Source organism: Tursiops truncatus, unplaced genomic scaffold (genome assembly GCF_011762595.2).
Source record: "Tursiops truncatus isolate mTurTru1 unplaced genomic scaffold, mTurTru1.mat.Y mat_scaffold_211_arrow_ctg1, whole genome shotgun sequence".
Taxonomy (NCBI): domain Eukaryota; kingdom Metazoa; phylum Chordata; class Mammalia; order Artiodactyla; family Delphinidae; genus Tursiops; species Tursiops truncatus.
The window spans coordinates 1-66406 of record NW_022983237.1 but is presented as its reverse complement, the minus strand read 5'-3'; the positions used below and the strand labels follow the sequence as shown (position 1 = coordinate 66406).

At 60.8% G+C, this 66406-nt stretch overlaps 8 protein-coding genes across 18 annotated transcripts in view; 5 read left to right on the top strand and 3 right to left on the bottom strand.

Annotated features, from left to right (window-relative positions):
• LOC141277730 (uncharacterized) overlaps positions 1-18782 on the bottom strand; it is a 21126-nt gene extending 2344 nt beyond the window's left edge. The window contains exons 1-2 of the mRNA XM_073799808.1: positions 17967-18782; positions 6491-7269 (exon numbers count right to left, since the gene is read on the bottom strand). Of these exons, the coding sequence (XP_073655909.1) occupies positions 6491-7269; positions 17967-18713 (1526 nt within the window). The 5' untranslated portion in view covers positions 18714-18782. The remainder of the gene's footprint in view (positions 1-6490; positions 7270-17966) is intronic.
• Positions 2453-8488, top strand: LOC117310780 (paraneoplastic antigen Ma6E-like). The gene is made up of 2 exons (XM_073799816.1): positions 2453-2608; positions 4943-8488. The coding sequence occupies exon 2, from the start codon at positions 5014-5016 to the stop codon at positions 7501-7503; it is 2490 nt and encodes an 829-aa protein (XP_073655917.1). The 5' UTR covers positions 2453-2608; positions 4943-5013; the 3' UTR covers positions 7504-8488.
• A 2976-nt stretch (positions 18783-21758) lies between the features above and the next one.
• LOC117310779 (paraneoplastic antigen Ma6E-like) lies at positions 21759-27891 on the top strand. Its single transcript, XM_073799817.1, has 2 exons — positions 21759-21913; positions 24241-27891. The coding sequence occupies exon 2, from the start codon at positions 24312-24314 to the stop codon at positions 26904-26906; it is 2595 nt and encodes an 864-aa protein (XP_073655918.1). The 5' UTR covers positions 21759-21913; positions 24241-24311; the 3' UTR covers positions 26907-27891.
• Positions 27892-37344: 9453 nt separating this feature from the next.
• Positions 37345-38118, bottom strand: LOC117310774 (melanoma-associated antigen 8-like). Its single transcript, XM_033850397.1, has one exon. The coding sequence runs from the start codon at positions 38116-38118 to the stop codon at positions 37345-37347; it is 774 nt and encodes a 257-aa protein (XP_033706288.1).
• A 4073-nt stretch (positions 38119-42191) lies between these two features.
• Positions 42192-43247, top strand: LOC109550583 (melanoma-associated antigen 4-like). The gene is given in 1 exon segment (XM_019939283.3): positions 42192-43247. A coding segment is annotated over 1 exon segment (801 nt). The 5' UTR covers positions 42192-42446.
• A 1396-nt stretch (positions 43248-44643) lies between these two features.
• On the bottom strand, positions 44644-55044 carry LOC117310777 (protein EOLA1-like). 2 transcript variants are annotated; one of them, XM_073799814.1, is made up of 3 exons: positions 54899-55044; positions 51359-51639; positions 44644-50608 (listed from the first exon to the last, which is right to left on the bottom strand). In XM_073799814.1, the coding sequence occupies exons 1-3, from the start codon at positions 54910-54912 to the stop codon at positions 50385-50387; spliced, it is 519 nt and encodes a 172-aa protein (XP_073655915.1). In that variant the 5' UTR covers positions 54913-55044; the 3' UTR covers positions 44644-50384. The 2 variants fall into 2 exon arrangements, with proteins under 2 accessions (XP_073655915.1, XP_033706290.1); XM_033850399.2 differs by lacking the exon at positions 54899-55044 and adding an exon at positions 52262-53549.
• On the top strand, positions 47630-49091 carry LOC101329030 (heat shock transcription factor, X-linked member 3-like). The gene is given in 3 exon segments (XM_019939245.2): positions 47630-48103; positions 48533-48882; positions 48884-49091. Coding segments are annotated over 3 exon segments (1032 nt in total).
• Positions 54272-66256, top strand: LOC101327277 (uncharacterized). Of its 10 annotated transcripts, none has more exons than XR_012329500.1 (6): positions 54272-54409; positions 56571-56628; positions 57951-58039; positions 58377-59061; positions 59181-60128; positions 60257-66256. XR_012329500.1 is itself a non-coding variant. In XM_073799813.1 (6 exons), the coding sequence occupies exons 1-5, from the start codon at positions 54340-54342 to the stop codon at positions 59010-59012; spliced, it is 426 nt and encodes a 141-aa protein (XP_073655914.1). In that variant the 5' UTR covers positions 54272-54339; the 3' UTR covers positions 59013-59061; positions 59192-66256. The 10 variants fall into 10 exon arrangements, 4 of the variants coding, with proteins under 4 accessions (XP_073655914.1, XP_073655913.1, XP_073655912.1 ...); XR_012329499.1 differs by having other exon boundaries at positions 59181-61872; positions 63080-66255; XM_073799813.1 differs by having other exon boundaries at positions 58377-58513; positions 58941-59061; positions 59192-66256.
• Positions 66257-66406: the final 150 nt, after the last annotated feature.

Genomic DNA, 66406 nt, shown 5'->3' with positions numbered 1-66406 from the left:
GTTTCTGTTGAGGCCCCTGTTCCAGGGCTGGGGGTCTGCTCAGTCCTCCCTCGGGGTCCTGGGAGTCCACCTTCTGTGGACCTGAAGGCTCACCCCTCACACCAAACACCTGACCTCCTGAGGACCCCGACCCAGAGGTCAGGAAACATCTCATCTGCTGACCGTGCTCTGGCGCCTCCAAGGCCCCCGTGGAAGGGCAAAGGATCCCTCCCTGTGTCGGGGTCTAACGTCCTCAGTCCTTCCTTCCTCGCGTGCAGGCTGGACTCTGGGCAGGACCTGGGATTGTCCCGTCTGCCAGTGTGAGTCCCTGCTCCTTATACCAGGTCTCCAGTCTCTCCGAGACCCTGACGTCAGGACGTCAGGACAGGCCTACCGTGCTCATCCCGTCCCGGGGCCTCCCACGGCCACCTGCAAGGGCGGTGACCTGGTGGGTCCCTTTTGTCCTCCCTCAGGGTCCCCTCAGTCCTGCCTAAGGGCCCTAACCTTAGTCCGCCAGGGACCTGACATTTTACCCTCTGCCCTCATGAGACCCCGCCCCTTATCCCAGGTCCCCAGCTTCTCTGACACCCGGATGTCAGGAAGTGCTGCACGTGACGGCCTTCCAGGGCCAACTGAGTTCTGGGCTGCAGGCTGCCCTCAGTGCTCCCTCAGGGCCCTCACCTTGACTCCACACAGAACCTGGGATTCTCCGCAGTGCCCACCAGACACCCCGCCCCTTATACCCCCTCTGCAGCCTCTCTGATACCCCGCCCCGTGCTCCCCTCTCCAGGGGGTCTCAGACTCGGATGTCAGGAAGTGCTGCACTTGTTCATCCCGCCCTATGGTCTCCAAGGGCCAACTCTGTTCTGGGATCCAGGCTCCCCTCAGTCCACCCTCACTGCGCTCACCTTAACTCAAAGCAGGACCTGGGATTCTCTCCCGTGCGCACAAGACACCCCGACCCTTATACTGCCTCCCCAGCTTCTCTGAGACCCCGCCCCATACTGCCCTCCCCAGCGTCTCTGAGACCCGGATGTCAGGAAGTGCTGCACGTGCTCATTCCGCCCTATGGCCTCCCAGGGCCAACTGTGTTCTGGGGTCCAGGCTCCCCTCAGTCCTCCCTCAGGGCCCTCACCTTGACTCCACGGAGAACCTGGGATTCTCTCCCGTGCCCACGAGACACCCCGACCCTTATACTGCCTCCCCAGCCTCTCTGAGACCCCGCCCCGTGCTCCCCCTCCTCAGCGTCTCTGAGACCCGGATGTCAGGAAGTGCTGGACGTGCTCATTCCGCCCTATGGCCTCCCAGGGCCAGCTCTGTTCTGGGGTCCAGGCTCCCCTCAGTCCTCCCTCAGGGCCCTCACCTTGACTCCACGGAGGACCTGGGATTCTCTCCCGTGCCCACCAGACACCCCGACCCTTATACCCCCTCCCTAGCCTCTCTGAGACCCCGCCCCGTACTCCCCTCCCCAGCGTCTCTGAGACCCGGATGTCAGGAAGTGCTGCACGTGCTCATCCCGCCGTTTGGCCTCCCAGGTCCCACTCTGTCCTGGGGTCCAGGCTCCCCTCAGTCCTCCCTCAGGCCCTGGGAAGTGATTAGCCCGTGAGGGGGGAGCCCTCATGAATGAGATTACCTCCCTTATAAAAGAGGCCCCAGACGGCTGCCTCATCCTCTTGTGCCATGTGAGAAGATGGCTAGTTGATACAGCTAGACAAGAAACCAGTCCATATAAAGAAGAGCTTTATTACTATTATTTATTACTCAGCCGTACAAAGGAACGAAATTGGGTCATTTGTAGAGATGTGGATGGATCTAGAGACTGTCATACAGAGTGAAGGAAGTCAGAAAGAGAGAAACAAATATCGTGTATTAATGCACATATGTGGAACCTAGATAAATGGTACAGATGAACCGGCTTGCAGGGCAGAAATAGAGACACAGACGTAGAGCACAAACATATGGGCACCAAGGTGAGAAAATGGTGGGGGCGGGCGGGGGGGGTGATGAATTGGGAGATTGGGATTGACATATGTATGCTAATAGGTATAAAATGGGTAACTCATAAGAACCTGCTGTATAAAAAAATACATAAAATAAAATTCAAAAGTTAAAACAAACCAAAGAAATAAGAATAGGTTTATGACATTATCAATCACAGTAGAAAACCACCTGTAAAGACAAATGGACGTACTTGCCACAACGGGCTCTGCATCGCCAAGTTCGCTCCCCCAACTCCGCAGCCTCGCAGGAGGCCTTCCTATTGGTGGAAGGCCAATGGGCGTGTCTTTCGCTTCCGGAGGCGCCAAGCCTTGGGACCTCAGGCCCTCAGTGCGCATGGCTACTGCTGCTTCCGTAGCAGAGCGCCTCCTCACGTGCTCTTCTGATCCAACCAGTTTCTCGGTAAAGAGACGTCTAGAACTTTCTCCCTCATCCTCCTGGGGCTTCCGGGAGCACCCGGAAGCCCACGTGGCGTTCGCACAGAGTGCCTGGGACAGTCGGCGGCACAGTTCCTGGCTGCTCTGCTGAGACGAGCTCTTCAGCCCCTCGTGAGCGGGACTCCGGAGCCATCCACAGAGTCAGAGCGAGTCAGGAGACAGGCGGGGGCTCTGCCGGGGGCTGGACTCCGCAGGTACCGGGGGCCCCGGGAAGGAGTGGAGGTCGGGGGAGGGCTACGGGCTGCTCGGTTGGGAGTGGGGGAGCGGCGGCGGAGGGTAGCGGGCTGAAGGGGGGCTGAGGGAAGGGTCCCCCAGTGAGCGGGTCAGAGGGGAGGACCGCTGGCTTCCGGGGTGGCTGGTGGGGGGCGTTCTGGAGTCGGGGTGCAGAGGGTGGGGCTAATGGCTAAGCGTGGGGAGGGGGCCTGAGTGGAGGGCTTCCTGCTGGTCGGGTGGGGCCGGCCTTGGGGGCCAGAGGAGAGGACGACTGGCTGCGGGGGTGGGGAGGACGGGACGGGACGGGACGGGACGGGCGGGCCCCACCCCCGGGGCCGAGACGGGAGGGGAGGGCTAGCGGCTGCTGCGTGTGGCGGGAGGAAGGGGGAGCTACTCCTGGCTGAGGCGGGGGTCGATGGGGAGGACTCCCGGGCGCGGGTGCGGTAGGCGTTAGGGGAGCTCCCGCCGGGGCGGGGCGTGGGGTGGGGGGGGAGGACGCTCGTGGCAGTTAGGGGGCTCCGGCTCCCGGGTGGGCGGGGGCAAGACGGGTGGGCTCTGCATCTGGGGTACGAGAAGCGAGAGACCCTGGCGCTGAGTGTGCTCCGGGGAGGACTCCCCGGTGTGGGGAGGTGAGAGAGGCAGTCTGACCTCTACGCATGGCGGGGCGCCCGGCTTCCAGGGCCCAGAGCGGAGCGCCACCAGCTGGTGGGTGGGGGAGGGTGTATGGAGGGGATGCAGTGCGAGGGGTCGGGGAGGAGCCGCCTGGCCACGGGGGCGGGGGGGGGGGCGTAAGTGAAGCTGAGAGGGGGAGGCGCTGGGGCTGCTGTGATCTGGTGGAGGCTGTTGGCCATGGCAGATGGATTTGTGGGGGTCCAGGGAGGGGCTCTGGCCCACTGCATGAGGCATCGAGAGCTTCAGGTCGCCTCTGTCCGGGTGGCACAGGAATTGCAGAGGTGGGTGGGCAGGGCAAGGCCCTGGCCTCCACACAGAGTACACAGATTCTTTACGAGGGTGCTTTGCACATTCACCCGGACACGCCATACCAGAGTTGTAAAACAGTCTCCATAAATTTAGCAGTATTGCAAGTTTCCATGATAAGTTTTCTCATCACGGGGGAATTTTATTTGATGGTACTAATGATAATATATCTTCAAATATTGGGAAACCCATGGATCAAAGAGAAAAATCACAGAGGGACTTAGAAAATGTTTCCAAGTGAATACTAAAAAAGCACAACTTACCAAAATTAGTGGGAGGCAGCAAAAAGCGACAGGAGGAAACTGTATTCCTCTAAATGCTTCTGTTAGAAAAGAGTCAGGACATAAAATCAGTGAGCTAACAGTCCATTGAGAGATGCTAGAAGAAGAAGAGCAAAGGAAACATAAAATGAAGTAATAAGAGAGCTAAGAGAGGAAATCAGTGATAGAAAGCAAATTATGGACACGGTGAACGAAGCCATGCGCTTCTTTCAAAAGAGCAAGGAAACCGAGCAAGTCCTAGAACGATGAATCACGGAAACATAGAAAGAACGCTGATCCCCAATATGAGGAATGAAAGAGGGCCAACGTTACGGATCAGATGTACATTAACAAAGAGGATATAGGGGAATATTATGGGACATTATGGAAATGTTTATGCTAACAAATTGGAAGACTTGAAAAATTCCTTGGGAAAAAGGCAGCTTCCTAAAACTGAGGGCAGAAATGTAGAAAAGGTGACGAGCCTTCTATCTGTCTTTTTTAAAAAAATTATTTTATTTTACTTTATTATTGTTTCTTGAGTCGTACGCAACAAGTGCTCTTTTGTTATTATTTTTAAATTTTATTTTTACTTTTGGCTGCGTTGGGTCTTTGTTGCTGCGCGCGGGCTTTCTCTAGGTGCAGCGAGCGGGGGCTACTCTTCGTTGCGGTGCGCAGGCCTCTCATTACGGTGGCTTCTCTTGTTGCAGAGCACGGGCTCCAGGCATGTGGGCTTCAGAGGTTGTGTCACGTGGACTCAGTAGTTGTGGCTCGTGGGCTCTAGAGCGCTGGGGTCAGTGGTTGTGGCGTGTGGGGTTAGTTGCTCCGCGGCTTGTGGGATCTTCCCGGACCGGGGATCGAACCTGTGTCCCCTGCACTGGCAGGTGGATTCTTAACCACTGCGCCACCAGGGAAGTCCCTAGCCTTCTATCTTGTAAATAAATGTAATTTATAAAAAAAGTTTCCTAAAGTCAAACAAACCAAACAGGGCAGGGAGGTGCTCCAGGCTGCTGCTGTGAGGGGCACTAGGGTGGGCTGTGTGGCACAAACATGATTCTCTCCTCTTTGCACCCACAGGCCGATTCCCACACTTCAACAGCCTGTGCACACCTGTTTGATCGCTTCCCCCCACCCTCAGGTCCTCGAAGATGGCGATGGCTCTGGCGGTATTGCGGGACTGGTGCAGGTCGATGGGCGTGAACGCTCAGCGATCTCTGCTCATCCTGGGAATCCCAGATGACTGCAAAGACCAGGAATTCCAGGAGGCTGTGCAGGCTGCCCTGCGTTCCCTGGGCAGGTACCGAGTGCTGGGCAAGGTCTACAGAAAGGAGCTGGGGTCGAGTGTTGCCCTGGTCGAGTTTGCTGAGTGTTTAAATCGAAGCTTGCTCCCCCGCCAAATACCAGGCAAGGGAGGGCCCTGGACTGTGGTCTGCCTGCCCCAGGCCCCTGATGCTGATTCACAGGATAGACCCAGTTGCCCTGCGCAGCCCCAGGGACAAGCAGTGGTTGGCAGGGCGGGTGAGGCAGGAACTGCAGGTCACTCAGGAACTGCAGGGGAGGAGGAAGCTGCAGGGGAGGCGGGAGTCGCAGGTATGGAGGGAGACACAGGTGAGGAGGAAGCCTTAGGTGAGGAGGGAGCTGAAGGTGAGGAGGGAGCTGCAGGTGAGGAGGGAGCTGAAGGTGAGGCGGGAGCTTCAGGTGAGGAGGGAGCTGAAGGTGAGGAGGGAGGTGCAGGTGAGAAGGGAGCTGCAGGTGAGGAGGGAGCTGAAGGTGAGGAGGGAGCTGAAGGTGAGGAGGGAGGTGCAGGTGAGAAGGGAGCTGCAGGTGAGGAGGGAGATGAAGGTGAGGAGGGAGGTGCAGGTGAGAAGGGAGCTGCAGGCGAGGAGGGAGCTGAAGGTGAGGAGGGAGCTGCAGGTGAGGAGGGAGCCTCAGGTGAGGCAGGAGCCGCAGGTGAGGAGGGAGCCTCAGATGAGGCGGGAGCTGCAGGCGAGGAAGGAGCTGCAGGTGAGGCAGGAGTTGCAGGTGAGGCAGGAGCTGAGTCAGATGAGGAAGGAGCTGCAGGTGAAGCAGGAGGTGAAGGTGAAGCAGGAGCTGAGTCAGATGAGGAAGGAGCTGCAGGTGAGGAGGGAGATGAAGGTGAGGAGGGAGCTGAAGGTGAGGAGGGAGCTGCAGGTGAGGAGGGAGCTGCAGGTGAGGAAGGAGCTGCAGGTGCGGAAGGAGCTGAGGGTCAAGCAGGAGCTGAGGGTCAAGCAGGAGCTGAAGGTGAAGCAGGAGCTGAGTCAGATGAGGAAGGAGCTGCAGGTTACAGAAATGTTGCAGGCGTGGCAGGACTTCTGAGTATGGCAGGACCCACGGGCGGGGCAACGGCTGCGCCTGAGGAAGCAGTTGTGACAGCGGCAGGCGCCATGGGTGAGGCAGGGCCCGGGACCCAGCAGTGGAGGCAGGCCTCGCAGCCCGTGCTGGACAGCATGGGCTACCAGGAGCTGGGAACCTTCTCTGGGATGGAAGAGCCGGGCCACGGGGAAGGGTCCTCTGAGAGCTGGCTGGAGCAGGCCAGCCACACGCTGCACCTGTGGCGCCACGTGTCTGAGAGGGAGAGGAGGAGGAGGCTGGTGGAGAGCTTGCGCGGCCCCGCGCTGGACCTCCTGCGCGGCCTCCTGGCGGAAGATCCCGAGCTGGCTGCCCAGGACTGCCTGGCCGCGCTGGTGCAGGTGTTTGGGAACAAGGACCCCCGGGGGAGTGCTCGGCTGAAGTTCGTGACCTGTGCCCAGCGGCCCCAGGAGACTCTCTCTGCGTACGTGATGCGCCTGGAAGGCCTGCTGCAGTCGGCCCTGGAGAAGGGGGCCATCCACCCGGCCATGGCGGACCAGGCGCGCGCCCGGCAGGTGCTGACGCGGGCCCGGCTGAACGACACGCTCCGGGACACGCTGAGGAGGCGGCGGCTGATGAGGAGGCCTCCCGGCTTTGCGGGGATGCTGCGGCTCATCCAGAAGACCGAGGCCTGGGACGCCGACCCGGCTAGCAGGGAGCACTTCCCAGGGCAGGAAGAGGCCCGTGTGGACGTTGCAGTCCTGGCAGCAGCCGCCCAGGCCGCCCCGGCCCATGAGGCCATCACCGCAGGCACCACTGCACATGGCACCAAGGCCTCCCCGGCCGGTGAAGATAGCACCGCCCAGGCCGCCCGTTCCAAGGAAGGGAGCGCCGAGGACCACCCGGCACGTGAGGAGGCCAGTGCGGCAGTTGCCGGCACTGCCAAGGCTGGCGAGGCGGCCCCTGAAGACCATGGTGCCGCCAGGGCAGCCCCTGAAGACCATGGTGCCGCCAGGGCAGCCCCTGGCCCTGGGGAGACCAGCAAGGCGTCCACGGCCGCTCAGGAAGATGGAAGTGCTGCCGCCCCTGCGGGCCTAGGTCAGGCAGGACCCTCAGATGCCCCCGGGGTCCCCATGCCTGGCCGGATGGGCAGTGCTTCCCCGGTGGCCCCAGGAGGTCCTGGCTGGGAGCCAGAGGGCCTCGCCCAGGCAGGAGGCCAGGAGGCCGAGGAGACCCCCGAGGAGGGGCTCAAGCCCATCCCAGAAGAGCCGGGAAATGAGGACGGGGCTGCAGAGATGAGCCCCCCGGGGTCCACCTCGGGCCAGTAGGCTCAGCAGGCCCCAGGGCCCCCACGCTTGGAGGCAGGGGGAGGCCAGGCCTGGCAGCCTACTGGCCCCATATTAGGGGCCACTCCAGGTGCCTGGGCCTCCCTCCTGAGAGGGGACCCCTATTCATCATCCCCTGGGGCAGGTTGCTCCCTGTACTGGCAAGCCCAAATGTGTCCCTGTAGGCCCCAGAGGGACCCAGGTGTCAAGGAACCCCCCAGCCCCCGCTCCCCTCCCCCCAACACACACACCCTAGCCATCGTCCCCCCGCAGAGCCCTGAGGTGCGCCACGTGCCAGCCAAGGCTCTGGTCTCTGTGGGCCAGTGTCGTGAGCTCAACGTGTGCTTTCTGGGCATAGATTCAGGCCCAGCGCTGCCTGTTGTTGTGGAAATGTGCATGTGTTCTCCTCTGAGCGGTTCCCCCAAGCCCTGCGCGGCGTGGAGACCCCGAGCCCAGTCCCAGGAGCCGGCGGGAAGGACGGGATGGACGAGGTCACAGCCAGCGCCCACCCCAGGACCTGGGAGCCCACCTGCGACCTTCGAAGGAAGACCTTGACCGGGGCTGCAGGAGGTCTGCGGGAGGCCCCCCAGGGCTTGTGTTCTGCTGGGCCACCCCGTTGTTCCTCGGGACTCCACGTCCCCGGCTCGGTGGCGTGCGCCCTGCTGTGGGACTGTCCTGTGCCCGCCATAGGGCAGGGCCAGGCCCCGGGCATGTGGGCCAGAAATGGAGGGTCTGCCCTGGGGGGAGCGGGCATGGCCGGCGCCCATCCTCCTGGCGAGAGGCCACCCGCGGGGCCTTCAGGAAGGGAGACTGTGGGGAGATGGAGGGCCGCCGGGTGGGGTGTAGCGGAGGCACCTTTTTGAGGACCCTGGGTGGGGCCGGGACCCGTGAGCTCCGGTGGCCGTTAGAAGTTCCTCTGTGTGTTGTTATGCCCTCTGTTCAGTGGTTTCAGTCAATGTTTCTCTTTAATAAATTTCCCTGAACGTTTCATCTGAGTCTGGCCTCTGCTGTGGGCAATGGAGGGAAAGGGCTGCTGCGGGTGAGGGCGGGGGTCCAGAGTCCGATTCCTGCTCAGCACCCATGGGACACCTCTCCGGGGAGAGGGTAAGGTAGGCACTTTGCAGACCCAGACATCGTGAGGGTTTTTCTTCCAGTTCATAGGTGAATTGTAAAGTTTTAGCGCCCTTGACCGTGGGCCGCGTCTCGGGCGATGCTCGTGCTTGAAATCATGGGTGCTGTGCACGGCCCGGAAGGCCAGGGGACACACAGGAGGACTTCTGACCTCGTGGGTCACACGTGGGTCCGTGCACGTGTGCCTCGCCCGGGGGCTCTGGGACCAGAAGGCCGTGGCCGGTTTGCACGAGCGCTCGGCCTGTGGCTCTGCACCCGTGCACGAGTGTCTTCGTGCCCCCTGCGATGACGGGCGTGAAGCAGGAGGCTGACATGCTGACGGGCCTGCCCTTTAGGATGTCACTTCCTGGCTGGGCTGTGCTGTCACCCCCGAGCAACCGGAGCACTTCTGTGAGGGGCTGAGCGGGAGTGTGAGCCCAGGGTGCTGCCGGCCGCGCTGCACTGTCCCGTTTACGTGGCGGAGGGGCACGCCGTGCTCCGCATGGCTGCGGACGAGAAGGGCCCCGCCGCGGGCAGGGCGCCCGGCTTCGGCGAGGCGCCTCTTCCTCCCGACACAGCGGCTCCGGCCCTCGGCTCAGGGACCTGCACCCCCCAGTCCCTCGCCCTGGACCAGCCCGTGCCCGCGGGGCACCCCGACCTCAGGCTGCTGCCTGGAGAAGCCGCTTTCCAGGATTTGACGGAAGAGCCTTTGTTGAAAAGGCCTCGCACCGCCTGCGAGGCCGTGTGGGAAGGCAGCCTGCTCTTCCACCCCTTTCCCAGGAAGCTGTGGACGAACGTCCACAGCAGTCGCTTTGCATCCATTGGGTGGAATGAAGACGGGACTTGCATAGGCGTCAACAGGCCGCTGTTTCAAAAGGAGGTTTTGGACAGGGGCGGCCTAGACAAGGTGTTCAAGACAGAACGTGTGGAGAGCTTCATCCGCCAGCTTAACCGCTATGGATTCAGCAAAGTGTACCAGGACATGCACACGTCCCTCTGCGTGACCAACCTGTCCACGAAGGAGCGGCCCGCCCACGTCCTGAGCGAGGTAAGGAGGGCGGGGGACGGCGGGGGAGGAGCCCTCTCCAGGGGCTGAGCCGCTGGGCCCGGGGGTGGGGGGCGGGTGCCATCCCCGGGGCCGCCTGGGACGGCGGCAGGCGTGTCGGGAGAGCTTCCTTTAAAGGTGGTACTTGGGCACCGGCGTGACGGCCGGAGCTGGAAGTGCCGCGCGCTGTGTTGGGACGTTGTTATGGGGGGACCCGAAACGTTCTCAGCACAAGGACGTCACTTCTCTCCCTCCTCCTTTTCCCTTTGCTGTGTCTGTGTGAGGTGATGCGTGTGAACTGGACCCCCTGTGGTGATCATTTCACAGCACACGCGGGCAAGGCGTCATCCTGTACTCCTGACACGTGGGCAGTGCCGCTCGTGCCTGACCCGCAGTCACAGCGGGGGACAAGAGGACACTGCTGCAACGCTGGCCCTTCCCGTCCTCCTGCTCGGGGACAGTGGCCCGCCGGGGGGAGGGGGGAGGTCTGTGTGCCCCCTTGACTCCCATAGCTCCAGAGCATCACTTGAGTGGGGGCGCAGGTCCTTTCCTGGGAAGCAGTCAGCGTCCCCGGTCTGGCCCCTGGAGGTGCTGGCCAGGGGGCGATTCGGACACTTCCTTAGAAAGCTACCGAACCTTGTTGCAGTCTCGTACCTGCAAACGCCAAGTCCCCTTTCGTGGGCCTTGTACTCGTCCTAAGGGGCCATTTTCAGTCATTTTCCAAGGGCGAAAGGTGATGGTGAGTGAGCGAGTCTCGGGGATGTCAAAGCTGGGGCACAGCATCCTGCTGGGACCGGGTCCCGCTTTCTCCAAAGAGGCCCTGGGTCGGCTGGGGGAGGGCGCCCAGGGGCCCAGCCAGGCGGCTGCTGCTTGCGAGCAACTCTTTTGTGACTCGGGGTTTCCTTTTCTCTCTCAACTGCGACCTCAGTTACACTTCTACCACAGTCCCCTGTTTCAGAGAGACTGCCCGCACCTCCTGGTGAGGATGAAGCCCAGAGTACACACTAAACCAGCATCCGGGCAGGTGGACGGCGAGCCGGCAGCCCCGGGGCACCTCCCGGCGCTCAGTGCCGCGGAGCCGCAGGACGGCCTCCCACCGTCTCCTGAGCATATCCAGGGGACCCCGAGCTACCCGCAACTCGACCATGCCTCCGCCCTGGCCGGGACTGACTCTGTCGCTCTGGCCCCTCCTCGGACAGCAGCCGAGCCCCCCGCGCCGCATCCCAACGTGCAGGTTCTGGTCCCTCTAGTCCCTGTCCTGGCAGGGGTGGCCCAGCCAGCCGAGGTCCCCTGGCTCTGCTGCGCCTGGCCTCCCGCCCAGATGAGTCCTCCCTGGCCCGTGCCGGGCCTGGCCGCCGCACCCCCCCAAGTCCTCAGCCTTCCCCCCCCGCGCAGCTCCCGGGGGCCGCGCTGCTGCCTCTTGCGCACCCTGGATGCCCGAGGTGGCCGCCAGGCCTGCCGCCTCCCTGACCTTGATCCGTCGGCCCCTGAGCCCCTTTGCTGCTGCTGCATGGGCTCCCGCTGTTTCCTGGAATACCCGACCCCTCCAGGCAGGCCCACAGAGGACCCTGACCAGGCAGACCCTGCAGACACACGGAGGTGGTAACGCGGCCAGAACCTTGCAGGGCAGTAAAGAGCACGGGGACATGAGAGCGATGTTCCACCCAACACGTGTTTGGCGCCTCCGTCCTGGGCGTGGCTGAGCAGTTGAGTCCCCTCAGCAGGAAACGATGACAGGTGACAGCCCACCCCCGGCCCAGTGCGGGCACCTAGCAGGTAGCCAGTGAAGCCCCTCAGACGACGTGCCTCCACTCACTAGAAAGACCCTTGAAGGGCTGGACAAGCACAAGGAAGGGCCTGGCATCCACGGGTTCATGGTTGCGGGGACACCGTTTCCAGCAGAGTCTCGATTTGACAGATGAGAAGAGCTCAGGCCTCCCCTGGTCAGAGGCCTGAAAAGAGCCCTTACTGTCCTGAGACGCACAGGTGTGGAGGTGACGGTCCCTGGCAGGGGCCTGCGGGTGTTCAGTTTGGGGGTGCTCTCTGGTGTCTGGACAGCAGGATTGAGGTTTGCTTTTCACTGTGGGTCCTGCGTCTGGAGACATTTTCCTGGTTCTCTTTTCCTTGGCTTTCGAGCTAAACACTTCAAGGGCGCCATGCTCCACCACCCTCTGGGCGCTGGGGTGTCGCGCTTATACCGCGAGTCCTTGTGGTCAGCGCCCAGTGGTGTGTACAGAGCACTGAAGGCCAGGGCGCACCCCCAGCTCACAGTTGCTGCCTCCACGTGTGGGGGATGGGCCGGGGGACCTGGCCAGGACTCTGTGGCTGTCACAGCGATAGGGCGACATCCCCTCCCAAACACTGCTAAGGAGGGGGCGGGGAGCGGGAATTGCCTGGAGTTCCAGGGGTTAGGACTCTATGCTTTCACTGCGGTGGCCCGGGTTCAATCCCTGCTCGGGGATCTAAGATCACCCAGGCCTTGTGGGGTGGCCAGAAACACAGAAAAGAAAAAAAACAGGTGGGTTGGGGGAGGAGGGGAAGTAGACCCAAGGTACCAGGAATGATCCAAGCACCAGCAGCCAGAGGAGCCCCGGGTCTGCCCGGGTGAGGGGTGGTCCCATCTGCCGCTCCCGTCTGTCACAATGCAACAGCTAGTGCACGTCAGGGGGGTCTCTTGAGCAGCCCAACAGCAGCGCCCCAAGTGAACGATGCAAAAATGGACAGAGGGGACGGAAGAAACCGGTCTACAGTAGAAGTGGGAGACTTCGGTCCCCCCTGTGATGGATTCAAATGGATCCCCCAGCTCCCACCCCAACCATTAAGTCCACCTGTTGCAGTGCTAATCCCAAGGCGCGTGTATTTGGAGATAGCGCCCTTGGGGAAGTCAGTAAGGTTAAATGAGGTCACAAGGGTGGGGCCCCAGTCCGACAAGAGCGGTGTCCTTTGGAAAAGAGGAAGAGACACCGAAGATCTCCCTCCCTCTCTCCCTCCCTCGCCCTCTCTTCCTCCCTCCCATCCTCCCTCTCTCACTCTCTCTCCCCCTACCTTTCTCCCCCTCTCTCTTTCCCTCCCTCGCCCCCCTCCCTTTCTCTCTCTCCCTCCCTCTCTCCCTTTCACTCTCTCCCTCCCTCCCTCTTTCTCTCTCTCTTTCCCCTCCTCCCCTTCTATGGCCCTGTCCATCCCTCTCTCTCTCCCTCCCTCCCTCCTTTCCTCCCTTTGTCTCTGCCCCTTTCTCTCCCTCCCTCCCTCTTTCTCTCTCTCTCCCTCCCTCCCTCTCTCTCCCTTTCACTCTCTCCCTCCCTCCACCTCTCTCCCTCCTCCCTCCCTCCTTCCCTCCCTTTGTCTCTCCCCCTTTCCCTCCCTCCCTCCCTCTTTCTCTCTTGCTCTCTCTCTCTCTCTCTCTCCCTCCCTCCCTCTTTCTCTCTCTCCCTCCCTCCCTCTCTCTCCCTTTCACTCTCTCCCTCCCTCCACCTCTCTCCTACCCTCCCTCCTTCCCTCCCTTTGTCTCTCCCCCTTTCCCTCCCTCCCTCCCTCTTTCTCTCTCGCTCTCCCTCCCTCCCTCCCTACCCCCCCCCCCAACCTGTTCAGAGAAGCAGCCAAGTGAGGGACCAAGAGAAAACCAGCTGTCTGCGAGCCAGGAAGAGACGCCTTCCCTCACCTGAGACTGCACTTTCCAGCCAGTTGACGTTGGACTTCTAGCCACCAGGACTGGCACCCAGTACATTTCTGTAGTTTTAGCCACCTCCTCTGTGGGACTTGGCTATGGCAGCTCTAAGCAGACTAACACAGCCTGCTTTCATTATGGGTACAGCGACCAGACAGCACCGCAGTACGGGAATCACAGATTTGAACAGCACTGTACAAAGACTAGGTCTCATGACATGTGTAGACTATTTGCCCCAAGAAGAGAATAGACACGTGCTCGTCAAGCGTACCTAGAACGTTCTCCAGGGTACTCCACGCGTCAGGCCACACAGCATCCCTCAGTAAACTTAAGGGGATACAAACAAAAGGGCTGAAATCATACAAAGTATGTCCTCTGGCCAAAATAGAGTGAAATTAGACCTCAATAACAGAAGGAAATGTGGGAAATCTGCAAAGAGAGGGAAATTGAGCCGTGCGTCCCCAAATAACCGCATTAGTCTGGGACGATGCCAAATCCCACAGCACAGGATGAGGGGCTGAAACAGCAGACACAGATTCTCACGGTGGTTCCGACCAGGAGGCCGAGAGGGAGGGTCCAGCAGGGGTGGCTTGTACTGCGGCCGGTCTCCTTGGTTGCAGGTGGCCGTGCTCTTACCGCCCCTCACGTGGTCACCCTCTGTGCACGCACCCCCAGCCCCTGCCTTCTCTCCTTGCGTGTGCTGATCCGCTCTTCCCTCAAGGGCACCAGCCATCTTGGATTAGACCTCATCCTAATGGCCTCATTTCAACCTAAGAACCACTAACTCCAGCCACAGTGACATTCTGAGGTTCTAGGGGATTGGGGCTTCAACATGCAAATTTTGGGGGGACGCAGTTCAGTCCATAACAATAGCCCAGGGAACGTACAAGACATCACAAGGGAAACTAGAAAATACTTTGAAATGAAGAAAACACATACCAAAGGCCCCAGGACTTATGGCACGCGGCCAAAGAGGCACTTGGGACCTAAAGCTGCAAACACCCGTGTTCCAATGGAGGCGACACCTCAGATCAACCGCCTCATCTTGAACGGGGACAAGCGAGAAGACGAGGAAGGCGAGCCCAAGCATTCTGACAACAAATGTTCACGAGGAAAGAAAAACTGCGCTAACCCACGTACGCGGGGATCCCAAGACGTGCACTGGTCGGGAATCCTCACAACATGGGGGAGGGCGCATCCTTCTTACACACTCAGTAACAAGAGCTACAGCCACCGACCACTTCATTTGGCCCAGGCTTTTTACAAGCAGGTCACATCATGGGGAAACCCACACCAATGCTTTTGCCTGGTACTGTTAGGAGGCCCATTTTACAGATGGAGAAATCGAGGCGTAGGGAGTCTCCATGATTTGATCAGCTTGTCACTAGAAGGACTCTTATTCGAGCTAAGCATCATATGCGTGCAAAGACCCATCCCCGCACTGGCCTGACCTGTCTCCCCAACAGTCAAGGGGGATTCAGCTGTCCTCCACGGGGTCCTACTACCTGACGCCTCAGGCCACATAATGGAGAAAACACAGGGAAGCTGGGCATTAGTGCCCATGAGAGCCTGACACTGGATTCTGCCCACGTGGCCTCCCCAGCCCCATCAGGTCACCATCTCTCGTGAAATGGACACGAGGGCCAGGGAGGAGGGTGAGGGTCTAGGACTGAGGGCGTGAGGATGGAGAAGGGTCCCGGACGTGGGGGTCCGAGGCACGGCCCTCTGAAGGCGGCTCCTATGCCCAGGCTTGGGCCCTGCTCTCTCCTTCCACTGCCCACTCTGCTCCCTTCTGTCCCAGCGGCGTGGTGGCCCCACGTTCTCCTGCAGGCTCACTTCCCCGGGCACACTGGCTGTCAGGCAGGCGGCAAGCTTGCATTCAAAGCACGGGGACCGCCGGGCTGGAGGGCTCTCTGCATCCCCACGGGGCGTGAGTGTCTGTGCCCTTCAGGGCCCTGCGGATGCCCCTCCTCCTGGATGCTTGCTCACACGTGGCTTTACACCCTGCTGCTGTCTTGTGAATGTCACTTGGCTTCACACCCTGCATCCCGCCACCAACCCAGCCCTATCCCTGTGCCCAGCCCCAGCTCAGGGACCACGGACAGGCACAGGCCCGGGCCCCGCACTTGCTCACAAAGGCCCCTAAAGCAGCAGCCGGCGATATTTGCCACAGAGGAGGGTAGGCGAGAGCCAGGCAGGAGGTCAGCCCTTTGCCAAGGAGGCTGGAGCTCAGAGCAGACGTTAGCTGGGGCTGGGGAATGGGGGCTTCTCGGGAAACAGGGCCACGGCTGAGACAACTCACACCAGCCCCTCAGGGGGCAGGCTCAGCGCACGTAGAGAACGTCAGAGCTTCCCGCTGATGGGCAGCAGCTCCCGTGTGCCCTGCGCCGCCCTGGTCAGGACTGGCTGTGTGCCGGGGTGATGTGTGCTCGTCCAGAGTCTACTGGGGAGGGCGCTGCTGCCCCCCTGAAAAGTGTCTCCCTGAATGTCCCTGGGGCGCTCTTGGCGTGTCCCGGCCGCTGCTGCGCCGCCTGCCACGGCCGTCCCTGGGCTAGCACTGCCCCCCATCAGTCAGTTCACTGCACGAACGGGCACTAGGAATCCCTGCTTTCCCCCGGGAGTGCTTACCATTTGTGATGACAAAATCCCCTTCTTTTCCGGCAGGAGTGTCTGAGCAGGTTCCATTGGCCCTGAAATTCTCCACCTTTTCCAAGTGCCCACCTGCTATATGGCAGGTGCTTCAAATCCAGGATCCCACGTAATGTTCACGTTGTCGTACGGCGCTCAGCAGGGAGGGCTGCCTCTTTAGCCCCCGGCGCCGTCTGCACCTCCCACTGCAGTGACCTCCCAATCCCATTAGGCCCAGGAGTTGCCCCTTCCTTTCGATGCCAGGTCACAGCCCAAACCTGTGGGTCTCTGATGCCGACATATTTCTGCACCTGCCTGAACGCGGGGACACTGGCGGACGTTGCTTCTTAGTGGCTAGGACTTATTTCTAGTATTATTCTGATCCCAGACTCTGTCCTTCTCCCCTCTGGAAATTGCTTTCTTTTCATGACATCTCAGAGAATTTGCAGCTCCATAGGAAACGGAATAGAAAACCAGTCAAAATTGCTGTTCTGTGTGTTTTACTCCTGGAGGATTTATTATTCAATTTGGATGTGTATGTGTGTGTGTGTGTGTGTGTGTGTGTGTGTGTCTGTCGGCATGGAGGGAAGGGTGGTGATTTCCCCAGCTGGGTGCAGCTCACGCGAAGCTCCCAGGATTCCAGTCACACGGCGACTCCTTTCCACTTCGGCAGCCTCTCTTCTTTCAAACCCCCTATTTTCATTCATTTCATCCCACTGAAATCTAGACCTTGCTCACAAGTGGCCAAAGGAAACTCCAGGTGACTAAAATGGTCGTTTCCATACAGTTGGTAATTGGCTCTCCCAGGGCAGGGAGAGGAGGGCCAGCCCCGGGAATACCGAGCAGGGCTTCAAAGAGCAAGACCCTCATTTCTCTGGAAATCCTTGCAGATGGCGGCTATGAAACACCTACCTCTTCACTGTGGCCCACTGCAATGCAACAAGAGCCAGCACCCCTTCCTTCCTGCCCCAGGGCGAGACTTCTCTCGGCTTTATCCACGACCCGGAAGGACATCTCACAGCAATGTCCCATTTCAGACTTTCCCCTGCAACCCAAGACACACCCTCTGCATGTCTGGCTGCTGCCACCACCCAGCTTCATCACCATCACCTCCCACAGAAGGAACCCCCACTTCCCAAAGGCCCGAAGTGCCCTGGCTCGGGGCACTTAACACTCCAGGGCTCGCTCCTGGAGCCCCACCGCCTCGTCCCATGTTGTCTTATTCTGTGGGACTTAGGGGACGTCTCACCACCTTCCTCATGTGACAGTGGCTCCTAGACCATCACTCTAGGTGTGGGTGTGTCCTGCTTTTCCTAGCGTTCCCGCTACTAACACAGGCCCTTCCGGAGAGCAGAGGCTCCGTGGAGGTCTGCGGAATAAACAAGCCAGTGGGCAGGGGGCTTATTGACGCAGATGAACCTTCTCCTACTTTCTTAAAATACCCGCGCAAATCCAACTCAACAGGGATAGTTCGTTTTATTTACAGAATGACAGACAAGACAGGGAAGCAAGAATTGGAACAACAATGACTCTTATTTTTCTATTTCTTCTCCCATCTATAGCACTGCTAAGTACTTCCACCTTTCCAGAGCAGTTCTGATTCCAATTCCCTGTTATCTTGTATACGGTCACAAAACGAACTGGGAGATTTCCCAACCTCTCTTACAAAACAGCAAAACTCTTGTTCTTGAACTGAATTAGTGCAAATACCTGTGGGATTAACGTCATACACAAAGTTAGACACTGAAGCTTGTTTAGTCTTCTATTCAAAGAACCAACATTTGAAAAATTCCTAAAGAAAACAGACATGGAAGTCCATGTCAACATACACAACAGGAACCCAAAATGCTGCACACCGGCTTCCCCCAACTCGCCCGGCTCTCACTGCTTAGAAGGCTGACCGCTCCCTCTTCAAACTCAGAGTGAAGGAGCAGCCCCCCTTCCTGCCCCACGGGAGAAGCTGCTGGACGTGGGACTGGCTGCTGCACTGGCTCAGGCTCCCTCTTCCTCATCGCTCACACTCCCTGCAGACACGGATGGGAAGAACCTGGGAGCCATGCTATTGATCCTGAGCAGATGCTGCAGGACCTGACACCCGCTGGCCTCCGCGTAGGCCCGGGGACCCCACAGGAACTCGTAGCGGGCAGGGTCGCTGTGGGGCACCTGCCGGTACTTCAGGTAGCCCGTCTGCACCCACACTTCGGTGAGCAGCTCCCTCCCGCCACAAAACCCCAGGGTGCCTAGCTTTCCCCACACCTCCTCCTCAGGGACGCGGTCACCAAACAGGGTGACCATGGTCAGGACCAGCAGAGGGAGGCTGGCCTCGGGCGTGCGCTGCCAGTCGCTCAGCACTGCATCCCAGGTGAGGCCCAGGGTGGGGACCAGGACGTAGGTGCGCTCGCGGGGGTCCACCTCCTTCACGGCCAAGCCAAACGCCAGCAGCAGGCACTCGCAAGCATGGCTGTAGACCACGGGGAAGTGGTCCCGATGCTCCCGGACGACCGTACTCAGCATCTCCGCCTCGGAGGTCGGCTCCCCGGTACGAAACTTGACGAGCAGGAACCCCACCAGGTCAGCCATCAGCGCAACAAGTGCCTCGCGGGACAAGGGATCGGCATAGGCGGAGAAGGAGGGGGCGCCAGGGGAGGCGGAGGACGAGGGGGATGCGGCCTCCTCCCCCGCAGCCCCCAGCAGCGGCGCCTCCACAGGACCCTGGGCCGGGACTGGGGCCTCAAGGTCGGCCTCAGGCTGGCGGAGCTCACTCATCTCGACCGGAGGCCTGATCACTGGGGTCGGGCCGCCCACGGGAGTGTGGGCAGGGGACCTCGTACCTGGGGAAGAGAGGGGATGTGAGCGGCCTCGGCGGAGAAAGGCACCCTGGGCAGCCCTGACAAAGGCCACTTACAGGTCTCGTCTCAAGGGCTGCCCTCGGGCCTCACAGGGGCGCTCCTCCCGGGTGGCCTGTCCCCTGCCAATCTGAAGAAGGAAGTGAGGGGGCTCCTCAGGGTGCAGCCAGCACGGCCCCAGGTTCTGGGGCTGACAGGGCGGTGGGGTGACTTGGGTGTTGTGGGGTCCCCTCTGTTCTGGGAGGGGGAGCCCCTGGGTACACACTCAGGGCACGCACCTCCCCTTGGCTCCTGGCGCTGCCTGGGCCTCCTCTGCTCTGTGCCCTGAGGACACGGTCCTCAGACCTGGGCCTTCGCCTCCCGGTTCCTGGAGCCCCTGTAAGAGGAATGGAGGGCGCACCGCTTGTGTACACTGTGGCACAGCTCTGGGCCTCGGTGCTGGTAGGAGGATTGGGCCGGACTCTGTGAGGTCCCCCCAGTGCTGAGTTCTGGGGTGGGTGGTCCCCTCGGGGTCGCTCGTCGTGCTCACTGTTCCCCTTAAGGGCCTGGACCCTCCCCTTTGCAGGCCGGAGGGGAAACTCAGAACAGGACCCCGAATCTGAACAGAAAGCAGTGAGGGGGCCCCACAGGTGGCCGCACCTGCCCAGGGCCTCCCGAGGGTCCTAGGATGGGGAGATGCTGGGTCCTCACCTCCTCCTCACATCCTGCCTGGCCTCCCAGCGCTGACCACAGGGGCAGGTTTCTGTTGAGGCCCCTGTTCCAGGGCTGGGGGTCTGCTCAGTCCTCCCTCGGGGTCCTGGGAGTCCACCTTCTGTGGACCTGAAGGCTCACCCCTCACACCAAACACCTGACCTCCTGAGGACCCCGACCCAGAGGTCAGGAAACATCTCATCTGCTGACCGTGCTCTGGCGCCTCCAAGGCCCCCGTGGAAGGGCAAAGGATCCCTCCCTGTGTCGGGGTCTAACGTCCTCAGTCCTTCCTTCCTCGCGTGCAGGCTGGACTCTGGGCAGGACCTGGGATTGTCCCGTCTGCCAGTGTGAGTCCCTGCTCCTTATACCAGGTCTCCAGTCTCTCCGAGACCCTGACGTCAGGACGTCAGGACAGGCCTACCGTGCTCATCCCACCCCGGGGCCTCCCACGGCCACCTGCAAGGGCGGTGACCTGGTGGGTCCCTTTTGTCCTCCCTCAGGGTCCCCTCAGTCCTGCCTAAGGGCCCTAACCTTAGTCCGCCAGGGACCTGACATTTTACCCTCTGCCCTCATGAGACCCCGCCCCTTATCCCAGGTCCCCAGCTTCTCTGACACCCGGATGTCAGGAAGTGCTGCACGTGACGGCCTTCCAGGGCCAACTGAGTTCTGGGCTGCAGGCTGCCCTCAGTGCTCCCTCAGGGCCCTCACCTTGACTCCACACAGAACCTGGGATTCTCCGCAGTGCCCACCAGACACCCCGCCCCTTATACCCCCTCTGCAGCCTCTCTGATACCCCGCCCCGTGCTCCCCTCTCCAGGGGGTCTCAGACTCGGATGTCAGGAAGTGCTGCACTTGTTCATCCCGCCCTATGGTCTCCAAGGGCCAACTCTGTTCTGGGATCCAGGCTCCCCTCAGTCCACCCTCACTGCGCTCACCTTAACTCAAAGCAGGACCTGGGATTCTCTCCCGTGCCCACCAGACACCCCGACCCTTATACTGCCTCCCCAGCCTCTCTGAGACCCCGCCCCGTGCTCCCCCTCCTCAGCGTCTCTGAGACCCGGATGTCAGGAAGTGCTGGACGTGCTCATTCCGCCCTATGGCCTCCCAGGGCCAGCTCTGTTCTGGGGTCCAGGCTCCCCTCAGTCCTCCCTCAGGGCCCTCACCTTGACTCCACGGAGGACCTGGGATTCTCTCCCGTGCCCACCAGACACCCCGACCCTTATACCCACTTCCCAGCCTCTCTGAGACCCCGCCCCGTACTCCCCTCCCCAGCGTCTCTGAGACCCGGATGTCAGGAAGTGCTGGACGTGCTCATCCCGCCGTTTGGCCTCCCAGGTCCCACTCTGTCCTGGGGTCCAGGCTCCCCTCAGTCCTCCCTCAGGCCCTGGGAAGTGATTAGCCCGTGAGGGGGGAGCCCTCATGAATGAGATTACCTCCCTTATAAAAGAGGCCCCAGACGGCTGCCTCATCCTCTTGTGCCATGTGAGAAGATGGCTAGTTGATACAGCTAGACAAGAAACCAGTCCATATAAAGAAGAGCTTTATTACTATTATTTATTACTCAGCCGTACAAAGGAACGAAATTGGGTCATTTGTAGAGATGTGGATGGATCTAGAGACTGTCATACAGAGTGAAGGAAGTCAGAAAGAGAGAAACAAATATCGTGTATTAATGCACATATGTGGAACCTAGATAAATGGTACAGATGAACCGGTTTGCAGGGCAGAAATAGAGACACAGACGTAGAGCACAAACATATGGGCACCAAGGTGAGAAAATGGTGAAGGCGGGCGGGGGGGGGTGATGAATTGGGAGATTGGGATTGACATATGTACGCTAATAGGTATAAAATGGGTAACTCATAAGAACCTGCTGTATAAAAAAATACATAAAATAAAATTCAAAAGTTAAAACAAACCAAAGAAATAAGAATAGGTTTATGACATTATCAATCACAGTAGAAAACCACCTGTAAAGACAAATGGACGTACTTGCCACAACGGGCTCCGCATCGCCAAGTTCGCTCCCCCAACTCCGCAGCCTCGCAGGAGGCCTTCCTATTGGTGGAAGGCCAATGGGCGTGTCTTTCGCTTCCGGAGGCGCCAAGCCTTGGGACCTCAGGCCCTCAGTGCGCATGGCTACTGCTGCTTCCGTAGCAGAGCGCCTCCTCACGTGCTCTTCTGATCCAACCAGTTTCTCGGTAAAGAGACGTCTAGAACTTTCTCCCTCATCCTCCTGGGGCTTCCGGGAGCACCCGGAAGCCCACGTGGCGTTCGCACAGAGTGCCTGGGACAGTCGGCGGCACAGTTCCTGGCTGCTCTGCTGAGACGAGCTCTTCAGCCCCTCGTGAGCGGGACTCCGGAGCCATCCACAGAGTCAGAGCGAGTCAGGAGACAGGCGGGGGCTCTGCCGGGGGCTGGACTCCGCAGGTACCGGGGGCCCCGGGAAGGAGTGGAGGTCGGGGGAGGGCTACGGGCTGCTCGGTTGGGAGTGGGGGAGCGGCGGCGGAGGGTAGCGGGCTGAAGGGGGGCTGAGGGAAGGGTCCCCCAGTGAGCGGGTCAGAGGGGAGGACCGCTGGCTTCCGGGGTGGCTGGTGGGGGGCGTTCTGGAGTCGGGGTGCAGAGGGTGGGGCTAATGGCTAAGCGTGGGGGGGGGGCCTGAGCAGAGGGCTTCCTGCTGGTCGGGTGGGGCTGGCCTTGGGGGCCAGAGGAGAGGACGACTGGCTGCGGGGGTGGGGAGGACGGGACGGGACGGGACGGGCGGGCCCCACCCCCGGGGCCGAGACGGGAGGGGAGGGCTAGCGGCTGCTGCGTGTGGCGGGAGGAAGGGGGAGCTACTCCTGGCTGAGGCGGGGGTCGATGGGGAGGACTCCCGGGCGCGGGTGCGGTAGGCGTTAGGGGAGCTCCCGGCGGGGCGGGGCGTGGGGTGGGGGGGAGGACGCTCGTGGCAGTTAGGGGGCTCCGGCTCCCGGGTGGGCGGGGGCAAGACGGGTGGGCTCTGCGTCTGGGGTACGAGAAGCGAGAGCCCCTGGCGCTGAGTGTGCTCCGGGGAGGACTCCCCGGTGTGGGGAGGTGAGAGAGGCAGTCTGACCTCTACGCATGGCGGGGCGCCCGGCTTCCAGGGCCCAGAGCGGAGCGCCACCAGCTGGTGGGTGGGGGAGGGTGTATGGAGGGGATGCAGTGCGAGGGGTCGGGGAGGAGCCGCCTGGCCACGGGGGCGGGGGGGGGGCGTAAGTGAAGCTGAGAGGGGGAGGCGCTGGGGCTGCTGTGATCTGGTGGAGGCTGTTGGCCATGGCAGATGGATTTGTGGGGGTCCAGGGAGGGGCTCTGGCCCACTGCATTAGGCATCGAGAGCTTCAGGTCGCCTCTGTCCGGGTGGCACAGGAATTGCAGAGGTCGGTGGGCAGGGCAAGACCCTGGCCTCCACACAGAGTACACAGATTCTTTACGAGGGTGCTTTGCACATTCACCCGGACACGCCATACCAGAGTTGTAAAACAGTCTCCATAAATTTAGCAGTATTGCAAGTTTCCATGATAAGTTTTCTCATCACGGGGGAATTTTATTTGATGGTACTAATGATAATATATCTTCAAATATTGGGAAACCCATGGATCAAAGAGAAAAATCACAGAGGGACTTAGAAAATGTTTCCAAGTGAATACTAAAAAAGCACAACTTACCAAAATTAGTGGGAGGCAGCAAAAAGCGACAGGAGGAAACTGTATTCCTCTAAATGCTTCTGTTAGAAAAGAGTCAGGACATAAAATCAGTGAGCTAACAGTCCATTGAGAGATGCTAGAAGAAGAAGAGCAAAGGAAACATAAAATGAAGTAATAAGAGAGCTAAGAGAGGAAATCAGTGATAGAAAGCAAATTATGGACACGGTGAACGAAGCCATGCGCTTCTTTCAAAAGAGCAAGGAAACCGAGCAAGTCCTAGAACGATGAATCACGGAAACATAGAAAGAACGCTGATCCCCAATATGAGGAATGAAAGAGGGCCAACGTTACGGATCAGATGTACATTAACAAAGAGGATATAGGGGAATATTATGGGACATTATGGAAATGTTTATGCTAACAAATTGGAAGACTTGAAAAATTCCTTGGGAAAAAGGCAGCTTCCTAAAACTGAGGGCAGAAATGTAGAAAAGGTGACGAGCCTTCTATCTGTCTTTTTTAAAAAAATTATTTTATTTTACTTTATTATTGTTTCTTGAGTCGTACGCAACAAGTGCTCTTTTGTTATTATTTTTAAATTTTATTTTTACTTTTGGCTGCGTTGGGTCTTTGTTGCTGCGCGCGGGCTTTCTCTAGGTGCAGCGAGCGGGGGCTACTCTTCGTTGCGGTGCGCAGGCCTCTCATTACGGTGGCTTCTCTTGTTGCAGAGCACGGGCTCCAGGCATGTGGGCTTCAGAGGTTGTGTCACGTGGACTCAGTAGTTGTGGCTCGTGGGCTCTAGAGCGCTGGGGTCAGTGGTTGTGGCGCGTGGGGTTAGTTGCTCCGCGGCTTGTGGGATCTTCCCGGACCGGGGATCGAACCTGTGTCCCCTGCACTGGCAGGTGGATTCTTAACCACTGCGCCACCAGGGAAGTCCCTAGCCTTCTATCTTGTAAATAAATGTAATTTATAAAAAAAGTTTCCTAAAGTCAAACAAACCAAACAGGGCAGGGAGGTGCTCCAGGCTGCTGCTGTGAGGGGCACTAGGGTGGGCTGTGTGGCACAAACATGATTCTCTCCTCTTTGCACCCACAGGCCGATTCCCACACTTCAACAGCCTGTGCACACCTGTTTGATCGCTTCCCCCCACCCTCAGGTCCTCGAAGATGGCGATGGCTCTGGCGGTATTGCGGGACTGGTGCAGGTCGATGGGCGTGAACGCTCAGCGATCTCTGCTCATCCTGGGAATCCCAGATGACTGCAAAGACCAGGAATTCCAGGAGGCTGTGCAGGCTGCCCTGCGTTCCCTGGGCAGGTACCGAGTGCTGGGCAAGGTCTACAGAAAGGAGCTGGGGTCGAGTGTTGCCCTGGTCGAGTTTGCTGAGTGTTTAAATCGAAGCTTGCTCCCCCGCCAAATACCAGGCAAGGGAGGGCCCTGGACTGTGGTCTGCCTGCCCCAGGCCCCTGATGCTGATTCACAGGATAGACCCAGTTGCCCTGCGCAGCCCCAGGGACAAGCAGTGGTTGGCAGGGCGGGTGAGGCAGGAACTGCAGGTCACTCAGGAACTGCAGGGGAGGAGGAAGCTGCAGGGGAGGCGGGAGTCGCAGGTATGGAGGGAGACACAGGTGAGGAGGAAGCCTTAGGTGAGGAGGGAGCTGAAGGTGAGGAGGGAGCTGCAGGTGAGGAGGGAGCTGAAGGTGAGGCGGGAGCTTCAGGTGAGGAGGGAGCTGAAGGTGAGGAGGGAGGTGCAGGTGAGAAGGGAGCTGCAGGTGAGGAGGGAGCTGAAGGTGAGGAGGGAGCTGAAGGTGAGGAGGGAGGTGCAGGTGAGAAGGGAGCTGCAGGTGAGGAGGGAGATGAAGGTGAGGAGGGAGGTGCAGGTGAGAAGGGAGCTGCAGGCGAGGAGGGAGCTGAAGGTGAGGAGGGAGCTGCAGGTGAGGAGGGAGCCTCAGGTGAGGCAGGAGCCGCAGGTGAGGAGGGAGCCTCAGATGAGGCGGGAGCTGCAGGCGAGGAAGGAGCTGCAGGTGAGGCAGGAGTTGCAGGTGAGGCAGGAGCTGAGTCAGATGAGGAAGGAGCTGCAGGTGAAGCAGGAGGTGAAGGTGAAGCAGGAGCTGAGTCAGATGAGGAAGGAGCTGCAGGTGAGGAGGGAGATGAAGGTGAGGAGGGAGCTGAAGGTGAGGAGGGAGCTGCAGGTGAGGAGGGAGCTGCAGGTGAGGAAGGAGCTGCAGGTGCGGAAGGAGCTGAGGGTCAAGCAGGAGCTGAGGGTCAAGCAGGAGCTGAAGGTGAAGCAGGAGCTGAGTCAGATGAGGAAGGAGCTGCAGGTTACAGAAATGTTGCAGGCGTGGCAGGACTTCTGAGTATGGCAGGACCCACGGGCGGGGCAACGGCTGCGCCTGAGGAAGCAGTTGTGACAGCGGCAGGCGCCATGGGTGAGGCAGGGCCCGGGACCCAGCAGTGGAGGCAGGCCTCGCAGCCCGTGCTGGACAGCATGGGCTACCAGGAGCTGGGAACCTTCTCTGGGATGGAAGAGCCGGGCCACGGGGAAGGGTCCTCTGAGAGCTGGCTGGAGCAGGCCAGCCACACGCTGCACCTGTGGCGCCACGTGTCTGAGAGGGAGAGGAGGAGGAGGCTGGTGGAGAGCTTGCGCGGCCCCGCGCTGGACCTCCTGCGCGGCCTCCTGGCGGAAGATCCCGAGCTGGCTGCCCAGGACTGCCTGGCCGCGCTGGTGCAGGTGTTTGGGAACAAGGACCCCCGGGGGAGTGCTCGGCTGAAGTTCGTGACCTGTGCCCAGCGGCCCCAGGAGACTCTCTCTGCGTACGTGATGCGCCTGGAAGGCCTGCTGCAGTCGGCCCTGGAGAAGGGGGCCATCCACCCGGCCATGGCGGACCAGGCGCGCGCCCGGCAGGTGCTGACGCGGGCCCGGCTGAACGACACGCTCCGGGACACGCTGAGGAGGCGGCGGCTGATGAGGAGGCCTCCCGGCTTTGCGGGGATGCTGCGGCTCATCCAGAAGACCGAGGCCTGGGACGCCGACCCGGCTAGCAGGGAGCACTTCCCAGGGCAGGAAGAGGCCCGTGTGGACGTTGCAGTCCTGGCAGCAGCCGCCCAGGCCGCCCCGGCCCATGAGGCCATCACCGCAGGCACCACTGCACATGGCACCAAGGCCTCCCCGGCCGGTGAAGATAGCACCGCCCAGGCCGCCCGTTCCAAGGAAGGGAGCGCCGAGGACCACCCGGCACGTGAGGAGGCCAGTGCGGCAGTTGCCGGCACTGCCAAGGCTGGCGAGGCGGCCCCTGAAGACCATGGTGCCGCCAGGGCAGCCCCTGAAGACCATGGTGCCGCCAGGGCAGCCCCTGGCCCTGGGGAGACCAGCAAGGCGTCCACGGCCACTCAGGAAGATGGAAGTGCTGCCGCCCCTGCGGGCCTAGGTCAGGCAGGACCCTCAGATGCCCCCGGGGTCCCCATGCCTGGCCGGATGGGCAGTGCTTCCCCGGTGGCCCCAGGAGGTCCTGGCTGGGAGCCAGAGGGCCTAGGTCAGGCAGGACCCTCAGATGCCCCCGGGGTCCCCATGCCTGGCCGGATGGGCAGTGCTTCCCCGGTGGCCCCAGGAGGTCCTGGCTGGGAGCCAGAGGGCCTCGCCCAGGCAGGAGGCCAGGAGGCCGAGGAGACCCCCGAGGAGGGGCTCAAGCCCATCCCAGAAGAGCCGGGAAATGAGGACGGGGCTGCAGAGATGAGCCCCCCGGGGTCCACCTCGGGCCAGTAGGCTCAGCAGGCCCCAGGGCCCCCACGCTTGGAGGCAGGGGGAGGCCAGGCCTGGCAGCCTACTGGCCCCATATTAGGGGCCACTCCAGGTGCCTGGGCCTCCCTCCTGAGAGGGGACCCCTATTCATCATCCCCTGGGGCAGGTTGCTCCCTGTACTGGCAAGCCCAAATGTGTCCCTGTAGGCCCCAGAGGGACCCAGGTGTCAAGGAACCCCCCAGCCCCCGCTCCCCTCCCCCCAACACACACACCCTAGCCATCGTCCCCCCGCAGAGCCCTGAGGTGCGCCACGTGCCAGCCAAGGCTCTGGTCTCTGTGGGCCAGTGTCGTGAGCTCAACGTGTGCTTTCTGGGCATAGATTCAGGCCCAGCGCTGCCTGTTGTTGTGGAAATGTGCATGTGTTCTCCTCTGAGCGGTTCCCCCAAGCCCTGCGCGGCGTGGAGACCCCGAGCCCAGTCCCAGGAGCCGGCGGGAAGGACGGGATGGACGAGGTCACAGCCAGCGCCCACCCCAGGACCTGGGAGCCCACCTGCGACCTTCGAAGGAAGACCTTGACCGGGGCTGCAGGAGGTCTGCGGGAGGCCCCCCAGGGCTTGTGTTCTGCTGGGCCACCCCGTTGTTCCTCGGGACTCCACGTCCCCGGCTCGGTGGCGTGCGCCCTGCTGTGGGACTGTCCTGTGCCCGCCATAGGGCAGGGCCAGGCCCCGGGCATGTGGGCCAGAAATGGAGGGTCTGCCCTGGGGGGAGCGGGCATGGCCGGCGCCCATCCTCCTGGCGAGAGGCCACCCGCGGGGCCTTCAGGAAGGGAGACTGTGGGGAGATGGAGGGCCGCCGGGTGGGGTGTAGCGGAGGCACCTTTTTGAGGACCCTGGGTGGGGCCGGGACCCGTGAGCTCCGGTGGCCGTTAGAAGTTCCTCTGTGTGTTGTTATGCCCTCTGTTCAGTGGTTTCAGTCAATGTTTCTCTTTAATAAATTTCCCTGAACGTTTCATCTGAGTCTGGCCTCTGCTGTGGGCAATGGAGGGAAAGGGCTGCTGCGGGTGAGGGCGGGGGTCCAGAGTCCGATTCCTGCTCAGCACCCATGGGACACCTCTCCGGGGAGAGGGTAAGGTAGGCACTTTGCAGACCCAGACATCGTGAGGGTTTTTCTTCCAGTTCATAGGTGAATTGTAAAGTTTTAGCGCCCTTGACCGTGGGCCGCGTCTCGGGCGATGCTCGTGCTTGAAATCATGGGTGCTGTGCACGGCCCGGAAGGCCAGGGGACACACAGGAGGACTTCTGACCTCGTGGGTCACACGTGGGTCCGTGCACGTGTGCCTCGCCCGGGGGCTCTGGGACCAGAAGGCCGTGGCCGGTTTGCACGAGCGCTCGGCCTGTGGCTCTGCACCCGTGCACGAGTGTCTTCGTGCCCCCTGCGATGACGGGCGTGAAGCAGGAGGCTGACATGCTGACGGGCCTGCCCTTTAGGATGTCACTTCCTGGCTGGGCTGTGCTGTCACCCCCGAGCAACCGGAGCACTTCTGTGAGGGGCTGAGCGGGAGTGTGAGCCCAGGGTGCTGCCGGCCGCGCTGCACTGTCCCGTTTACGTGGCGGAGGGGCACGCCGTGCTCCGCATGGCTGCGGACGAGAAGGGCCCCGCCGCGGGCAGGGCGCCCGGCTTCGGCGAGGCGCCTCTTCCTCCCGACACAGCGGCTCCGGCCCTCGGCTCAGGGACCTGCACCCCCCAGTCCCTCGCCCTGGACCAGCCCGTGCCCGCGGGGCACCCCGACCTCAGGCTGCTGCCTGGAGAAGCCGCTTTCCAGGATTTGACGGAAGAGCCTTTGTTGAAAAGGCCTCGCACCGCCTGCGAGGCCGTGTGGGAAGGCAGCCTGCTCTTCCACCCCTTTCCCAGGAAGCTGTGGACGAACGTCCACAGCAGTCGCTTTGCATCCATTGGGTGGAATGAAGACGGGACTTGCATAGGCGTCAACAGGCCGCTGTTTCAAAAGGAGGTTTTGGACAGGGGCGGCCTAGACAAGGTGTTCAAGACAGAACGTGTGGAGAGCTTCATCCGCCAGCTTAACCGCTATGGATTCAGCAAAGTGTACCAGGACATGCACACGTCCCTCTGCGTGACCAACCTGTCCACGAAGGAGCGGCCCGCCCACGTCCTGAGCGAGGTAAGGAGGGCGGGGGACGGCGGGGGAGGAGCCCTCTCCAGGGGCTGAGCCGCTGGGCCCGGGGGTGGGGGGCGGGTGCCATCCCCGGGGCCGCCTGGGACGGCGGCAGGCGTGTCGGGAGAGCTTCCTTTAAAGGTGGTACTTGGGCACCGGCGTGACGGCCGGAGCTGGAAGTGCCGCGCGCTGTGTTGGGACGTTGTTATGGGGGGACCCGAAACGTTCTCAGCACAAGGACGTCACTTCTCTCCCTCCTCCTTTTCCCTTTGCTGTGTCTGTGTGAGGTGATGCGTGTGAACTGGACCCCCTGTGGTGATCATTTCACAGCACACGCGGGCAAGGCGTCATCCTGTACTCCTGACACGTGGGCAGTGCCGCTCGTGCCTGACCCGCAGTCACAGCGGGGGACAAGAGGACACTGCTGCAACGCTGGCCCTTCCCGTCCTCCTGCTCGGGGACAGTGGCCCGCCGGGGGGAGGGGGGAGGTCTGTGTGCCCCCTTGACTCCCATAGCTCCAGAGCATCACTTGAGTGGGGGCGCAGGTCCTTTCCTGGGAAGCAGTCAGCGTCCCCGGTCTGGCCCCTGGAGGTGCTGGCCAGGGGGCGATTCGGACACTTCCTTAGAAAGCTACCGAACCTTGTTGCAGTCTCGTACCTGCAAACGCCAAGTCCCCTTTCGTGGGCCTTGTACTCGTCCTAAGGGGCCATTTTCAGTCATTTTCCAAGGGCGAAAGGTGATGGTGAGTGAGCGAGTCTCGGGGATGTCAAAGCTGGGGCACAGCATCCTGCTGGGACCGGGTCCCGCTTTCTCCAAAGAGGCCCTGGGTCGGCTGGGGGAGGGCGCCCAGGGGCCCAGCCAGGCGGCTGCTGCTTGCGAGCAACTCTTTTGTGACTCGGGGTTTCCTTTTCTCTCTCAACTGCGACCTCAGTTACACTTCTACCACAGTCCCCTGTTTCAGAGAGACTGCCCGCACCTCCTGGTGAGGATGAAGCCCAGAGTACACACTAAACCAGCATCCGGGCAGGTGGACGGCGAGCCGGCAGCCCCGGGGCACCTCCCGGCGCTCAGTGCCGCGGAGCCGCAGGACGGCCTCCCACCGTCTCCTGAGCATATCCAGGGGACCCCGAGCTACCCGCAACTCGACCATGCCTCCGCCCTGGCCGGGACTGACTCTGTCGCTCCGGCCCCTCCTCGGACAGCAGCCGAGCCCCCCGCGCCGCATCCCAACGTGCAGGTTCTGGTCCCTCTAGTCCCTGTCCTGGCAGGGGTGGCCCAGCCAGCCGAGGTCCCCTGGCTCTGCTGCGCCTGGCCTCCCGCCCAGATGAGTCCTCCCTGGCCCGTGCCGGGCCTGGCCGCCGCACCCCCCCAAGTCCTCAGCCTTCCCCCCCCGCGCAGCTCCCGGGGGCCGCGCTGCTGCCTCTTGCGCACCCTGGATGCCCGAGGTGGCCGCCAGGCCTGCCGCCTCCCTGACCTTGATCCGTCGGCCCCTGAGCCCCTTTGCTGCTGCTGCATGGGCTCCCGCTGTTTCCTGGAATACCCGACCCCTCCAGGCAGGCCCACAGAGGACCCTGACCAGGCAGACCCTGCAGACACACGGAGGTGGTAACGCGGCCAGAACCTTGCAGGGCAGTAAAGAGCACGGGGACATGAGAGCGATGTTCCACCCAACACGTGTTTGGCGCCTCCGTCCTGGGCGTGGCTGAGCAGTTGAGTCCCCTCAGCAGGAAACGATGACAGGTGACAGCCCACCCCCGGCCCAGTGCGGGCACCTAGCAGGTAGCCAGTGAAGCCCCTCAGACGACGTGCCTCCACTCACTAGAAAGACCCTTGAAGGGCTGGACAAGCACAAGGAAGGGCCTGGCATCCACGGGTTCATGGTTGCGGGGACACCGTTTCCAGCAGAGTCTCGATTTGACAGATGAGAAGAGCTCAGGCCTCCCCTGGTCAGAGGCCTGAAAAGAGCCCTTACTGTCCTGAGACGCACAGGTGTGGAGGTGACGGTCCCTGGCAGGGGCCTGCGGGTGTTCAGTTTGGGGGTGCTCTCTGGTGTCTGGACAGCAGGATTGAGGTTTGCTTTTCACTGTGGGTCCTGCGTCTGGAGACATTTTCCTGGTTCTCTTTTCCTTGCCTTTCGAGCTAAACACTTCAAGGGCGCCATGCTCCACCACCCTCTGGGCGCTGGGGTGTCGCGCTTATACCGCGAGTCCTTGTGGTCAGCGCCCAGTGGTGTGTACAGAGCACTGAAGGCCAGGGCGCACCCCCAGCTCACAGTTGCTGCCTCCACGTGTGGGGGATGGGCCGGGGGACCTGGCCAGGACTCTGTGGCTGTCACAGCGATAGGGCGACATCCCCTCCCAAACACTGCTAAGGAGGGGGCGGGGAGCGGGAATTGCCTGGAGTTCCAGGGGTTAGGACTCTATGCTTTCACTGCGGTGGCCCGGGTTCAATCCCTGCTCGGGGATCTAAGATCACCCAGGCCTTGTGGGGTGGCCAGAAACACAGAAAAGAAAAAAAACAGGTGGGTTGGGGGAGGAGGGGAAGTAGACCCAAGGTACCAGGAATGATCCAAGCACCAGCAGCCAGAGGAGCCCCGGGTCTGCCCGGGTGAGGGGTGGTCCCATCTGCCGCTCCCGTCTGTCACAATGCAACAGCTAGTGCACGTCAGGGGGGTCTCTTGAGCAGCCCAACAGCAGCGCCCCAAGTGAACGATGCAAAAATGGACAGAGGGGACGGAAGAAACCGGTCTACAGTAGAAGTGGGAGACTTCGGTCCCCCCTGTGATGGATTCAAATGGATCCCCCAGCTCCCACCCCAACCATTAAGTCCACCTGTTGCAGTGCTAATCCCAAGGCGCGTGTATTTGGAGATAGCGCCCTTGGGGAAGTCAGTAAGGTTAAATGAGGTCACAAGGGTGGGGCCCCAGTCCGACAAGAGCGGTGTCCTTTGGAAAAGAGGAAGAGACACCGAAGATCTCCCTCCCTCTCTCCCTCCCTCGCCCTCTCTTCCTCCCTCCCATCCTCCCTCTCTCACTCTCTCTCCCCCTACCTTTCTCCCCCTCTCTCTTTCCCTCCCTCGCCCCCCTCCCTTTCTCTCTCTCCCTCCCTCTCTCCCTTTCACTCTCTCCCTCCCTCCCTCTTTCTCTCTCTCTTTCTCCCTCCTCCCCTTCTATGGCCCTGTCCATCCCTCTCTCTCCCTCCCTCCCTCCTTTCCTCCCTTTGTCTCTGCCCCTTTCTCTCCCTCCCTCCCTCTTTCTCTCTCTCTCCCTCCCTCCCTCTCTCTCCCTTTCACTCTCTCCCTCCCTCCACCTCTCTCCCTCCTCCCTCCCTCCTTCCCTCCCTTTGTCTCTCCCCCTTTCCCTCCCTCCCTCCCTCTTTCTCTCTTGCTCTCTCTCTCTCTCTCTCTCCCTCCCTCCCTCTTTCTCTCTCTCCCTCCCTCCCTCTCTCTCCCTTTCACTCTCTCCCTCCCTCCACCTCTCTCCTACCCTCCCTCCTTCCCTCCCTTTGTCTCTCCCCCTTTCCCTCCCTCCCTCCCTCTTTCTCTCTCGCTCTCCCTCCCTCCCTCCCTACCCCCCCCCCAACCTGTTCAGAGAAGCAGCCAAGTGAGGGACCAAGAGAAAACCAGCTGTCTGCGAGCCAGGAAGAGACGGCTTCCCTCACCTGAGACTGCACTTTCCAGCCAGTTGACGTTGGACTTCTAGCCACCAGGACTGGCACCCAGTACATTTCTGTAGTTTTAGCCACCTCCTCTGTGGGACTTGGCTATGGCAGCTCTAAGCAGACTAACACAGCCTGCTTTCATTATGGGTACAGCGACCAGACAGCACCGCAGTACGGGAATCACAGATTTGAACAGCACTGTACAAAGACTAGGTCTCATGACATGTGTAGACTATTTGCCCCAAGAAGAGAATAGACACGTGCTCGTCAAGCGTACCTAGAACGTTCTCCAGGGTACTCCACGCGTCAGGCCACACAGCATCCCTCAGTAAACTTAAGGGGATACAAACAAAAGGGCTGAAATCATACAAAGTATGTCCTCTGGCCAAAATAGAGTGAAATTAGACCTCAATAACAGAAGGAAATGTGGGAAATCTGCAAAGAGAGGGAAATTGAGCCGTGCGTCCCCAAATAACCGCATTAGTCTGGGACGATGCCAAATCCCACAGCACAGGATGAGGGGCTGAAACAGCAGACACAGATTCTCACGGTGGTTCCGACCAGGAGGCCGAGAGGGAGGGTCCAGCAGGGGTGGCTTGTACTGCGGCCGGTCTCCTTGGTTGCAGGTGGCCGTGCTCTTACCGCCCCTCACGTGGTCACCCTCTGTGCACGCACCCCCAGCCCCTGCCTTCTCTCCTTGCGTGTGCTGATCCGCTCTTCCCTCAAGGGCACCAGCCATCTTGGATTAGACCTCATCCTAATGGCCTCATTTCAACCTAAGAACCACTAACTCCAGCCACAGTGACATTCTGAGGTTCTAGGGGATTGGGGCTTCAACATGCAAATTTTGGGGGGACGCAGTTCAGTCCATAACAATAGCCCAGGGAACGTACAAGACATCACAAGGGAAACTAGAAAATACTTTGAAATGAAGAAAACACATACCAAAGGCCCCAGGACTTATGGCACGCGGCCAAAGAGGCACTTGGGACCTAAAGCTGCAAACACCCGTGTTCCAATGGAGGCGACACCTCAGATCAACCGCCTCATCTTGAACGGGGACAAGCGAGAAGACGAGGAAGGCGAGCCCAAGCATTCTGACAACAAATGTTCACGAGGAAAGAAAAACTGCGCTAACCCACGTACGCGGGGATCCCAAGACGTGCACTGGTCGGGAATCCTCACAACATGGGGGAGGGCGCATCCTTCTTACACACTCAGTAACAAGAGCTACAGCCACCGACCACTTCATTTGGCCCAGGCTTTTTACAAGCAGGTCACATCATGGGGAAACCCACACCAATGCTTTTGCCTGGTACTGTTAGGAGGCCCATTTTACAGATGGAGAAATCGAGGCGTAGGGAGTCTCCATGATTTGATCAGCTTGTCACTAGAAGGACTCTTATTCGAGCTAAGCATCATATGCGTGCAAAGACCCATCCCCGCACTGGCCTGACCTGTCTCCCCAACAGTCAAGGGGGATTCAGCTGTCCTCCACGGGGTCCTACTACCTGACGCCTCAGGCCACATAATGGAGAAAACACAGGGAAGCTGGGCATTAGTGCCCATGAGAGCCTGACACTGGATTCTGCCCACGTGGCCTCCCCAGCCCCATCAGGTCACCATCTCTCGTGAAATGGACACGAGGGCCAGGGAGGAGGGTGAGGGTCTAGGACTGAGGGCGTGAGGATGGAGAAGGGTCCCGGACGTGGGGGTCCGAGGCACGGCCCTCTGAAGGCGGCTCCTATGCCCAGGCTTGGGCCCTGCTCTCTCCTTCCACTGCCCACTCTGCTCCCTTCTGTCCCAGCGGCGTGGTGGCCCCACGTTCTCCTGCAGGCTCACTTCCCCGGGCACACTGGCTGTCAGGCAGGCGGCAAGCTTGCATTCAAAGCACGGGGACCGCCGGGCTGGAGGGCTCTCTGCATCCCCACGGGGCGTGAGTGTCTGTGCCCTTCAGGGCCCTGCGGATGCCCCTCCTCCTGGATGCTTGCTCACACGTGGCTTTACACCCTGCTGCTGTCTTGTGAATGTCACTTGGCTTCACACCCTGCATCCCGCCACCAACCCAGCCCTATCCCTGTGCCCAGCCCCAGCTCAGGGACCACGGACAGGCACAGGCCCGGGCCCCGCACTTGCTCACAAAGGCCCCTAAAGCAGCAGCCGGCGATATTTGCCACAGAGGAGGGTAGGCGAGAGCCAGGCAGGAGGTCAGCCCTTTGCCAAGGAGGCTGGAGCTCAGAGCAGACGTTAGCTGGGGCTGGGGAATGGGGGCTTCTCGGGAAACAGGGCCACGGCTGAGACAACTCACACCAGCCCCTCAGGGGGCAGGCTCAGCGCACGTAGAGAACGTCAGAGCTTCCCGCTGATGGGCAGCAGCTCCCGTGTGCCCTGCGCCGCCCTGGTCAGGACTGGCTGTGTGCCGGGGTGATGTGTGCTCGTCCAGAGTCTACTGGGGAGGGCGCTGCTGCCCCCCTGAAAAGTGTCTCCCTGAATGTCCCTGGGGCGCTCTTGGCGTGTCCCGGCCGCTGCTGCGCCGCCTGCCACGGCCGTCCCTGGGCTAGCACTGCCCCCCATCAGTCAGTTCACTGCACGAACGGGCACTAGGAATCCCTGCTTTCCCCCGGGAGTGCTTACCATTTGTGATGACAAAATCCCCTTCTTTTCCGGCAGGAGTGTCTGAGCAGGTTCCATTGGCCCTGAAATTCTCCACCTTTTCCAAGTGCCCACCTGCTATATGGCAGGTGCTTCAAATCCAGGATCCCACGTAATGTTCACGTTGTCGTACGGCGCTCAGCAGGGAGGGCTGCCTCTTTAGCCCCCGGCGCCGTCTGCACCTCCCACTGCAGTGACCTCCCAATCCCATTAGGCCCAGGAGTTGCCCCTTCCTTTCGATGCCAGGTCACAGCCCAAACCTGTGGGTCTCTGATGCCGACATATTTCTGCACCTGCCTGAACGCGGGGACACTGGCGGACGTTGCTTCTTAGTGGCTAGGACTTATTTCTAGTATTATTCTGATCCCAGACTCTGTCCTTCTCCCCTCTGGAAATTGCTTTCTTTTCATGACATCTCAGAGAATTTGCAGCTCCATAGGAAACGGAATAGAAAACCAGTCAAAATTGCTGTTCTGTGTGTTTTACTCCTGGAGGATTTATTATTCAATTTGGATGTGTGTGTGTGTGTGTGTGTGTGTGTGTGTGTGTGTGTGTGTCTGTCGGCATGGAGGGAAGGGTGGTGATTTCCCCAGCTGGGTGCAGCTCACGCGAAGCTCCCAGGATTCCAGTCACACGGCGACTCCTTTCCACTTCGGCAGCCTCTCTTCTTTCAAACCCCCTATTTTCATTCATTTCATCCCACTGAAATCTAGACCTTGCTCACAAGTGGCCAAAGGAAACTCCAGGTGACTAAAATGGTCGTTTCCATACAGTTGGTAATTGGCTCTCCCAGGGCAGGGAGAGGAGGGCCAGCCCCGGGAATACCGAGCAGGGCTTCAAAGAGCAAGACCCTCATTTCTCTGGAAATCCTTGCAGATGGCGGCTATGAAACACCTACCTCTTCACTGTGGCCCACTGCAATGCAACAAGAGCCAGCACCCCTTCCTTCCTGCCCCAGGGCGAGACTTCTCTCGGCTTTATCCACGACCCGGAAGGACATCTCACAGCAATGTCCCATTTCAGACTTTCCCCTGCAACCCAAGACACACCCTCTGCATGTCTGGCTGCTGCCACCACCCAGCTTCATCACCATCACCTCCCACAGAAGGAACCCCCACTTCCCAAAGGCCCGAAGTGCCCTGGCTCGGGGCACTTAACACTCCAGGGCTCGCTCCTGGAGCCCCACCGCCTCGTCCCATGTTGTCTTATTCTGTGGGACTTAGGGGACGTCTCACCACCTTCCTCATGTGACAGTGGCTCCTAGACCATCACTCTAGGTGTGGGTGTGTCCTGCTTTTCCTAGCGTTCCCGCTACTAACACAGGCCCTTCCGGAGAGCAGAGGCTCCGTGGAGGTCTGCGGAATAAACAAGCCAGTGGGCAGGGGGCTTATTGACGCAGATGAACCTTCTCCTACTTTCTTAAAATACCCGCGCAAATCCAACTCAACAGGGATAGTTCGTTTTATTTACAGAATGACAGACAAGACAGGGAAGCAAGAATTGGAACAACAATGACTCTTATTTTTCTATTTCTTCTCCCATCTATAGCACTGCTAAGTACTTCCACCTTTCCAGAGCAGTTCTGATTCCAATTCCCTGTTATCTTGTATACGGTCACAAAACGAACTGGGAGATTTCCCAACCTCTCTTACAAAACAGCAAAACTCTTGTTCTTGAACTGAATTAGTGCAAATACCTGTGGGATTAACGTCATACACAAAGTTAGACACTGAAGCTTGTTTAGTCTTCTATTCAAAGAACCAACATTTGAAAAATTCCTAAAGAAAACAGACATGGAAGTCCATGTCAACATACACAACAGGAACCCAAAATGCTGCACACCGGCTTCCCCCAACTCGCCCGGCTCTCACTGCTTAGAAGGCTGACCGCTCCCTCTTCAAACTCAGAGTGAAGGAGCAGCCCCCCTTCCTGCCCCACGGGAGAAGCTGCTGGACGTGGGACTGGCTGCTGCACTGGCTCAGGCTCCCTCTTCCTCATCGCTCACACTCCCTGCAGACACGGATGGGAAGAACCTGGGAGCCATGCTATTGATCCTGAGCAGATGCTGCAGGACCTGACACTCGCTGGCCTCCGCGTAGGCCCGGGGACCCCACAGGAACTCGTAGCGGGCAGGGTCGCTGTGGGGCACCTGCCGGTACTTCAGGTAGCCCGTCTGCACCCACACTTCGGTGAGCAGCTCCCTCCCGCCACAAAACCCCAGGGTGCCTAGCTTTCCCCACACCTCCTCCTCAGGGACGCGGTCACCAAACAGGGTGACCATGGTCAGGACCAGCAGAGGGAGGCTGGCCTCGGGCGTGCGCTGCCAGTCGCTCAGCACTGCATCCCAGGTGAGGCCCAGGGTGGGGACCAGGACGTAGGTGCGCTCGCGGGGGTCCACCTCCTTCACGGCCAAGCCAAACGCCAGCAGCAGGCACTCGCAAGCATGGCTGTAGACCACGGGGAAGTGGTCCCGATGCTCCCGGACGACCGTACTCAGCATCTCCGCCTCGGAGGTCGGCTCCCCGGTACGAAACTTGACGAGCAGGAACCCCACCAGGTCAGCCATCAGCGCAACAAGTGCCTCGCGGGACAAGGGATCGGCATAGGCGGAGAAGGAGGGGGCGCCAGGGGAGGCGGAGGACGAGGGGGATGCGGCCTCCTCCCCCGCAGCCCCCAGCAGCGGCGCCTCCACAGGACCCTGGGCCGGGACTGGGGCCTCAAGGTCGGCCTCAGGCTGGCGGAGCTCACTCATCTCGACCGGAGGCCTGATCACTGGGGTCGGGCCGCCCACGGGAGTGTGGGCAGGGGACCTCGTACCTGGGGAAGAGAGGGGATGTGAGCGGCCTCGGCGGAGAAAGGCACCCTGGGCAGCCCTGACAAAGGCCACTTACAGGTCTCGTCTCAAGGGCTGCCCTCGGGCCTCACAGGGGCGCTCCTCCCGGGTGGCCTGTCCCCTGCCAACCTGAAGAAGGAAGTGAGGGGGCTCCTCAGGGTGCAGCCAGCACGGCCCCAGGTTCTGGGGCTGACAGGGCGGTGGGGTGACTTGGGTGTTGTGGGGTCCCCTCTGTTCTGGGAGGGGGAGCCCCTGGGTACACACTCAGGGCACGCACCTCCCCTTGGCTCCTGGCGCTGCCTGGGCCTCCTCTGCTCTGTGCCCTGAGGACACGGTCCTCAGACCTGGGCCTTCGCCTCCCGGTTCCTGGAGCCCCTGTAAGAGGAATGGAGGGCGCACCGCTTGTGTACACTGTGGCACAGCTCTGGGCCTCGGTGCTGGTAGGAGGATTGGGCCGGACTCTGTGAGGTCCCCCCAGTGCTGAGTTCTGGGGTGGGTGGTCCCCTCGGGGTCGCTCGTCGTGCTCACTGTTCCCCTTAAGGGCCTGGACCCTCCCCTTTGCAGGCCGGAGGGGAAACTCAGAACAGGACCCCGAATCTGAACAGAAAGCAGTGAGGGGACCCCACAGGTGGCCGCACCTGCCCAGGGCCTCCCGAGGGTCCTAGGATGGGGAGATGCTGGGTCCTCACCTCCTCCTCACATCCTGCCTGGCCTCCCAGCGCTGACCACAGGGGCAGGTTTCTGTTGAGGCCCCTGTTCCAGGGCTGGGGGTCTGCTCAGTCCTCCCTCGGGGTCCTGGGAGTCCACCTTCTGTGGACCTGAAGGCTCACCCCTCACACCAAACACCTGACCTCCTGAGGACCCCGACCCAGAGGTCAGGAAACATCTCATCTGCTGACCGTGCTCTGGCGCCTCCAAGGCCCCCGTGGAAGGGCAAAGGATCCCTCCCTGTGTCGGGGTCTAACGTCCTCAGTCCTTCCTTCCTCGCGTGCAGGCTGGACTCTGGGCAGGACCTGGGATTGTCCCGTCTGCCAGTGTGAGTCCCTGCTCCTTATACCAGGTCTCCAGTCTCTCCGAGACCCTGACGTCAGGACGTCAGGACAGGCCTACCGTGCTCATCCCACCCCGGGGCCTCCCACGGCCACCTGCAAGGGCGGTGACCTGGTGGGTCCCTTTTGTCCTCCCTCAGGGTCCCCTCAGTCCTGCCTAAGGGCCCTAACCTTAGTCCGCCAGGGACCTGACATTTTACCCTCTGCCCTCATGAGACCCCGCCCCTTATCCCAGGTCCCCAGCTTCTCTGACACCCGGATGTCAGGAAGTGCTGCACGTGACGGCCTTCCAGGGCCAACTGAGTTCTGGGCTGCAGGCTGCCCTCAGTGCTCCCTCAGGGCCCTCACCTTGACTCCACACAGAACCTGGGATTCTCCGCAGTGCCCACCAGACACCCCGCCCCTTATACCCCCTCTGCAGCCTCTCTGATACCCCGCCCCGTGCTCCCCTCTCCAGGGGGTCTCAGACTCGGATGTCAGGAAGTGCTGCACTTGTTCATCCCGCCCTATGGTCTCCAAGGGCCAACTCTGTTCTGGGATCCAGGCTCCCCTCAGGCCACCCTCACTGCGCTCACCTTAACTCAAAGCAGGACCTGGGATTCTCTCCCGTGCCCACCAGACACCCCGACCCTTATACTGCCTCCCCAGCCTCTCTGAGACCCCGCCCCGTGCTCCCCCTCCTCAGCGTCTCTGAGACCCGGATGTCAGGAAGTGCTGGACGTGCTCATTCCGCCCTATGGCCTCCCAGGGCCAGCTCTGTTCTGGGGTCCAGGCTCCCCTCAGTCCTCCCTCAGGGCCCTCACCTTGACTCCACGGAGGACCTGGGATTCTCTCCCGTGCCCACCAGACACCCCGACCCTTATACTGCCTCCCCAGCCTCTCTGAGACTCCGCCCCGTGCTCCCCCAACCCAGCGCCTCTGAGACCCGGATGTCAGGAACTGCTCTACGTGCTCATTCCGCCCTATGGCCTCCCAGGGCCAACTCTGTTCTGCGGTCCAGGCTCCCCTCAGTCCTCCCTCAGGGCCCTCACCTTGACTCCACGGAGGACCTGGGATTCTCTCCTGTGCCCACCAGACACCCCGCCCCTTATACCCCCTCCCTAGCCTCTCTGAGACCCCGCCCCATACTCCCCTCCCCAGCGTCTCTGAGACCCGGATGTCAGGAAGTGCTGCATGTGCTCATTTCGCCCTATGGCCTCCTAGGGCCAACTCTGTTCTGGGGTCCAGGCTCCCCTCAGTCCTCCCTCAGGGCCCTCACCTTGATTCAACGCAAGACGTGGGATTCTCTTCCGTGCCCACCAGACACCCCGACCCTTATACGCCCTCCCCAGCGTCTCTAAAACCCGGATGTCTGGAAGTGCCACACTTGTTCATCCCGCCCTATGGCCTCCCAGGGCCAACTCTGTTCTGGGGTTCAGGCTCCCCTCAGTCCTCCCTTAGGGCTCTCACCTTGGCTCCACGCAGGACCTGGATTCTCTCCTGTGCCCGCCTGAGACCCCGCCCCTTATACCGGCTCCACAGTCTCTGTCAGACCCTCACCCTTATACCCTTCCCTGCCTTCAGCCCTGGGAGGCCCTGGGGCGGAATGAGCACTTGGCAGCGAGTCCTCACTTATGTATCCGGGTCTCAGAGAGGCTTCGGAACAGGTATAAGCGTCCGCTCTCAGGTGTGCTATGGCTAGAATCCCAGGTCCTGCGTGGAGTCAAGGTGAGGGCCCTGAGGGAGGACTGAGGAAAACGTGGACCCCAGAACAGAGTTGGCCCCTTGAGGTCATAGGACGGGATGAGCACATCAGCACTTCCTGACTTCCGGGTCTCAGAGAAGCTGGGGACCTGGGATAAGGGGCGGGGTCTCATGAGGGCAGAGGGTAAAATGTCAGGTCCCTGGCGGACTAAGGTTAGGGCCCTTAGGCAGGACTGAGGGGACCCTGAGGGAGGACAAAAGGGACCCACCAGGTCACCGCCCTTGCAGGTGGCCGTGGGAGGCCCCGGGGTGGGATGAGCACGGTAGGCCTGTCCTGACGTCCTGACGTCAGGGTCTCGGAGAGACTGGAGACCTGGTATAAGGAGCAGGGACTCACACTGGCAGACGGGACAATCCCAGGTCCTGCCCAGAGTCCAGCCTGCACGCGAGGAAGGAAGGACTGAGGACGTTAGACCCCGACACAGGGAGAGATCCTTTGCCCTTCCGCGGGGGCCTTGGAGGCGCCAGAGCACGGTCAGCAGATGAGATGTTTCCTGACCTCTGGGTCGGGGTCCTCAGGAGGTCAGGTGTTTGGTGTGAGGGGTGAGCCTTCAGGTCCACAGAAGGTGGACTCCCAGGACCCCGAGGGAGGACTGAGCAGACCCCCAGCCCTGGAACAGGGGCCTCAACAGAAACCTGCCCCTGTGGTCAGCGCTGGGAGGCCAGGCAGGATGTGAGGAGGAGGTGAGGACCCAGCATCTCCCCATCCTAGGACCCTCGGGAGGCCCTGGGCAGGTGCGGCCACCTGTGGGGCCCCCTCACTGCTTTCTGTTCAGATTCGGGGTCCTGTTCTGAGTTTCCCCTCCGGCCTGCAAAGGGGAGGGTCCAGGCCCTTAAGGGGAACAGTGAGCACGACGAGCGACCCCGAGGGGACCACCCACCCCAGAACTCAGCACTGGGGGGACCTCACAGAGTCCGGCCCAATCCTCCTACCAGCACCGAGGCCCAGAGCTGTGCCACAGTGTACACAAGAGGTGCGCCCTCCATTCCTCTTACAGGGGCTCCAGGAACCGGGAGGCGAAGGCCCAGGTCTGAGGACCGTGTCCTCAGGGCACAGAGCAGAGGAGGCCCAGGCAGCGCCAGGAGCCAAGGGGAGGTGCGTGCCCTGAGTGTGTACCCAGGGGCTCCCCCTCCCAGAACAGAGGGGACCCCACAACACCCAAGTCACCCCACCTGCCCTGTCAGCCCCAGAACCTGGGGCCGTGCTGGCTGCACCCTGAGGAGCCCCCTCACTTCCTTCTTCAGGTTGGCAGGGGACAGGCCACCCGGGAGGAGCGCCCCTGTGAGGCCCGAGGGCAGCCCTTGAGACGAGACCTGTAAGTGGCCTTTGTCAGGGCTGCCCAGGGTGCCTTTCTCCGCCGAGGCCGCTCACACCCCCTCTCTTCCCCAGGTACGAGGTCCCCTGCCCACACTCCCGTGGGCGGCCCGACCCCAGTGATCAGGCCTCCGGTCGAGATGAGTGAGCTCCGCCAGCCTGAGGCCGACCTTGAGGCCCCAGTCCCGGCCCAGGGTCCGGTGGAGGCGCCGCTGCTGGGGGCTGCGGGGGAGGAGGCCGCATCCCCCTCGTCCTCCGCCTCCCCTGGCGCCCCCTCCTTCTCCGCCTATGCCGAGCCCTTGTCCCGCGAGGCACTTGTTGTGCTGATGGCTGACCTGGTGGGGTTCCTGCTCGTCAAGTTTCGTACCGGGGAGCCGACCTCCGAGGCGGAGATGCTGAGTACGGTCGTCCGGGAGCATCGGGACCACTTCCCCGTGGTCCTCCGCCTCGTTTGCGAGTGCCTGAGGGTGACGTTTGGCTTGGCCGTGAAGGAGGTGGACCCCCGCGAGCGCACCTACGTCCTGGTCCCCACCCTGGGCCTCACCTAGGATGCAGTGCTGAGGGCCGGGCAGCGCACGCCCAAGGCCGGCCTCCTGGTGCCGGTCCTGGGCGTGATCACCCTGTTCGGTGACCGAGCCCCTGAGGAGGAGGTGTGGAGAGTGCTCGGCCACATGGGGGTGTGTGCCGGGAGGGAGTCCTGCATCTATGGGGAGCCCAGGGAGCTGCTCACCAAAGTGTGGGTGCAGGAGGGCTACCTGGAGTACCGGCAGGTGCCCCACAGCGACCCTGCCCGCTACGAGTTCCTGTGGGGTGCCCGGGCCTACGCGGAGCCCAGCAAGTGGCAGGTCCTGGAGCATCTGCTCAGGGTCAGTAGCTTGGATCCCAGGTCCTTCCCATCCCTGTGTGCAGGGGGTGTGAGCCACGAGGAAGAGGGAGCCTGAGCCAGAGCAGCAGCCAGGCTCCTTCCAGGCCCAAGTTCACTGGTAGCAAGTGAGGCTGGTCCTTCACTCTGAGTTTGAAGAGAGAGCGGTCGAGTTTCCAAGTAGTGAGGGCCCCTGCGAGTGGGGGGAACATGGTGTGTAGCATCTTTGGGTTCCTCTTGTGTAAGATGACATGGAATATCATCTGTGTTTTCTTTAGGAGTTTTTAAAATGTTATTCCGTTTAATGGAAGACTAAACAAGCTTCAGTGTCTAACTTTGTGAATGACATTGATTAGAATGTGTTTATAATTACCCAGTTTAAGAACAAGAGTTTTGCTCTTTTGTAAAAGAGACTGGGAAATCTCCCATTTCATTTTGTGACCCTGAAGCAGATAACACGGAATTGGAATCAGAACTGCTCTGGACATGTGAAAGTACTTAGCAGTAATGTAGACGGGGGAAGAATTAGAAAAATAAAAGTAATCGTAGTGAGTTTTTGCTTCTTATCCTGCTTGTCTGTCATTCTGTAAAACTAAGCTATCTCTGTTTAGTTGGATTTGCACGGTGATTTACGAAAGTATGAAAAAACTGATTTGAGTAAGGCAGGCCCCTGCTCTCCGGCTTATTTATTCGGCAGACCTCCACGGAGCCTCTGCTCTCCGGAAGGCCCTGTGTTAGTAGCGGGAACGCTAGGAAAAGCAGGACACACTCACACGTAGAGTGATGGTCTAGGAGCCGCTGTCACATGAGGAAGGTGGTGAGACGTCCCCTAAGTCCCACAGAACAAGTCCACATGGGACGAGGCGGTGGGGCTCCAGGAGCGAGCCCTGGAGTGTTAAGTGCCCCGAGCCAGGGCAGTTTGGGGCTTTGGGAAGCGGGGCTTCCTTCTGTGGGGAGGTGATGGTGATGAAGCTGGGTGGTGGCAGCAGCCAGACCTGCAGGCGGTGTGTTTGGGGGGAAAGTCTGAAATGCGACATTACTGTGAGGTGTCCTTCTGGATCACGGATGAACCCGAGAGAAATCTCATACTCGGGCAGGAAGGAAGGGGTCCCGGCTCTTGTTGCATTGCAGTTGACCATAGTGAAGAAGTAGGTGTTATATATGCAACAGCTGGAGAAACGCGGTCATACTCCCTTGACGTGATGCCCAGAGTCCGTGGACAGGCCCTCTTTCCCCTGTTCTTGGGGGAACCAGAACCCAAGGTGCTAATTAGCTTTAATCATTATCGTGACTGTACTTTGGCAATTGTAATCAAGGACTCGATGTCTGGTGGGGCTGAAATGAAGCAAAGGAACGGTTTGGATGGAAGAGCATCTGGGAGGGATGCAAAGCCTTGTTCCTTGATTCTATTTCCTGGAGCTTCGTGTCGTATCTCGCTGGGAACACCCCTCCGCACCCGAATTTAACACACCCTCTAACTGGGAAAATTTCCTTAGTTTTATTGATGAAACATCTTGTTTGGCTAATTAGCTTTTCCACATCCTATTGAGCTGCATATTCTCTGACACGACCGGGACAAGAAACCGCCCAACCAAATGCCAGAGGAGAGAGGGGAAGGGTCTGAGGCCGAACAACATGAGAAATACCTGCCAATCATCGAAGTTCCAACAGACGCCAGGCCCTGTGAGCTGCTCTACGTAGCTCACACACATCCCTGCAGCCCGAGACAGGGCTCATCACACCCATTCGCTTCACGGGTGAGGAACCTGAGGCCACGGGGCTTGGGAATCTTCCCAGGATCACGTGCTGGTAAGTGACGGCGTGGGGACCAGAGCCCTGGTCTGAATTCCTCTCGAGCCCACGCTGTTCCCACCCACCCCAGCCCGTGGCTGACCTTCTGACTGGCGATTCACTGCTCTTCTCAGTGTCACACGGTGTCTTTCAGTTGACAAAAAGCAGGCCCAAGAAAGGAAGGTGCCAAGGAGAAGCAGAGACAGTGTGGGGCTCGTCTGTGGCTTGTTGAGAGCTGACACCGCCAGGGGCCGGCATTTCTGGCCAGTCCCGGCACCTTCCCGTGTGACGGCGCCCTGTCCCTGCTCCTGCCCTGGGGCCCTCCTGTCCAACGGGAACCTGGCCGGCTGAGCTGCTCATGGCTCAGCCACGGGGAGGGAGGGACTGAGACTGCCTGGGACTGACTGTAAGGCCCCAGTGCCTACTGGGATAAGGCCCCTGCAGGAGCCTCCTCAGATACTGGAGGGAAGTTAACGCTGGCAGACACCCCGAGACCCTGGCGGCAGCGAGGGAGGGGAGCGGCTGGGGGGCCTCTGGGCTGGGGGCATCAGGGCGCGGAAGCCAAGGGCAGGGGCTGGAGGGCGAGGCTGGCAAAGGCAGGCCTTGGACGTCGCCAGGGCTTGTGCCTGCCCAGCTGAAGGGTCCCGAGACCCGGCTGAGGAAGACCCCACGGTGCCACACACACCCACTGCCGGGGCCCGGCTGGCACCTGGCAGGGAGGGGGACCAGGAAGGAGGCAGTTCCTACGGGACCCAGGGGGCGAGGGAGGGCCCGAGGAGGGGGCAGCAGGCAAGGCCACACAGGCAGGCTGGGCCCAAGGAGGCCCCAGCCTTTGGGCCCCTTCTGAGGAGCCACCGACGGCCTCCACCACAATTCGCAGCCTCCGAGGTCATGTCCCTACAGGAGGAACTGACCTGAAGAATGCTTTGTAAACCAGTTTAGAAGCATAAAGACCAGGGAGCAGGCCCGAATCTAGGCCCGGGAGCTCCATCCAGGATGCCAGTCCTTAGGCTGAAAGGCGCCTCGGGCGATCCTCCTGCACACCCTCTTAGCTCTCCCCTTTCAGAAATAGGGCAGTGGCGCTCACAGAGGGCAGATGACCCTGCTTAGTGGCAGAGCTGGGACAGGGACCTAGGATCCTCGCAGACGGGCCTTTCCAAGGTACCACTCTGTCCGCTACACAGTGACTATGAAGGACAAAGTCGCCCACAACGGCCAGAGAACGCGCATCACCAAACCCACCATCCTATCCTCCCACCTGCGGTGAAGACGGACGACTCTCACTCGCGTTTCGGCCCGTCCGACACCCAGACCCTCATCTACTTCCAAATGCACGTGGACGGGGGCTTCCCCCGGTCACGTCTAGGTCGGCAAGTAGGAAATTTCCTTGGGACTGAGTCCGTGTCACGCAGGCCCGTTCAAAAGCGTCGAAGCTGAAAGCAAACAAAATCATTCTATGTATCCTCAAGGTAACAGCGGGGACAGGGCCTCGGGGGTGGGGGGGAGGGGGGGCAGGGGCGGGCGTGGGGAAGGAGAGCAGGGCTGGCCTGGGAGCGCACCAGTGAAATGCCTGCTTTCAATGGGACAGGCTACACGCCGAAGCCCCAGATCAAGTCCTTCAAAGGGCAAGTACCCACGGAGACCCAAGGTGGACGTGGGAGGCCAGGATCGGGGGGAGCAGAAGCCAAACCACCCCACTGCGGAAAGGAAACAGGGCTTTCGAGGCAGCCTCCAGGGAGGCTGAATCCGACGGTCTGGGAAGGCGATGGGAAAAGGACGCACGCAGGTGTTCCAAAAGTGAGCGCTCTTGGGCCATGAGAAGGGCTTCTACGGGAAGAAATGGACGCTGAAGACAAGCCCTCTGTGATCCGCACAGGGATGGGGTCTGGGGGCAGGCAGAGCCCAAAAGGAGGCTCGATGCCCAGCGGAGGGCACGTGGCTATGCCCTCCCACGCGGCATCGTGGGCAGGGCTGTGTCTGAGGTGCTTGGGGAACACTCGAGTTGAATGTGAGGTCGCGCACAGCCCTACTCTGGGGACAGCTTGACCTGGGAGGCAGGAAATCAGGACCCTTTGTTTGGGCCCATCTGAGCGGGACCGGCCAGCTGGCAGGAACAGCTGCAAGCGACCAGAGCCGGAAGGGGGATGGGGGTGGGGGGTGGGTGGGCACTGACTCAGGCTAGGCCAACCAGCCCGCTAGGGAGCCCCATCTTCTGGGAGGGACAGTCGCCAGGGGCCCACGTGATCCCTGTGGTCTCGGTGGCAGCCAAGCTACGCCTCGCCAGGGCCTGGCCCTTGAGCACATCGGAAGCCAGCATGAAGGGATGGGAGTGGAGACAGGATCACGTTTCTCAACCCATCCGGGGCCTGGCCCCTTGAAACAAGGTGCCTGGCGGCAGACGGAAGTCTTTCCCGGGAACTTGAACCACACTTTTCGAGGCTTTTAGAAAAAAAGACACTTGGCCAGGGCTCCCTCTCCAGACCGCCTCGGTGACATCACGTGACAATAAAGAAGACTGCGACTTGAGCGGCTGGCTGCCCCACTACCGAGATTCTAGAATCTTGCGGACAGTGTTTACTGGGCATCCCCGCTCTGGTCCAAGGCATTTCTGCCCTGAGAGTTCAGTCATACGGTCTCAGGTGGAGAATGCTCCCAATCCAGACTGGCTCCATGGCTAGTCAGAGCAGCGATGAGCTGTGTACAGCCATGCTGGGCCCATCGGCTGACGCGGAGCCAGCAACGTGGGTCCCCTCTCGTGCGTCCCCGCATCCCAACGTGGATTCACGGGAGAGTTCGGAGAAGCAGGGCGACCAAGCCGAGAGCCCAGATCCCGTCTCCCAAGACAACCCGCCACCACAGGGCGCAGACTACGGTGTGGCCAACCAGAGTATTCTTCAGCTCTCCCTCCCAAGAGAGCTCTGGACGATGGCGGAGGAGCCCGCCTTCACCTCTGTGCGCTGGAATGACAAGGGAGATATGGTGATCGTCGAGGAAGACCTCTTCCAGAGGGAGGTTCTTCACCGCAGAGGCGCAGACAGGATTTTCAACACAGACAGCTTGATGACTTTCATCCGCCAAATGAACCGGCACGGATTCAGCAAAATACGCCTGACCAGCCACTCTCCAGGGAAGAAGAGGCTGATGGTAAAGTAGAAAGCCCTTCCGCTGCCCACGTTCTCTTGTTATTCGAACACCTCCCGGGGAGGCCAGATGGGCCACGTGCTGAACGGGTTTCATTTCCGAGAATAAGTTTCCTCACGTGAGAAGGTAGTTAAGGAAAGATGAGAAAGTAGAGCCTGTGGTATTCAGCCACAGCCCCTTAGAGGGGACCTGCAGGTGCGCCTACAGACCCTCTCGAGAGGCCACGAGATGTCAGGTAGCGACAGTAACACCTCGACCGAGGCTCGCCTCGGGGAGCTCTAGGGAGCGCACACTCCAGGGCGGAATAACCTGCCAGGAACTTAAAGAGACCTTTCCTCCACAGTCAGATAAGACCATTATGAGGGACGGGGGTGGGCGGGGAGGAGTGGGTATTTTCTCCCAGAATGGCTAAAGTGATTCGTTTCATTTCAGATCTTCTGCAACTCCAACTTTCAGAGAGACAAGCCTCTGCTCATCGAGAACATTCAGAGAAAATGCAACCTGGGAGCAACTGATCAGCCCGGGACCAGCGCAACAGCCCCGAAGGGAAAGAAGCCGGTGGCTGCCACTAGACGCTCCCCACAAATCCCTTACAACGATTCCACCACCCAGAAGAAAGCCCCAGGTGCTCAGGGGCCCAGCGCTACCCAGCCTCTCCTGTCCTCTAGCACGTGCTCTACGAGCGGTGGAGCGGGATGGGCCAGGGAACACCACGCCCCCAGTGAGCAGGGCGGCCTGAGCGGGCAGGGCACTCCCTGGAATGCCACTTCTGTGCCCCCGCTATGGCGCCAGGGAACTGCCCGCCAGCCCCACGGTTTACCCGGCTTATGGCTCGGAGATGTCTCTGTACGACAGCTGTCTCTCCCTCCTGCCGGGGGCCCTTTTAGCTACGTCCCCAAACAAGGTCCCTGAGGTGGACGAGGAGTAGGGGGGCTCCTCAGACTGCAGGCGTGCTCTCCGCCAACAGTGCAAGGACCACTGCGATCCCTGAGCTCGCAGGCCCCTGGGGACACACAAAAAGCCCCATCTCATAACCAAGAACCTACTTTTGTCTCTAATAAAGAAAAGCCAAGGTCCACGGGAGCAAATGAAGAATCGAACGAGAAGTGCGAGTCTTGTGTCCTTTCTAACTGTCCGTACTAGTCACACATCTCAGTGGACGGGCCCGACGAGGCTGGAAACCCACAGCCCCGGCAGGCTTTGGTCCCCGCCGCCCCCTTTCGTTTAGAAGCCGCAGCATTTCCCACGCTCAGCCACGGACGTGGCTCGGGAGCGCTGAGGCCAGCCCAGGACAGGCTGGTCCCTGGGCCTTGCCTGCTAGTCAGGAGGCAGCACAGCCTGGCTCCTGACCTCAGGGGTGTCACCTTCCATTAGTCATGCATCCTGAAGCAGAAGGAGCCTCCTCCTGGGTCCCCCTACGATGCCAGAAGTTTCTGACCCGCAGCTGAGCGTGTGTCCAGCCCACCATCCAGGGGCCTCCCAAAGAGGCCCGCCGGAAAGGAGGGCCATCCCACCCACCAAGGTAGGCGTGCACACTGCCGTCTGCCTCAGAAGAGACGGGCCCTTCCCAGCCGACACCTGGGGGAAAGCCCAGCACCTTCAGAGGTGACAACCCCTAGAAAGCTTGCTGACAAATGGCCCCAAACCCCACAGAGAAGTAAGAGGTTTCCACAAAGCGAGCGCCAGCCCTTTTCACTTTGCCGTCAGAGCTGTATTTAGGAGCCTGTCTTCGGACGTGAAGTGGCCGGGCAGCACGTCTAACACACACGCTTTGTGAGCCAAGGGACGCTTTACAACAGGGCCAGGGTCACCTGCAAGGACAGACCGCGCCCTCTTTCTGGGCCTGCGGTCCTCTCCCGTGTGCACGAGGCCCGCCACCGGCCTTCCCCCATCGTTCGTTCCCCAGACGCGGTCCAAACATCTGGGAGTTCTGACCAGGCCAAAGAGGGGAAAACGCTAACTGGTCCCCTCAAAACACATCTCTCTCAACCACCCAGAACCAGTAGGGCCAAAACGAGTGGCACTGCCATCTTTTCCTAAAGGTCAAAGTCCTCGAGACTCTGTCGCTGAGCCCAGAGCGGCATCGCACGAGGAGAGTCCCAACCCCTGTCCCTGCACCAGGTGGGCACGTCTGCTTCCGTGAACAGCACGGAGCGGGCAGCGCTCCCCGGGGCAGGGCCGATTCAGACCGAACCAGACGTGCACGTCCAGGGCGTGAAGGCGAGTGGACGGTGGCACAATGAGCCGGTCTCTCGGTCACCTTCCTCTCGAGAGCCCAGTCTGGTCAGGCCTCCTGCCCAAAGGGGATCAGGTGCTCGGGGATGTCCACCTGGAAGACGTCCTTCCCGCCTCTCCCGGGGACAGGCTGCAGCAGCCAGCGGGGGTTGGCAAGCGCAGTCAGGTACTTCTGCTGCAGGTTGGGCAGCAGGGCTTGATTCTCCAGCTCCGCAACCTCGTTGGGACCTAAGTTTTCCGGGCACAGCGAAGTGTCCCCAATGTCAACCAGCCCTGTGCACAAAGACACAAGCACACAGATGGAGAACAAGGTGATTCAAAGTCACGACCGCTAGAGACCAAGGCCACGTCATCGAGGGGACCCGGGGTGAACTGGGTCCCTCTGGCCGAGCACTTCGCACCCGCCAACCTCGGTTCAGGGAATTGGGGGCGAGGCCGAGGGAGGGAGGGAGGGAGGGAGGGAGAGCAATGAAAAGGAGAGGCCTGGTCCCCCACGACCCCACCAAGGCCCGACCGCTGCAGGCAGCAGGTACAGGTCAGGAGGGCCCCGGGCCGCCGCTGCGGGGGGCCTACGGGCAATCAGGTCCCTGAGCGATCCACCGGGGGCCAGCGGTTGATGCGGGACCTGCCCCCGCCGGGGGCTTTAGGGGACTTCCTCAGGATGCGGCGGGCAGCGGGGGTGAGGCGGGCGCGTGAAGCCGGGCGGGCAGCCCGAGTCCCCAGGTCCCCCTCACACGCAGCTCTGGCTGCCGTGCTGCCTCCCGCGGGCTCTGCCACGGCGCGCACACGGCCACACACGGAGGCGAGCGCCACGGGCAGAGCCGGACCCGCCTCTGCCTCTCAGAGCACAAAGGGGGACTGAGGCCCAGAGTGGCGGGGAGGGGACCTTCCCGGCCCCTCCGAAGGCGAGGTGCCTCAGGAAAACGAACCCTAACCCCACACCGACCGGTTCAAAAGAAAACGAGACGCCAAAGCCCCGGGTGAGACCCTGGGGGGCAGCCCCGGGAGGCGATCGTCACTTGCCGGCTATCACTCCGCGGCCGAACTTCTCCCCGTCCCGCAGCAAGGCCTGGATCTGCGCGGGGCTCATCCCCAGCCTCCCGGCCAGCAGCTCCCTCCAGGCCGTGTCCTCCCAGTCCCTGTGCGCGATGTGGACGGCCAGGGTGCGGTGCCGCTGGCCGCTCAGCACGGGCCGCCACCGCGTCTCCAGGGTCTTCACCCCATTTAAGACGAAACCCGCATAAGGCTGCCGGAAGGACAGGCAGCCGAACTTCATCTCCCAGAGCTCCCAGGGCCTCACGCGCCTGTGGAAACACAGAACCAGAACGGTCAAGCAGCCTGACGTGCCGGCCTCCGAGCTCATGACCCGTGGGCCTGACCTCAGCCCCGTGGGCCCCCCGGGCGCCAGCCCCTTCCATCCGTCTCCGCGCCCGTCAGCTGACAGGGGGTGCCGACCGGGGGGATCCGTCCATCAGATGGAGTCCGCGGGGACCTCACAAGGGAGGCCGGGACAGCGAGAGAGAGGCGTGTGGGCAATTCCACGACAGAGGGCACGGGGCCCCGGGCGGCAGAGAGGAGGGAGGGAGGGCCCCTTGGCTTCACAGCCCAGTGGCCGGGCTCTGGCCCTCTCCCGGCACAGACAGGGACGGTCCTGGGCCTGGCTTCTCCCCTGCCCCCGGCCCCGCAGCTCCCTGGCCCTGCCGCTGCCCATGCTCTGCAGATCCCCCATCTTACCCAGGGCTGCTGAGTGCAAATCCTTGGCAACCAACCTTGGCTCGGCCCTGGGGACGGCCTGGCTCTCACATGGCCCTGCCAGGTGTCTCTTCCCCGCGCGCCTTGGGAGCCACCCTCCTCCCACCCCTTCCCGCACCACCGCTTCCACCCCGGCCCGGAGCCCGAGAAAGGATACGTGACGGCAGGAACTACCGGCACTGGTGCGCGTTCCGTCTCCACGCCAGGACCTGGGACGGGCACCATCCAGGGACCATAGAATTCAATCCTCAAATAACCCGGGAGGTTACCGTCACCCCGCTCTGCAGCTGAGGAGGCGCCGAAGGAGAGACAGCGCATGGTTCCAGGGGACCTGACTCCACGCGCCCCCGTCCTCGCCTGCTTTCCTTGTACCTGGGTGGTGGGGGGAGGGTCCCTGCTCGCTGAGGACAGAGGAGCAGGGGAGCCGCGGGCCTGAAAGTCAGCCGGGTCACGGCACCGCACGGAGCCTCCACTTCCACGTGGCTGTGAGGACGGGGGACAAGGCCGCAAAGGCAGCCAGTCCAGGACCTTCCAGGGCTTTCCTTCCCCGAGCAGAGCGGAGACACATTTCTCTCCAGGGCCCATGAGGCCCCACATGGTCTGGCTCCTCCCCCTGGCTGCCTGCTCTCCTCGCCCCTGGATTCACTCCCTGCAGCCATGAAGGCCTTCCTTCCATCCCTGGAACGTTCCACGTGTGCTCCTACCTCGGAGCCTTTGGAGAGTGGTAGGGGTCACACCGTGCCCCTGAAATTCACGTGCTGGAATCTCAACCCCAAGTTCCTCAGAGTGTGACCCTACCTACAAAGCAAAGGTCTTCACAGGGGTGATCAAGGTCCGATGAGCTCATTAGGGTCGACCCTCCTCTAACAGGACTGATGTCCCCACAAAAAGGGGCCAGTTAGAGACAGACCGGCACACAGGAGAGCCAGCAGAGCCCCGGGAGTGACGGGGGCGGGATGGGACAGATTCCCTCCACAGCCCTCACAAGAGCCGCCACCGGCGGCACCTAGATCTCGGGCTTCTGGCCTCCAGAACCGCAAGGCAATACGTTCTGTAGTTCAAGCCACCCAGACCGTGGGACTCTGACACGACTGCCCGGGCGAGCGATCACAGAGGGTCAGCCCTGTCCTGGACGCCTCTCCACGCGGGGGTGGGGGATGACTTCTCCGCTCACAGCACCTCGGGAACACTGCTTCACGTCTGGACGTCTCCATCTGTCCTATTTTCACCGCCCACACGGTACCCCGTCGTCGGCTGTCCCACAGGTTACTGACTCTTCCCCCGCCGATGGGGACTCCCAGACTGCTTGGCACTTTCTGCCCCTCTAGACACTCAACACGACCACACACTCGCTAACTGAAGCCCCGGGCCGGAGGAGGCCCGCGTCACACGGCACACATCCCGAGATGCTGACACACGCCAGCAAACGGCCTTCCGCAAAGGCTCCCCCACGTACACTCTGCCAGCCACGGGCCGAGGGCTGCCGTGCCCTCACGCACTGGCGGGCCCCCGAGCATCATCACCCCGCTTAACCTCTGCCAACCTGATGGGTGACAAAGGGTCGCCCTCCTCACTGCGTTTGGGTTAGTTACGAGGGAGGCTGGCCAGTCCCTGGGGCCTGGCCGTTTCTCCGGCTCCTACTGGGGTGTGTGACTGGATCCCAGGCTCGCCCGCGGTTTCCGCCACTCAGCTTCTCAGCCAGCCCCTTCCTCACGGGCGCCACCAGATCACAACCACGGGACCCGAAACCGTGCGGGCGGAATCCCTGGGAGAGTCCCTCGGGAAGAAGGCAGCTGAGGTGCCCGCCTACCTCTTCGACGCAGAGGGTGCCTGCTTGGTGCCAGAGGAGAAAACACTCTTCCACTTGTCTGGGTGTCTTCACCTGCACGAGAACCAGAGGGACAAGGAGAAAAGTCATCAGCCACAAGACAGCAATGCCGGCCAAGGAACCACAACGGTCTTCTTCTCGGCAGGGACCGGAGACCACCAGGACCCAGGAGGGCCCAACCGATGAGAAACACACGTGCCGCCTCCCTCAGGGTTGGTCCTGCTCATCAAGGCAACGGCTCCGTCCCCGCCCGGCTGGGTCGGGGACCCCACGATGCCTCAGCCCGCAGCACAGAAGCCCATCCCACAGGAGTGACGGTGACCTTACAGCCCAGCAGCTCCCGCATCCAACAGGAGAAAACGACACCTCTCCTCACAATGCCACGCGGGAAGGATCTGGAGAGCCCCACAGTCCGTGACCCTCAATGGACTCCTGGCTGGGCCCCACCGAGAGGGGAGCCGTGGACAAGCAGCTGAGCACCGCAGGGCAGGGAGGTGGGTGGGGTGTGGGGTGGGGTGTGGGTTGTGGGGGGTGGGGTGTGGGTTGTGGGGGCTGGGGGGTGGGGGCGGTGCCCGCGGGAGGCGGGGGGGGGGGCAGGACTGCGGGCGGCTGGTGCGTGTGGACCAGCGCATCGCGGGACACACACGTGGAAGGATGGCGGGCGGGGACGGTGGCGGTGGAGGGGACAGGAAGGTGCAGCCTCGGCCGCCCCGCGCGCGCTCCCCGACGCAGATCCCGGGAAACTCCCGCCCGGAGGTACCGTCCGCGGGCGCGGCGGGTCCTGGCTCCTTGTGGGCGGGGCGAGTCGCGGGCGCGGTGGGACGGCCCGGCTGCGGCCACCGGGAAGGACGGTCGTCCGCCTCGGGGAACCGGGACCGGTGACAGGTAGCCGCGCCCGCAAGCGCTGACGCTCCTTATTTCCGGGGTGAACGCATGCACGTCCACACGTACGCACGCACGCAGGCACGTAGACACGCACTTACGAACAATCGCGCATTTGCCGCAGGCTCCGGCCGCTAGGAGACAGAGTAGGAGCCGCCAGGCCATGCGGCGCGCGGAAGGCCAGGCCGCTCGGAGGTTCGAGACCGGCGGCGTGGAGCGGCACCCAGAGGAGGACCAGGAAGTGGGCGGGGGAGCGGGTCGGAAGAGACGGGGGGGGGCTGTGGCGAATAGCTGGGGGAGGAGCTGGGGGAGGGGCAGGGCGGAGGTGGGAGGAACGGGGGGAGGAGTATTTGGGGCGGAAGTGTGGGAAAGAGCTGGGTGAGGAGGAGCTTCTGGAGAAGGAGGCAGAACTGAGGAGGAGTGGGGCCGAGCTGGGGAAAAAGCCGGGCAGGTGCGGGGCGGGGGCGGAGCTGACCGGGATGGAGCTTGGGCCCCTGGGAACCCATGGAGGGTGGGCGAGGCCAGCTCAGTGGCGGAGGCCAGGCAGTGCCCTTTTGAGTCCCTTGCCTTAGGCGTCCAGTCCGCGCCGCAACAGTCGGCAAGGGTCAAAGTGGAAGCGACCCAGGGTCCTTAGCGACCGAATCCGAGCCTCAGAATGGACCCCAGGGGACAGGGATGCGGGGTGGGGGGGGAGGGGAGGGGGGGTCAGAGGGGAGGGGGAGGGGAGGGAGGGGGAGAGGGCGGGGCCTCTGGGCTGAGTCTTGCACCTCTGGGCTGAATGCCCAGGCCACCTCCCGTCCAAGCCACCCTGCGACTGCTGGCCGAGTCCTGAGGGACAGTCTTTATCTGGCCTTTTCTGAGGTGAGAAGAAAATTTCTCAGTCGGTTTCCTGTCGCGCCTGGGACCTGGCATGTCCCAAACAAAGCCAAGTTCCCCCTTCAGAGCTGTTTCCTGTCCTCTTCCTCCCAGTGGGGGGTCGGGGGGGCGGGGCCTCAGCCCACTCAGTGCCGCCCACCTGGCTCTGCTCCTCCTTGCTTTGCTTAGGCAGCCCTCCCTCCCATTTCCTTGGTGACCAAGCCCGGTGTCCCTGCCTCCCAAGTGCCTGATGAGAATAAATGCTCCTCTTTGTGTCCCCACTGCTACTGGCTGACTTCAGGCCTCATGACCTAGGGCCGGTGCTGCTGTCACCTGAGTCTCCCCAGCGGCCGGGACGCCTCCTGTCTGTCCTCCTCCAGTGGGTGCCCCACAGGCCATCGGGTTCCGTGTCACACCGCACATCTGTCCTCATCGACCCCGGCTGAAGACCCTGCGAGCCCTCTCCTGTTTAAGCCCCAACACCTCCTTGGTGCCCTGGGAGGGCTTCGGGCGGCCCCAGCTCTCCGTCCTTGTCGCGCAACACCCTGGGTGCCTGTGCTGTCCGTGCACGCTGCGCGCACGCGCTCTGCGGGTCTCTACACTTCGGCACGTGCGGTTCCCGCTCCTGGAGCCCTGGTTCCTCTTGTCCTGGCGAGCTCCTGTCCTCCTCCCAGGCACAGCTGTAACGCCCCCTTCTCCGCCCGCCGCGAGCGTCAGGAGCTCCCGTCTGGGGTTCTGGCAGCGCCCTGTGCCTTCCTGCTGCCTGCCTTCGCTGGGCTCTTCTTCCCGGGCTGGAGCTGCTCTCCAGGAGTCCCGGGAAGACAAGGACAAGCTCTTACTCGTTCCTGTAAGCCGGGCGCCTGCCACAGCTGCTGCTGAGGGGACGTTGGCTCAACAGAGCACTGCTTTCTCTTCCAGCGAGCTGGCCTCCTCTCTCCTTGCGGAAGCCTGAGGAAACAGGAATGCCGGCCCCGAGGTGAGGAGCAGAGGGTGCCTTCGTGGATGTGAGGCCTCGGGGCTGCGGGGCACCTGAGCGATCAGCAGGTCCAACTCCCTCCATGCCGGTGTCCCCCTCCTCGGCTCGTCGCCCCAGGAGTGGTTGCGAGCTGCGTCCAGACACCCCGAACCTCGTCGGAGTGGTTTCAAATCATGAGGGAGGGTCCCGGGAATGGTGGGTGGGCTGCTGGCGTTGCTCCCGAATCCCGGTTTTGAAGAACTGGAACTTGCCCAGTGAGCTAGAGGCACGTGATCGGTGGCTGCTGGTTGGGGGACGGCTGTGACGGCGCTCCGTAAGGACTCCCTTCTCTGACCCTCCCGTGTGTGCTGAGAGGCGGGGAGCCCCAGGTCCCCCGGGGCGGGGGAGGGTCGGGGTAGTGGCTGCCAGGCCAGTTCGCTGCCGGATGGGCGGGGCGGCAGGAGGAATGGCCTGGCCGTGTTGCAGGTGGGCGTGGGACGGTGTGTGGCTGCCCCCGGGAGAGGACCCCTCTGCAGCTCAGCCTTGATCTTCAGTACAGCTAAGTCAGCGCCGAGCCTTCAAACCATCTGATTTCTGACTTCCCGGTGACGCTTTCTCCACCTGCTGCTTCCCACACCCTCCAGGAGCAAGGTCCCGGCAGGAACAGGCCTTCTCTCCCTCCTGTCTGCTCACTTGGGGGTCAGCCGGGCCTCCAGCCTGGCCGCTCCCGCCTTCCGCTGCTCGGGCTGCTGCTTCCTCCCAGCCCCTGTGACTGGGCCGCAGCCCACATCCCGGAAGGGAGTCTCCTCCCCAAGCTCCGCTTCCTCCCCGACACGCTTCTGTCCCCGTGAGGCACCCCATCTTCCTTCTAGGAAGTCCTCGTCGTTTGCGCCACTGCTCTTTGGGGGGCGGTGCCCCCAGGACATCGTCTCCTCTCGGAGCCCAGGGCACCTGCTCTGAGTGCACTTCCCCTTCTGACCCCCGCCCGTGGCACCAGCAGACCTCACTGTCCCTGCGACCCATCTGGGCACTTGCCTCGGCGGCTGCGTCCCCTTCTCGGCCCCGGTGGCCTGGGTGCCTCCAGCCCCCCACCCCAACTGCGTCTTTGAGGCCCGGAGAGGGTTCCAGTTTGCTCCTGCCGCACGTTTGGGGGTACCACCGGTGTGGGACGGGCTCGACCCAAAGTCTCAGTTTCCCTAGTGTCCTCCTTGGTAGGGCTGGTTTCCTCTCTGCAACGCCTTTTGCCCATCTTTCCACTGAGCTGCGTGTCCTTTTTGTGCCGAGTCGTGGGAGCTCCTTTCGGGGTCCGGGTACTAGTCCCGCCCTGGTTGTTTGTGTTTCAGATGCCTCCTCCTGCCCCTTGGGGGCTGGTTTCCTCCTCTCTTTGAAGGGCAGCTTTGGACTCGGCATGCGCCTACACCCTCTCCGACCTGTAAGTGCCCCACACGTCAGGGCGTGTCCCGCCGGCCCACTCCCAGGCCCGCCCCCTGGGGCTGGTGGTCCCCAAGGAGCCGGTGCCCTGGCGTCCAGCGCTCTGCCCGTGAGAAAGGGCTCCTTCTTGACTGGGTAAGTCACTCGGTCAGTGCCTGGCTTTAGTCCCTGCCCTGGACTCACGCAGGGCAAGCCCCGGGGCAGCCGTGCAGCTGCAGGAAGACGGCCGGCCTTGTTTTCTCTGCCCCAGCTCCCGGTTTACCTCCTGCCGCCCCACATCTGGCCTGTTTCTAAGACGTGCTCCCCTGCCCCCTCCTTCCCCTCTGTCCCCTGGGCAGCTCCTGTTGGCCGTGTCCCTCTCCACACGGCCCAGATCGAGGGGTCCAGCCTGAGAACCGCAGGTGTTTCTGACTCTGTCTCAGTGACTGGCGCTGCAGGACCTCGGGAAGAAGCTGCACGCAGGGGACCTGCAGACGTGAGCAGCCACTTGGCCGCCGCTGCTCGGGTCGGTGCCTGCGCAGGGAACGTGGCGCAGCACAGGGGGCCTCCTGTGCGCTTCTGGCGATGCCCCCACTTGCATTCACGTTACAGACGGTTATATCGCCTTTGGCTGGGGGCGGGAGATGCTCGTCTCCAGGTCTGCGGCACTCCTGAGCTCTTGGGTCTACGTGCTCTTCAGCGTCCTCAGTCTCTGGGCAACGACCCGGGCCCCAGGCCCTCCGCAGCTGGAGGGGGCCTTCCCGACATCAGGCCGTGGCCCAGTGAATGGGGCCAGCTTCCTTGTTTGAGAGATTCAGGAGTGGGGCCGGGGTGCGGGGGTGGGAGTCTGGAGCGAGCGTTGCCATCCCGTAACCGTGGTCACAGGGCTTGGATGACAGGACTGCTGTGCTCTGTGCCTGTAGGGCCCGTTCAGCCGCCTCCTGAGTATCCCTGTGCTCTCCGTGGCGACTTTACAAAGGACAGAGAGGATGTGAAGAGTCAGGAGCAAGGGACGCCCATAAGGCATCGCCTGGAAGCAGGAAGGTTCGCGAGTGCACGACTGGGGCGTGTTTCCCCTGCTCTTTCTCTACACGTTTCTCCTTTACTCGCTGGAGTGCGTGCAGGGTTGCCATTGGGCCTTACATCCTCTCACTCCCGTTAAGGGTCATCCCAGGTTCTGAAGGATTCCTCGGCAGACATCTCACTAAGCCCTGCGCCTGGTTCCGGAGGATACTGGATTGCAGCCTCTCCCTGCTGAAGACCAACTGACAAACCCTCGGGAATGGCCCTGCGTACCTGGGACCAGTGACAGCCTCTGCTCAGAAACCCCAGCCCAGGGGTCCTCCTGAAGCGGCCGCAGAGACAGAGTTTATCGCGTCCCCGACATCAGGGTCAAGCTGGGCCCGGTGTCCACCAGCCTCCAGCTGTCTGGTTGTCCCGCTTCCCGGTGTTGGGTCACCCAGCGCGGAGCCCGAGGTCCCTTTGGGAGGGGCTGGGGGGTCATTCCAGTGCCTGCTTGCCGTGGTGCTGCAGCGTCCTTCCCGCTGGGGACCCGCCACGTCCCTGGTCCGCGGTTCCACGTCTGAGAACTGGCTCGGGGGCAGAACCTGGGCGAGGGATCGTGACTTGTTCACTGGGGCGGCTGCCCTCGGCCTCCTGCCGTCCGTCCTTGCTCTTTTGAGTGTCCGTCTTAGACTGTATCTTGGTTGGTTGCCCATCCATCGAGCCCCCGGGAAGCCGTATTGTACTGACCACCTGCCCCGCTCGGTGGGTCAGGCCTCCTGGTCAGTGGCGGCCATCGTCATAGCCCCTGGTTTCTGGCCGCTCAGTGGCGCCCCACGACCTCTGCTGCGGTCCCTGGGCGGCGGGGGAGGGCAGGGGCTCGTCCCTTTCCTCCCTCACCTGGCCTGGCGCGCCCGGCCTGTGTTGTGAGGTGACTTCGCTCTGCTTGGGGGCCTGGCAGTGGGCTGACCACCTCTCCCCATTTTTCCTGCACTCTCCTGCTTGTAGCGCTTCAGGTCCCACAGCAAATCGGGGCGGCTGGCTACCCTGTCTCCTGGGACGGAGGGCACCTGTGGGGAAGGACACGGGTCATGTTTGCTCCCTCGGGGGTGAGTTGGGGACGCCAGCTCTTTAGGGGGAGGGGTGTGCCGCTGCCTCAGGCTCAGAAGCTCAGAGACATCTGGGGAGCCCCGCTCTTCTGGGGCTTCCTCCCAGTCTCCCTGGTCCTCGTGTCAAGGATGCAGGTTTGCCCAGGTGGGCTTCCGATGCTGGCGGGACGGGCGTGCCTTGGTTGAACATTCAGCGTCTTTGAGGTTCAGCCACTTCTGTCGAATCCTGGGTTGGACGATTGTCCGCTGCCTGAGATGGGGGCTCCTTTGTAAGGTACTGGGGAGACCCTGGGGCCCCCTTTTTTCTCACTTTGCTCTTCACCCTAAGCTGCTCATCCCCTATGGTCGGCAAAGCAAAGAAGTCACCTCCCCCTGTGCCCCCCGCGTTCCGCACGCTTGGATCTTCTCACCTGCCAGGACGTTCCTCTCCCCCTGCCAGCCCAGCGAAAATTCTAGCATGAAAGTTCTAGCAACTGGGCTGTGGCCTTGCGGCCGGGGCTGTCCGCCCGCACACCACCCATCCCCGGGGTCGGGTCCTCATTGCCAGTGAGGCGGGTGATGACAATCCCGTACCAAGACCCCATCTCATCACCTGCTCCTTGGACCACTCCAGGGCCGGCCGGCTCGGGTTGCGTCCCTCGGGAAGCTGATCCCGGGAGAGAGTTAGTGCCAAAGGCTGGCTGGGGACTCACACCCACTAAGGGGACAGGGAGCAAGCAGGGTTGGGCAGGGTGTCCCTTCAACCTGCGATGTCGACCTGACAGTTTCTGCCAGCCCGTCGGGGAGCTGCAGAGCACGGACGGGCATTAGAGGTCCCCGCAGTGGGCCCCCGTGGTCAGGCCCTCGCAGCGCCCGAGGCCTTGCGATCCACATCGACTGACCGGGAGAACCAACACCCAGAAGTGGTGCCCGAGGGGTGGCTGCGTGCGCGCACGGGGCGCCAGCTGCCTTTGCCCGGGCAGCACCTTGCTCTGCCCTGCGGCCGGCCTGGTGGGAGGTGCTTTGGCTTCTTGTGCATCAGACGACCGCTGGGTTGGGCAGGGGACGTGCTTCCAGGGCGTTGGCTGACTGGCCATCTGTCAGCGTCATCGGTGTCAGCGCAGCTTGATGGGAGAGGGCAGATCTGGGTACCAGGCGTCAGAAGGCAAAGCCCATTTAAGTCCGCAGACGTCCGTCCTGTGAGAGGGTCCTGGACTGTGCAGGGACACAGGTGTCCACTCACCCTTGGGTTACTCAGGGCTGGTGGGGGAGGGGCATCTTCCAGGCAGACCTGTAAAGCACAGAGTCTGAAACGAGGCGGAAGGAGGGCAATGTGAAGAGCGGGGAAGCCCTGACTCAGAGCCAGGGGCTGCGGAGGGCTTCAGGGAGGAGGGCCGTCTGGGCTGGGTCTTGAAGTGAGAAGGGTCTCCTTAGCTGGGAGATGGGGGACGGGCCCCCTGGAAGGGCCAGACACGTTCAGGGGACTGAGTCCAGGTGTGTGGCTGGAGCAGATGAGTTTGTGGAGGGCCCCAGCCTGACACCATCAATTCAGGTCCTCTGAGCGATTGTTGGCATGGGAGTTTTAGAGATTTTGATGTGCTGTGAAGTTTCATTCATTGCCTGTAGAGGGAAGTGTGTGTGCAGAGCTACCCAGGTAGGCTGGGCAGGCTCCTGTCGTCCACAGGGAGCAGCGTGGGAGGAAGCACAAGCTCTGCTCTGCCGTCACAAACCTGCGATTGATCCCCGGCCCCACCACTGCTGGAGTGTGAGTCTAAGCAAATCACTTTACCTCTGTGAGTCTTGACTTCCTCGTCTAAAGGACGGGCATAATGTGAAAGTCTCCCCATAAGGACTAATTTTTTAAATTCTGTCTGGTGGGGGTGAGGATGACACGGGATGATTCACATGAGAGCAATCTGTAAACCAGAAAGCACCTACTACGAATAGTGTTTGAAGAGACGTCTCTATTTTCCCAAGAAGGATTTGCCAGGCTAGAAAGAGTGTGGGAAAGCAGGCCTGTGCCTTGAAACCTGCAGCTGGGAGACAGGCAGACACTGAAAAGCCTCCAGCTTGGAATGGAGGAAGAGAACAGTGACTATCGGACTCCAGTCCCAAAGGTCCTACAGGATATGGCCTGGGGACTTGGGGGCCATGGGTAGGTTTTGACCAAAGATGTATAGTGGCCCCTGGACACAATAGGAGGCAGCGTGAACTGAGTCAATCCGACAGGGTTTGAGAATTAGGGGCTGTAGCAGCGCCAGGAATCACTGAAGCTAGGAGCTTCCCTGAACTGTGTGGGAGTTGATGTCAGCCTGCTGCCTCGGGAAATACGGGTCTGTGATTTGCTCTCCACGATTCCATCAGCCATGATGCTTTGGCAACCAAAAGTGTTTTCACCAGCTTGACCTAAACCCTTTTGGTGGTAAAACCAAAAATGGATGATGCCACAAAGCTATTTATAGCATCCTGAATTTTTCTTTATTTATCCCATTTGGTGTTAAGAGTCATGTGGTTCACCGCAGAGAAGTCAGCGTGTTTGCTAGACCCTGCCAGGGTGTCACTGATATATGCTCTGTGTCCCCATCATCTTCATGAATCCTGAAACTCACGTGGCCCCCAAGGCTTTTGGACGAAGCGTTGTGCGCATGTGATATTAACACCAGTAAGAACCAACATTTTGACAGAGGCCCAGGGTTCCTGGGTGTGTGACCTTCCTCCAGCCTTCGGCCAGCAGGGATGCCCTCCCTGGGACAGGCAGGACTGAGGCCCAAGCCCCAGGTCAACCTAGATGACTAGATACCCCACCATCTGTCAAACTGCATCAGGATGTGGAATCTCGTTTGGCACCAACCACGGTCTTCCATGGGAGAAATGGGATGAACCTAGAGCTAAAAAGAGGAAGCGTTCTTGGAAAGCGTGTTTGTCCACTAGTTGTTTATATCTCTGAAAACCTGTCCACTGTCTTGTTTCAGGAAATCCCGAGCGCTGTGCCATCTCCCAGTGCTGTCCCACAAAGCCTGCGTCCCCCACACAATTCTGGTGTGTTTTGTGCTTTAGGAGTCTCTGCTTTTGAGAGCTCGGTGATGACACGGAGCTCGGCAGCATCAGGCTCACCCAGCTGCCTTGCTTTCATAGCGCACTTCCCAAGAGCCCAGGGGGAAATGCAGCTGGAGGGAGAGGGCGCTGTGCCGCCACAGGTGCTAGTTGCTCTGCTGGGCGGCCCCCTCTGTCCCTGAGAAGCCTGTCTGTTAACTTTGGACAGGATGGAAAGATGCCTTCAGGGAGTAGCACCGACGTCTCACTTGCTCCATGCTTAGTAACTAATTATATTATTAGGATTAACCTGGACCCTAAATTGCAAAGTCCATGTTTTCCCTGAGCAAAATTGAGGTTTTCTGCCAGCCAATGATCTGGAAGCTCTCTCTTGCCTGCCCACCCCTGCTTCTGTGCCTTGGTGACTCTCCATGTACCCTGGTTGCCCATGAGGATGCATGGTGGTCAGCCTCACACACAGGGCTGAGCGGCCCAGACCAATGCCCTGGGCTGGGTTTGTCCTTGGCACCGTGGCCATCATGGCTCAGAGGCTATTTAGGGTTTAAGTTCCAGCTCTGCTGGCGGTGAGATCTTGAGCCAGTGCTGACCCTTCTCCAGCCTCAGTTTGCACATCTGTATGCTGGGCGTAGTAACAGTGCACAGTCCCTGAGGCAGCAGGGAGGATTCCATGAGTTGAAAGGCTGGAATGAATTTGGTGCACAAAGATGTTATGGGGAAGAGAAGCAGGAAAATTATGTTGGGGTCTTTTGCCTGCCTTTGGGCCCCACCACCGGCTGACAATTGCAGAAAAAGTGCTCAATGCTACCTTGCCTCCAGCCTGTTGTCGTGTCCCTCTGGGGTTCTGAGAACTGGTTCTTTAAGCAGCTTGTTGTTGACGTAGAAGACAAGTTACACTGGAAATGCGAAACCAGAGTTGCTCTGCTCAAAGTGCCAGGAACAAGGCACCAGGAAGATGCCCCACTTGCTCCCTGGAGCCTGTCAGGCAACTGGGTGGGTATCACCTGAGTAAGGCTGAAGTCCCCTGTGCCACAGGCTGCGGCTTCAGAACTGGAAGCATTTCACTGGCCCAGCTGGCATTTCTCTGAAGTTCACGAGCCATGGTGTGGGACTCAGGAGAGCCAGCAGTCGCTGCAGCTGTGCCCCAGTGAGGCTAGAGCTGGGGCAGGCCACGTAGGGCAGGATCTGGAACTCCACTGGCAGAACCTGCTACCCACAGCCCCAGATTATTGAGTACCTGCTGGACACTGGGAACAGACCGCTAGGCAGTCTCTTTGTGGGAATTCACATTTCCTGATGCGGCCAAGGGAAGTTTAGCAGCGGGTCAGGACCACCCTGTGGAGCTAGGATTGAAATTACATCTGTCTGAAGGCAGAGCCCATGCTCATTTAATTGCCCCATCATGTGACCACTCCACGTGCCACCACTCAGAGAGGTGGGGGCCACGTGGCCCGCTGGAGGCCAGCAAGCTGTCGGGGGCAGTGACGTTGGGCAGCTGGTGGTTTCTGCCGGGGTACAAGGTGAAGGCTAGGACCGGGAGTTTCAAGCTTTTGCTCCTACCCGAGGTTCAAAGGCAACACTTGGGCTCCAAAATTCAATGGAGAGAAATTCCAGCTTTAAGGACTTTTGCAAGCTGTGGTTTGCCTGTGAACACATGTCCTTTAGCAAGAATCCCCTCTGGTATGCCTTCCACCCAAGTGTTTTTATTGGTCCCTTAGAGACTCTTACAGAAGTTTCCCATATTGATAGACTTTTAAATGATGTTACAGAAATATCACATCACACGGATTACATAAGGGGTGACGTCCACTGCTTCCCAAATGCCACATTTCTTCAAGTAAAATGCAGATGACAGCCTGCAGTGTATAAGGAAATGACATCCTAGTAAAGGCAGAATTGAAATTCTCATCCCTTTTACTTATTTTAAAATTATTAGTGCCATCTAAAATGAGGGCTTCCTTTTCCTCACCAAGCCTGTGCTCCCCTTGCTACCTTTCTGGTATAAACTACTAACTGCGTGAGGACACCTGTCTGATGAGGCACATGCTAATTCGCTGTACCACCAAAGATTCCTTCCACACTTCTGTTCCTCCCCGCCCCTGAAAAGGGCCTCGTTTCGGACCATCTTTAGCTATTCCTTCTGTAGATGGACCCATTCGCGCCTGAGGTGTGTTTCATGGCACAAGTATGAGAGGGCCCCAGAGGAATGTCACCCAAGCCTTACGCTGTTTCCCAGCTCCACTTGTCCCCTGGCGTTGACTGCAGAAGTGCAGAGGGAGAGGGGGTTGCCCTGGCCATCCAGCTGTGGGCTCCCCTTCGCAAGAAACACCCGATTGTCGGAGTATAAGAGCACAGGTGTGCGATGCCAGACAGGCTTGGGGCTGGCTCGCAGCCCCTCCCCTCACACAGGAAGCCCCGCAGCTGTGAGAGTCCTCCTTGAGGTCTCATTATTTCCCTTCCCTGAGGCTCTTAAGTCTGGGGGAGTAAGCCGAAATCCTCCCTAGATGGAAGAGGAACGGGGAAAACCAGGAGGAAGGGGGTGACCAAATGTAACCGCCTCAATTTGGATGCATGCAGCTCAAATAGGAGGGAAAAAAAAGATCTGGCTAGGCATTTGTAGTTTGTTTTAAGTGTATGCTTCATCTATATATTATTTTAAGGACATGAATCACCAATGAAGTAGCGCCAGCGAACACCAGCGCTTGGGCGGGCCCTGCTGGAGGCTTTTAGAAATTCTGCACTTCCTGGCTCTGACAGCCCTAGAGTTGCCTGCTCCAAGCTACAGGCCTGTCCTCCCATCCAGAGCCATGCTCGCTGAGTCAATGAATGGCAGGATGGAAAAGTCTGGGCTTGAAGAGAACATGAAGGAAAAAGAGAGTAGAGAGAAGGGAAAGGAAAGATTGTTCATGGGATGATGCAAGATGTCCAGAGACAAATGGGCCTGGGACCAACCTCTTCCACAATGAGAGAATCATCTCACCTTACAAAGTCCTTGACTTAGGGCAGGAGCTCAGCAAATGTCAATGCTGCAGTGATGCCCAGTCCCTCTTCTGCCCCCTCATGTTCCATAAGGCTTTACTTCAACAGAATCAGATTCTGGTTGTGATCCAACTTCACTTCACTCCCCCGGGAGTTCCCAGCTAGAAACCAGGCTGTTCCTGCTGTATCATCAACCTGGGGCAGCCCAGACCCAGCTCCATCCACCTGGCCCTCCCCAGGCAGTTAGAGGACAATCCAGCACATCTTGA

Coding starts and splice junctions, on each gene's coding strand:
- LOC117310777 (XM_033850399.2), bottom strand. CDS start 52,323: ATGGTCCCTGGATGGTGCCCGTCCCAGGTCCTGGCGTGGAGACGGAAC. Junction 51,640..52,261: donor CGGAACGCGCACCAGTGCCG/GTAGTTCCTGCC, acceptor GTGTTTCCACAG/GCGCGTGAGGCCCTGGGAGC. Junction 50,609..51,358: donor CGGCCGCGGAGTGATAGCCG/GCAAGTGACGAT, acceptor CTTTGTGCACAG/GGCTGGTTGACATTGGGGAC.
- LOC101327277 (XM_073799809.1), top strand. CDS start 54,340: ATGGACTCCTGGCTGGGCCCCACCGAGAGGGGAGCCGTGGACAAGCAG. Junction 58,040..58,376: donor GCCTACACCCTCTCCGACCT/GTAAGTGCCCCA, acceptor TCCCCTGGGCAG/CTCCTGTTGGCCGTGTCCCT. Junction 59,062..59,180: donor CATCGCCTGGAAGCAGGAAG/GTTCGCGAGTGC, acceptor ACTCCCGTTAAG/GGTCATCCCAGGTTCTGAAG.
- LOC117310774 (XM_033850397.1), bottom strand. CDS start 38,118: ATGAGTGAGCTCCGCCAGCCTGAGGCCGACCTTGAGGCCCCAGTCCCG.
- LOC117310779 (XM_073799817.1), top strand. CDS start 24,312: ATGGCGATGGCTCTGGCGGTATTGCGGGACTGGTGCAGGTCGATGGGC.
- LOC117310780 (XM_073799816.1), top strand. CDS start 5,014: ATGGCGATGGCTCTGGCGGTATTGCGGGACTGGTGCAGGTCGATGGGC.